Source organism: Lactuca sativa, chromosome 3 (assembly GCF_002870075.4).
Source record: "Lactuca sativa cultivar Salinas chromosome 3, Lsat_Salinas_v11, whole genome shotgun sequence".
Lineage (NCBI taxonomy): Eukaryota > Viridiplantae > Streptophyta > Magnoliopsida > Asterales > Asteraceae > Lactuca > Lactuca sativa.
In genome coordinates this window covers 250,484,425-250,556,513 of record NC_056625.2, presented here as the reverse complement: position 1 = coordinate 250,556,513, position 72,089 = coordinate 250,484,425, and the positions used below count along the sequence as shown (strand labels likewise).

Below are 72,089 nucleotides of genomic sequence, written 5' to 3'. Positions count from 1 at the left end.
GTAACACCATTATTCACTTTCTTCAGCAATGGACACTTTCTTCTGAAATGCCCCATTTCTTTTTAGTATTTAGTGTCTATGATTGTATCAAAATGTTTGAAACAATGTTTGAAGTACGAGTTCGTAAACGTTTGTAGTAAAAGTATGTGAATGTTTGTAAGTGTTTGCAAAAGTTTGTAACTCCTAGAAAATCCTATATTTTCTACTAAAAGTAGCCTTCTACCAAGGCACAACTGTTTTGTATGTTTGTTTCTTGTAAAAGTGTGTAATTTTCCCAAGTGCAACTATCATTATCAAAATATAGTTTGTACATTAATGTTTAAGTGAAGTAATCACCAAATAAATGTAAAGGGTAAATTAATGTAGTACTGTAGTGTTGTATTATAGAAACTACTGTTGTACTAACTACCTTAAACCGGATTTATATCAAGGTATTATGTGATTAATTGTACCATACTATCGACTGGAAAACATGACAATGTAAGTCGTCAAAAGGTATGACATTTGGCACCCGAAGACCTGCAGGTCCCGCTGTAGCTAGCAGCAAGGTGTAGGATAGTCAATCCAATATAGATTTATACACAAACTCATGCTCTCCCTCCATGAGATTTTGGTTACAACTCGGGCCATGACAATGAAGGCATGCTCCGATACAGTGGATCACATTTATGTTATAGTATACTTGTATATGTAATGTATGTACTTGTGTAACGAATGTATTGTTTCTCATCATAGTATCGTACGTTGTATATGTTCTCATCATAGTATAGTTGTATATGTTCTCATCATAGTATAGTTGTATATGTTCTCATCATAGTAAGTAATGACTCATGAATGAACTGACTCTTGAATGCTTCATTGGACTAGAAATAGTAAGTAGTATAACCCTAAACTATACCTATAATAGTTTATTAGTAGACTTGTTTGTATAACTGAATGTACTGAACTGAGATAAAATTCTTTATATCTGTACATATATACATAATATATAAGTAAGGATTCAACGACACTCGGACAAACAGTTGGGTACTTTAAGTCCACAACCAAAAAAGGACAGGAAATAAAGTGGGTTATCTCTTCTAAGTCCTTCAAACCTTATTTACATAACTATATATGTAGTAGACATGGTTTTAACAATATATAAGTTTGAAAACTGTAAAAGAAAGGTTTAGTATACAAAAGTGAATTTGATAAAGAGTTTGACATGTAAAATAGTTTGATAAGCAGTTTGAAGTCATTTGTTGGTAAAACAGTTTAAAGTATGGAAAATCCATTAGGATGCTAGTTATTAATCACATGTGATTGATCTTATAACTAGCATGGTTCAACTTGTATTCCCCCCCCCCCCCATAAAAGCATTTAAATACATTTAAAGACATTTCAAAGGTTAATTATGAGGTATGAACTCACCTGTAGTGAGTGGTTTGGATGAACGGATGGTATAGGATGCTAAGTGTCAAGTGAAGACTTGAGCACACACACGGATCTTATTTATCATATAATAACACATATATGTATCCAATTAGTCATTTAACAATTAATTAACCCATTTAAGACACCCTAGGACATGGAAAAACACTTGATTCAAGTGCTAGAAGTACCAAGGGTTGCATCTAAGGGTTGTATAGCCACTTAAGGGAGTTTTCGGTCCAATTGGTATGTTTCTTGTGGTTTTCGGTCCATATGGTTTTCTGCCCAAGAGGTTTTCGGTCCAAATGGTTGGCCGAAAACTCTTGATCTTTGATGCATAAGATGATTTCCAAGGGCTTTCAATAAGCAAAGAAGTGTTCTAGACTCAATACTAAGCATTAGGAAAGCTTAAAGTCATTTTGCACCTTTCATAAGGGTTTTCGGTCTAAGGAGATGCCCTAGACCAAAAACACCTTTGTTCTTGGATAAATGGATGTTTTCAAGGCTCTAAATTAAGTATCCTTACTAGATAACAAGTATAAGAGATAGATACTTACAATATGGAAGCAAAGAAGGTGTTTTTCGGCCCAAAACACTAGTGTGTGTTCTTGGTGTTCTTGAAGAACACTTGAAGATCTAAGGAAATGGAATAATTTCACGGATGAAATCATGTAAGATCACCAGATAATGGAAGAGATCAACTAAACAAGGAAGGAAACACCTACAATCTTGAAGATCTTGACAAAATTTTGGATGATACTTGAGAGACAATTGTTCTTGACTTGGAAATGGTAAAAATGATAAAAATGACTAAGTGTCATTTATATACTCTTTAGGGTTTTCGGCCCTAACACTATTTTGAGCCGAAAACTCCAAACTCTTGGAGTTTTGCGACTCAAATGTTGTACCATTAATCCTTGAGTACACTTCCTTTCGTTTATTCTTTCGAAGAATAAATATTTAAAAAAATACCCAAACGGACTTTAAACCAAGCTAACATTAGCAGAAATGAATTTGACTTTTAATTGAAGTGTTTGACTATAGAGTTCATACAAATGAAAATTTCGGGTTGTCACATCATCCCCCCGTTAGAAGGAATTTCGTCCCGAAATTAGAGTTTAAGCAAATAAGTAGTTATAATTAACTAAGTAAAAAGATGAGGATATTTCAGTTTCGTCTAATCCTCTCGCTCCCAAGTGAATTCAGGTCCTCGCTTGGTGTTCCAGCGACCCTTCACTATTGGGATGCGACTTTGCTTCATCTGCTTGACCTCACGGTCCATGATCTCTACATGTTCTTCCACGAAGTTGAGGCTCTCGTTGATCTCAATCTCGTCGAGTGGGATTACAAGAGTCTCGTCGGACAGACACTTTTTCAGGTTGGAGACGTGGAATGTAGAATGTACGTTACTGAGTTCGTTGGGTAGATTGAGTTTGTAGGCTACAGGGCTGATTCTAGCGAGAATCTCAAAAGGCCCTATGTATCTTGGACTGAACTTCCCCCGCTTACCAAAGCGTATCAAGCCCTTCCAGGGTGAGACTTTCAAAAGGACGCGGTCTCGCACCTGGAATTCCAAAGGTTTCCTGCGCTTGTTAGTGTAGCTTTTCTGTCGGTCTCTAGAGGCTTTCAATCGTTCACGAATCTGAAGGATCTTCTCTGTCGTTTCCCGTATGATTTCCAGACCTGTGAGAGTGCTGTCAGGAACTTGTCCTCTAGCTAACTGGGTGTCACCCACTTCAGCCCAGCACAGAGGGGATTTGCACTTTTGGCCATAGAGGGCTTCAAATGGAGCAGCCTTGATGCTCGTGTGATAATTGTTATTATAGGAGAATTCGACAAGGGGTAAGTGAGTATCCCATGCCTACCCAAAGTCGATCACACGGGCTCTCAACATATCTTCCAGTGTTTGGATAGCCCTCTCACTTTGTTCGTCTGTCTGAGGATGGTAGGCTGTGCTCATGTCTAGCCTTGTTCCTAGGGAACTTTGCAGTGACTGCCAGAAACTTGAAGTGAACCTACTATCTCTATCGGAGATAATGGATATAGGAACACCATGCAATCGTACGATTTCCCTAATGTATGTTCTCGTAATCTTCTCCATCTTGTCAGTTTCTATGATAGGCAGGAAGTGTGCAGACTTGGTCAATCTATTGACGATTACCCATATGGTATCAAGTCCACCCATTGTCTTGGGCAACTTGGTTATGAAATCCATAGTGATCCACTCCCACTTCCTTTCTGGAATCTCTAGTTGTTGCAGCAAACTGGATGGTTTCTGGTATTCGACCTTAACCTTTGCGCAAGTTAGGCATTTACTCATGAAGGTAGCAATCTCTGCTTTCATGTTAGGCCACCAGTATAACTTTTTAAGATCTAGATACATCTTATCTGAACCTGGGTGAATGGAATACCGAGTGTTATGTGCCTCGGTCATGACCAAGTCTCAGAGTCTACCGTGCTTCATTGTCCAGATCCGATCCATGAAATCTAAGGCTCCGCCACCCTTGGCTTCTAAGTTCTTATCCATTCCTCTAAGGGATTCACCCGCCATGTTTTCAGGTTTCAAGGCTTCAAGCTGAGCCTCCTGAATTTGTGTAGACAAGTGTGAATGGATAGTCATTGTCAACAATTTGACCCTTCGACCAGAATATTCTTTCTGACTTAGGGCGTCTGCTACTACGTTGGATTTACCCGGATGATAATGAATTTCGCATTCGTAGTCATTGAGTAGCTCGACCCACCATTGTTGTCTCATGTTGAGCTCCTTCTGATTGAATATGTTTTGTAAACTCTTGTGGTCTGTAAAGATCGTGCTTTTTGTGCCATACAGGTAATGCCTCCAGATCTTCAGGGCAAACACAACTGCCCCTAGCTCAAGATCGTGTGTGGTGTAGCTCACTTCGTGTGTCTTCAGCTGTCTCGATGCATAGGTGATGACCTTACTCCATTGCATCAGAACACAACCGAGCCCTTGGTTGGATGCATCGCAGTATACAACGAAGTCTTCTATCCCCTCGGGAAGGGATAGTATCGGCGTGGTGCATAAGGCTCGTTTCAGTGTTTGAAACGCTTTTTATTGTTTCTCTTCCTAGTCAAAGGCCACTCCTTTCTGGGTCAGTGTAGTAAGAGGTTTCGCAATCTGGGAGAAGTTCTATATGAACCTGCGGTAGTAGCCAGTGAGACCTAGAAATTGACGAATTTCTGTAGGTGTCTTCGGTGCTGACCAGTTCTCAATGGCTTTAATTTTGGATGGGTCCACGTGGATTCCCTCTTCACTAACCACGTGTCCTAAGAATTCGACTCTTCGGATCCAAAATTCACATTTAGAGAGCTTCGCATAGAGCTTCTCTGTTCGTAAAAGTTCCTAGAACTTGTCACAGGTGATCGCCATGTTCTTTCTTACTTCGGGAGTAGATCAGGATGTCATCAATGAAGACGATGGCGAACTGATCCAAGTAAGGACGACATACTCTATTCGTTAAATCCATGAACACTGCGGGCGCATTGGTCAATCCGAATGGCATCACCACGAACTTCTAGTGTCCGTAACGAGTTCGGAAGGCTGTCTTTGGAACATCCTCCTCTAGCACTCGTAACTAGTGATATCCGGATCTTAGATCAATTTTGGAAAAGTAACTCGCCCCTTGAAGTTGGTCAAATAAAATGTCTATGCGAGGCAGAGGGTAATGATTTTTGACTGTCAGTTTGTTGAGTTCTCTATAGTCGATACACATACGGAATGATCCGTCTTTCTTCTTAACGAACAAGACCGGTGCTCCCCAGGGTCAGAAGCTTGGTCTTATAAAGCCCTCGCTGAGTAGTTCGTTAAGTTGACCAGATAGTTCCTGCATCTCTGTTGGTGCTAATCGGTAGGGCGATTTGGCTACTAGGGTAGCTCCTGGGACTAAGTCGATTCTGAACTCGACTTGTCGTTGCGGAGGTAATCCTGGCAGTTCTTCTGGAAAGATGTCGGGAAAGGCGTTCACTACCGGAATGTTCTTTAGTTATTTCGTTTCTAGGCTCGTATTCACAACGTGAGCAAGGAATGCACGATATTCCTTACGTAGATACTTCTGTGCTTGAATACTTGAGATGATATGAAGACTCGTACCGAGTTCGTCGCCATAGATAAAGAGAGTTTCGTTAGACGGAAGATTAAGGCGTACAGCTTTTTTGTAACATATAATGTCGGCACGATGAAGACTCAACCAATCCATGCCGATGATGACGTCGAAACTTTTAATCGAGATTGGCATGAGGTCGATTGGAAATGAATGGCTATCTAGTGTTAGAGTACATCCTTCGTATATACTGCTAGTGCTCTCAGTTTTCCCATTAGCCATTTCTACAGTGAATGGTTCCTTAAGTGTGCGTGGTTTTTGCTTAAGTAGGCAAGCAAATTTATGATTTACGAAGCTTCTCTCCGCTCCACTATCAAACAGTATGCATGCATAAGAGTTTTCAAGGAGAAACGTACCAGTCACCATCGTAGGGTCAGCAACTGCTTCCCCTTGGCCTATAACCAGAACTCTTCCTGCTCCGCCAACATTTCTTGCTTTGGGGTAGTCCATTTTATAGTGGCCCACCCCGCCACATCCATAGCAAGCATGGCTCACACCAGTGTCGGGAACTTGGGTGATCGGCCTTGCCGGAGATTTGCATAAACGGACAGTGTATCCTTTCTTATTGCAGTTGGAGCACTGCATTTCCCGGCAGGGGCTGTTGTGGTGGAAGTTGCATTTGTTGCACTTTGGCAAACTTCCAGCGTAATGGTTCACCAGAGCAGCAGCGGCGGGTGCTATCGCGGGATGTACCGCCACAATCTACTGCTTTTTCGTAGCTTTCTGTTTCTTCTTGTCATCCCAGAACTTCCGCTTGTTGTCAGCGGGTTTGGAGGGTTCTGAGATGGCCAGGGTTGTTGTTGACGATGGGGATTGGACTCCATGATCGATGATTCATTGTGCCAATCGTTTGGCACTGTCGAAGGTAGTAGGGTGTGAAGATAGGACATTTCCCTGATACAGAGGCACCAGCCCCCAGATGTACCTTTCGACCTTTTTCCCTTTAGCAGGAACCATGTTGGGGCAGAGAGCCACCAGTTCACTGAATCTGGCGGTGTACGCGACTATGTTGGAGCCCCTCATGGTTGGGCTCCACAGCTCCTGTTCCAACTTCTGGATCTTGTCCCTCAGGCAGTACTCCTCAATCATGAGGTCTTTCACAGTTTCCCAACCCATGTCGTTTGCCACTATAAGAGTTAGTGACTTGACATGGCTATTCCACCATGTCAGGGCTTTCTCTTCGAAGGTGCACGCAACAAATTTAACTTTGCTCGCGGAAGGGAAGGAGCAAATCTCGAAGATTGACTCCATCTTTTCGAACCATTGCGAGAGGGCAATGACTCCGCCAGTCCCTTTAAAGGACTTTGGCTTGCAGTTAGTGAAGTCCTTGTAGGAGCACTCTCTCGAGCGCACAAGGAGTTCACCTTTAGTAGAGTTAACAGGGGTCCCACCTCTGTTGGCATTAGTGGATTGATATTGAGCCATGGTCGTAGCCACAACCGTAGCCACTACATCATTCAGAGCTTCCGCATCGAATTGTGGGGGAGGTGGTGGTATCGAAGTTTGAGTATTCGGAGGATTACACCTTGTTGATCTGCGAGGAGGCATCCTTCAACTATAAGTTTAAAGGAAAGATGTACATGGTGGTTAGAATCAAGTGTAAGCATGGTGAGAGTGATCCATGGGCTAAATTGCCATAGCCTCACAGTTGAATGAGTGTGTGTTTTGAAATAGCAGCACAGAAGAAAAGTAGCGGAAATACAAGAGTACAAATTTTTCTAACGAATTAGATAACTGTCAATATTACTGGTATTATTTATGTAACAAGCTCGGGAAAAATGACCTAACAGTAGGTCTTACATCATACCATAAGGGAAAAGGTTGACAGTTCTTAGATTCCTAGCTAGAGTACTTGGAAAGTAGGAATATTTTACAAACAAAAGCTTCATAGAGCATAGTTAAGAAGGCTATTCCTTCCGTCAAAAGAAAAGATGCACTAAACATCTTCTAACGACGATGGGAATTCCTCGGGCGAACCCTAAGATCTTCCACTTGACGAACCACCTCTTGAAGGTGTCGCTCATGAGCCCTCTGGTGAACTTGAAGTTCTATGACTTCAGCTCGAGAGGCAGCCAGCTATTGCTACAGAGTCTCATTGGTTCTCCTGGTCCTTTGCATATCTTCTTCCAGACGGCGGATGCGGACTGTGTTGACACCAGAGTTGGCATCAATTTCCACGATTTGGTTGATGGCTGCTCGACCTTGCTCGATATTCCGGGCAATCCTACGGACTATGACAGGCAGGACTTGGTCGGCTGAGCCACCCTTGCTTATGTTGTAAAAGCTTCGGTCCCCGTTGTAGGGTAAAGGTTGACCCTACTCATCGCTCCAGCGATTTAAGTTTGTTGCCCACAAGGGTGTGGGACCTTGAAACGCGGGTCGGGGGTTGTTGATTGGGGCTTGATCTACTTGGGGTAGGTTGTTGACTTCAGGCTCGAAGTCAGAATCATCCGAGAAGCCTTCTGCGAGGTGATCATCCAAAGGGATTGGATGCTCATCTTCAGGCTCTTCTTCAAGCCATCCAGCATTGTCGTGGGGTGGAAAGTATGGTCGCCATGATGAAATCCAGCCATGATATCTACGCGAGAAAAGGGGTATAAGAATCTTATATAAATAGACGTACTACTTAAGATAATTATAAGATGATCTTTATCAGTTATGTCAATACTTATGTAGTGTATACCAGTTATATAAAGTCAAAGCAGGATAGACCTTCGAATAAGTGGCCCTAACTCCAAATCCACAACCAAACAAGGACAGGAAGTAAAGCAAAGGTCATAGATTCTGAGTCTATAACACCTAAATTTCATATAACCTTAGAGTATCCACTTAACGACTATTAACCTACTTGATAGAGACCTTTTTAGTTCTCATATATGTAATTATAGTAACACAAAATACTCCCATAGTATTTTAGACTTATGCTCTATTCTAGTGTTTTCATTGTAGTAGTGTTGGTAAGTTTTTAGACTTGTTGCCATATCACAACCATTCTAGGGCATATGCTAATCACTCCTCGGACCAGCATAGTTGATCAGGCTATGCCACTCTCAGGACTGACCGTACATCCCCAAGCTTACTTGTGATATTCAACAATCGTAATACTTTTGTATTTGTCATTGTGACACTGATTTTAGTATGAATCCAGGCTTGTATACTTAGTTAAATATTTTATTATTTAAAAGCATACACTCTTGGTCAGAGTGTTTTAATCCCATTGGGTTTATATTTAGTATATCTTTTATGGGTTGATATACTCAATTCACTATAAACAATGCTCTGATACCAATCTGTCACACCCCAAAACCAAGAACGGCGGAAACGTTCTGGGGCGGAGGACGTCATGTAAAGTATCACAACACAGTATAAAAGCAAAAAAGTAAACAACACCATCCATTGCATTAAATATATAAATTTAATACAAGTGTGTTCTGTAGTTTATGAGACACCAAAATATGAATCAAAATAAAAGATGAGTCTTGTATGCGCTCCAACTTCTCAAAAGCTGGCATCGGTACCTGTCTATGGACGACCTGAGAATACAAGTTATTTTGAAAGAGTTTATCAACATTAAAGTTGGTGAGTTCATAAGTATTTACTGTCTATGATCGTATCAAAATGTTTGAAACAATGTTTGAAGTACGAGTTCGTAAACGTTTGTAGTAAAAGTATGTGAATGTTTGTAAGTGTTTGCAAAAGTTTGTAACTCCTAGAAAATCCTATATTTTCTACTAAAAGTAGCCTTCTTCCAAGGGACAACTGTTTTGTATGTTTGTTTCCTGTAAAAGTGTGTAATTTTCCCAAGTGTAACTATCATTATAGAAATATAGTTTGTACATTAATGTTTAAGTGAAGTAATCACCAAATAAATGTAAAGGGTAAATTAATGTAGTATTGTAGTGTTGTATTATAGGAACTACTTATGTACTAACTACCTTAAATCGAATTTATATCAAGGTATTATGTGATTAATTGTACCATACTATCGACTGGAAAACATGACAATGTAAGTCGTCAAAAGGTATGACATTTGGCACCCGAAGACCTGCAGGTCCCGCTGTAGCTAGCAGCAAGGTGTAGGATAGTCAATCCAATATAGATTTATACACAAACTCATGCTCTCCCTCCATGAGATTTTGGTTACAACTCGGGCCATGACAATGAAGGCATGCTCCGATACAGTGGATCACATTTATGTTATAGTATACTTGTATATGTAATGTATGTACTTGTGTAATAAATGTATTGTTTCTCATCATAGTATCATTGTATATGTTCTCATCATAGTATAGTTGTATATGTTCTCATCATAGTATAGTTGTATATGTTCTCATCATAGTAAGTGATGACTCATGAATGAACTGACTCTTGAATGCTTCATTGGACTAGAAATAGTAACTAGTGTAACCCTAAACTATACCTATAATAGTTTATTAGTAGACTTGTTTGTATAATTGAATGTACTGAACTGAGATAAAAGTCTTTATATATGTACATATATACATAATATATAAGTAAGGATTCAACGACACTCGGACAAACAAGCGGGTACTTTAAGTCCACAACCAAACAAGGATAGGCAATAAAGTGGATTATCTCTTCTAAGTCCTTCAAACCTTATTTATATAACTATATATGTAGTAGACATGGTTTTAACAATATATAAGTTTGAAAACTGTAAAAGAAAGGTTTAGTATACAAAAGTGAATTTGATAAAGAGTTTGACGTGTAAAATAGTTTGATAAGCAGTTTGAAGTCATTTGTTGGTAAAACAGTTTAAAGTATGGAAAATCCATTAGGATGCTAATTATTAATCACATGTGATTGATCTAATAACTAACATGGTTCAACATGTATCCCCCCCCCCCCATAAAAGCATTTAAAAACATTTAAAGACATTTTAAAGGTTAATTAAGGGGTATGAACTCACCTGTAGTGAGTGGTTTGGATGAACGGATGGTATAGGATGCTAAGTGTCAAGTGAAGACTTGAGCACACACATGGATCCTATTTATCATATAATAACACATATATGTATCCAGTTAGTCATTTAACAATTAATTAACCCATTTAAGACACCCTAGGACATGGAAAAACACTTGATTCAAGTGCTAGAAGTACCAAGGGTTGCATCTATGGGTTGTATAGCCACTTAAGGGAGTTTTCGGTCCAAGTGGTATGTTTCTTGTGGTTTTCGATCCATATGGTTTTCGGCCCAAGAGGTTTTCGGTCCAAATGGTTGGCCGAAAACTCTTGATCTTTGGAGCATAAGGTGATTTCCAAGGGCTTTCAATTAGGAAAGCTTAAAGTCATTTTGCACCTTTCATAAGGGTTTTCGGTCTAAGGAGATGCACTAGACCGAAAACACCTTTGTTCTTGGATAAATGGATGTTTTCAAGGCTCTAAATTAAGTATCCTTACTAGATAACAAGTATAGGAGGTAGATACTTACAATATGGAAGCAAAGAAGGTGTTTTTCGGCCCAAAACACTCGTGTGTGTGTTCTTGGTGTTCTTGAAGAACACTTGAAGATCTAAGGAAATGGAATGATTTCACGTATGAAATCATGTAAGATCACTAGATAATGGAAGAGATCAACTAAACAAGGAAGGAAACACTTATAATCTTGAATATCTTGACAAAATTTCGGATGATACTTGAGAGAGAATTGTTCTTGACTTGGAAATGGTAAAAAATGATAAAAATGACTAAGTGTCATTTATATACTCTTTAGGGTTTTCGGCCCTAACACTATTTTGGGCCGAAAACTCTAAACTCTTGGAGTTTTGCGACTCAAATGTTGTACCATTAATCCTAGAGTATAATTCCTTTCGTTTATTCTTTCGAAGAATAAATATTTAAAAAAAATACCCAAACGAACTTTAAACCGAGCTAAAATTAGCAGAAATGAATTTGACTTTTAATTGAAATGTTTGACTATAGTGTTCGTACAAATGAAAATTTCGGGTTGTCACAAAGAACATCAAGCTTGGAGCAACATCACCACCATGACGCAACAAGCACATGCATGGCGTAACAAGCACATGCATGGCTCAACAACAAGCCTCACGGCGTAAGAGTGAACATCATGGCACAAGAAGGAGTGCCATGGCGCAAGAGCATCCTTCTTGCCATCCTTTTATCATAAGGTGCAACAAGGTCCCCTTGTTGCTCCATATCCCTCCCAGGTGCTCCAAACCCCCTTGTACATGATCTATACCTTTGACACTTGATCCGTTCCTTTGTCTGATGATCCGTTCCTTTCTTAGAAAATTCGTTCCTTTTTTACATGCTCCATGAACCCCAAGTGCTCCATTGAGTTCCAAGTGCTCCATTGAACTCAATTACTCCATGAGAATGCTCCAAATGATTAAGTTGCTCCAAATGATCAACTTGCTCCAAATGCTCAAGACACATTTAACAAGTATATTTTGGGGGAACTCACTAAGGGGGGTACACCGAAACACATACACCAACATGTAGAAACACACACACACACAACGCAGCTACCCATTCACAGTAGCATGCAACTTCCAGAAAGAATGAGGCAATGGGACAGCCACCGGAGCGGCGATAGTGGTCGGTGTGAGGTAGCATTGACTGAAACTAAGAGGGAGGTAGAGTAGCGGGTTGTGTTGTTACCGCAAGGAGATAGTAAAGCTGGCATTCGCGACTTCATGTTCCCCAATCTTCCTGACTCGTACGTTGTGGACCCATGGTTGCTACCTTCGTTGACAGTGGAAGCAGCAACAAAGAACAATTTCGTCGGCATAAATGGTTCACCAGTGGCTTGGTTGGTCGGAGAAGCAAGAGGGTAGCATGGTGGTGGCTGTTCTAATGAGAGATGGTTTAGGGTTTAGATGAAAGGAGATGATGGGATATACCCGTTTATTTGAGATCTTTGTTCATAATAACACTTCTAGCCCCTCCATGACAATCCTTTTCAACTTAAGTACATAATTTACCTTCCAGCACTCAACATTCCAAAATCCCTTCAATGTAAGTCCAATATTTTACCAAACACCCCTGACTTCTGTAAATATTTACAAAATTAATCTCGGAATTACATTTTAACCCCCGAAAATCCAAATTATGTCATTTGGCTCCCCAAAACCAACACCTCGCTAAATATTATGGATTTTAGGGATACTATTCATCTATTAATTTTATCTACTTATATATTTAATAAACGTGATGTTACAACTCTCCCCCACTAAAGTTAGATTTCATCCTCGAAATCATTCCTTACCACTCTTGTCATGCCAAACCACTCAAGTGACATGGCCATAATCCCGAGCACACCCTAACCTTCCCAGGGAAACCAAAACCAACCTTTGCAGGGCCCTACAAACCACAGATGGACGAATTCCTTGCAACAATCACATTTACTCAATCTGAAATATGTAGTCTCGAGATGGTCTGACTCCCTGACAGACCGTCCATACTGAATTATTATTGATGATTCCCGCTGCAAGTGATTTAGCACCTTCAATCATCAAGCTACTCCACACACACGAATCCCCAAAGCATTACTACTGTCTGAAGCATCACGCTGCCTCCTATCTACTTTCCAAAGGCAACTAAGACCTCCTTGGTCCCCAACTTATATGGAATACTGAATTCATGTTCGGTTGTTGAGCCAAGAGCAACCTCACAGTCGCCCCACGCGACTTCCGAAGAGAACTTTGGCTATCAAAATCTGCCCTAACCATATTGCCACTCATGGTTCCATTATTCCTTCTGATCTTCCCGATCATGACAGTTCGACTACCTTGCGCCATCGAATCTAATACGAAAAGTGAATGGTACCAGAACCACTATAGTCTTACATCACGCCTGGCCTCCAACGACCTATCGTTTCCCGAATCTGATCATATTGTGGCCTACTCACATTCGTGCGGCTGAACCGCCCTGGCCTAAATCATCTGAAGGAATCTGTGAGTAAATCACAAATCTGTCACATTCTCACTGTCGAATAGGGACTGGTGACTGCTACGGGCCAACCCACAGTCTTACAACACCCCTATACCAACAGGCCACTAGTGAATGCTACGTGTCACCCCCATAGTCTTAATATACCACTATACTAACGGCTAACTAACGAATGCTACGGGCCACCCCCACAGTCTTACAACATTTCTACTCTATCTACCAACTACTGAATGCTACGGGCCACACCACAGTCTTACAACACTTCCAAACTACCTGCTAACTAGTGAATGCTACGGGCCACCCCGCAGTCTTACAACACTTCTACCCTACCTGCTAACTAGTGAATGCTACAGGCCACACCGCAATCTTACAACACATCTACACTGTCTGCTGTCTACTGCTACGGGCCACCCCACAGTCTTAGCATATTCCCCACACTATACGGCTTCTGGTGAATGCTACGGCTATCCTGCAGTCTTACAACACCTTCCATGCTATCTGGCTGCTGGTGAATGCTACGACTATCCTGCATTCTTACATCACTTCCCACGCTAACTCAACCGCTGACCATAGTTTTACCGCTGATTACGATCTGAACACACCCAAAGTCGAGCACCCACGCGGACTAACATCCCACACTGAACTCATGCCCTGAATGGGATCCTCAACCTTGTTCCCCATGGTCTGCTACACATCAGTAAAATGTGGTCCCAAAGTCGGAAGTTTCCCGAACTTCCAGTTCACATTATCCCCATACAGGCAGCCACTTGGGCCACCTTTTCCTTTCCTGATGGGGATATGAGCTCATCCCCATTTCATGCTTGCTTCTGTCCTGGGTACCTGAACGGTTCTCCCCCACTTCGATCTAACTAAGTCTCCATGACATATGAGAAATCGAAGGATTCCCGATCCTTCCTACCTTCCAATGATTGATCTGCTGACAACCGCCGCTTACCAATGCTAGCGACCCATTACTAGGCTAACTTAAAAGACCAAACAACCCCTGAAGACTAGATGAACATTTTCTGAATTCCAGCAATACTGATAACTCCAGATGCATTGAAATGATATCGTACTCAGATCTTGAATTCCAAATAACCGACGCTCCAACCAAAACCTTGGCAATAGACCACTTCCCTTGGCGACCCCATGAGTCAATCTGAGCACAATGATTGAAGCCTTCGAAACTTGACGTAGGTGGATAACCACCCTGCTGAACCCTAACCACAGACCTTCCACATAATGTCCCTGAACTGATGTTGATTACGAGCCGAGATAATGTTGAACACCCCGAACCAGCAAGATGGATCGACCTTACACTAACCACTAATAACTCATAGTATGCAACTGACATATGACATTTCTTGAAAATATAATCCAAACACAAGCAGAGAATAAACCAATTATATGCTTACCCAAACTGATGCAATACTCTAACAACCATAAACACATATATAAATAACCTAAAAGAAGGCAAAAGACACATACCTGCAGAACTCAACTCCTCTCTATTGGGGCTCCTGTCCTACCATCTTGTCCATTGGTGATCCTTAAAGAAGTCGGAGCAGGCGCACTCACTGATCCTCCCTTCAATGTCGAACAGTCGACCATCTTGTGACCCACCCGATCACAGTGAAAACATAATGGGCTTTCCCCATGAAGGCAATCCATGCTGACGTGACCACCCCTGTCACACTTGTAGCAACCCAAACCCCTGGAGTGACAAACTCCATCGTGCAGTTTCCCACACGTGTTGCACTGGATCCGTTCCTGTTGGCCTCTCAAAAGCTGATCAGAAGTCTTGGGTCTCTTCCCGGGACCCTCCAAAATATGCACCTAATCTGAACTCCTCTTCTCAATGTGCTCTAAATCATCTCCCACTCTCGGGCTCCAGAGATCATATCATTCAGGGTCTCGCACCCTGAAATACTCATGAATTTCCTGATGTCATCCTGTAACATATCGTGATACCTCACTTTCTTCATCTCCTCATCTGATACATATTGGCGGAGATCAAGGAACTCTCGTGAGAACTAATGCACCTCAATTTCCAGTGCAAACTTAGCTCGGAACCTGGTCGAGAAATCATCCCATGACATAGCATCGACCGCATCATCACCCAACTCACTACCGATCTCCTCCAACCAATCACGTTCCCGATCCTTCAATAGGCAGGAAGCATATTTGACCTTCGCCTCCTCAGGGAAGAAACTCATCCTAAACGTGTTAGCCATATCTACTAACCACCTCCTACAGACAATAGGGTCCCTCTCCCTATGGAACGCAGGAGCTCCACAAGCACGGAACTCCCAGAAAGTCAGTGTGTGAGCTCCAATGATAGCCATAACCTCCGCACGGAACACGCCCAAGCGCTCATCCACTATCTCTGTAACACAGCGAGAAATCTCCGATGAGAAGAACTCCCGCAACTGCTCGCCAATCGGCTCAACACTTGCACCTGATCCAGAACCCGAACCTGAACCATTTCCCTGCGAGCTCATCTCCTAACTGAAAAGCGACAAACTAATAATCATAACATACTCAAGATTCCACCTCTCATAAGCTTCTTAGATTCTCCAAGACTCTCACCGATTCAAGTATGGATCTTATGCTTTTAGTAGTACGGGCCCAATACTACCTTCCATACCTATCCATACTTTCCTCTGCAATCCTCCTGAATTCTCCAACTCACTTCTTCAAACCATTATTCCAGTTCTCACTGAACCATATTATTAACCCACTGCAGCATATCCTAGGCTTTCCTAGGTTCCCGAACCCACCCAGTCCTTAGCTGTTGAAGGATTCCCATTAATATCAACTATATACATCATGAATACAGCCACATGCAACAAAGATCATATAATCCTTAGAGTAAAAGACTCAACCCTAGAATGGTTGGACTTAAACGAGAGTTGCGCAATAGGGTCAAATCCATCACTCTGAGATTATCCAGCCCGTGCCACATGTGACTTAGCATATTCACTTAGCAGCTAGCTCACATTGCTAAGAGTCCCATAAAGCACAAAGCAAGCAACATTCGGACAATGGAAAATTAATCCAACATACTCCAATCAAACCATTCTATCCTCTTATCAGGAATCTGTACTAGCATGTAATTTGAAGGCTCATACAATTAGGCGTAGCCTAAACAGGCCATCCTACCACTAGTTGATCAGTTCTAGCATACAAATCTACAAGCTCATACAAGCATACAAATGCATATCTCCTAGATCCTTAGCTCTAATCTAGCATGTGAATCACATAATAATATCACATCACATGGCAAACATGTATCGGTATTTTGGGAAACACTTACTTGAGCTTGGCCGATTGCACGTATCACACCCCTTTCTTCTTTATTGCAACCCTTAATTGTAAATTTTAGAAAAATTATTTTTCTTGTACAAAAATCCTTCATACCCTAGATTTGAGTCCAGACACACCCGAGAGTGTTTCCGAATCCCTCAAACCAGGGCTCTGATACCAACTTGTAACATCCCAAAATTCATGACCAAAATTTCATTTTCAATATAACTAAAACACATTTGTAACTTGGTTCACACATTGAAAATCATTTTAAAATAAAACATTTATCAGAGTTCATTACCAAAAATCACATATTACGGAAAATATAGGTGTATGTGATGTGATTGTCCCAAGCTCCTTTATTTGAAAACTGGAGGTACCTGAAACCAAAACTAAAAACTGTAAGAACGAAGCTTAGTGAGTTCCCCAAAATACCACATACCATACATATCAACATACCACCTAGCATATCTGGGTGCTGGCCTACCCCTTCGGTCTCTTTCGACCGGATACTATCTAGCATATAAGCACATAAATCACATAATGTCATACATAACCATGAGCCATGCATATCATAATCAATAAAGGTGCTATGTTTTGAACATAGTCTTTCCATTATGCCACGGGCCGCCACGTGGTCTTTCTTCCTAAGCCAGGGGCCACCCCCTGGGTCTTACAAACAAGTGCCAAGAGCCACCTCCTGGTATTCCATGCAAGCATCACAAAGACAACTAGCATACATACTACTCTACTTAGCTAATTAGCATACGGTGTGCCAGAAGCCACCTCCTAGTCTTTCATACATAATGCCTAGGGCTAACCCCGGGTATTCCTACCATACATAATAGCATACAGTGTGTGACATCCCCATCTTTACGACCAGAAAAGACTGATTTTGTTTATGCTTTATAATAAAATCAGCGTAACTATTTTAAAGAAAAGTGTTGCGGAATATGTTCCTATAAAAATATAGGCAAAATCATTTTCGAAGAAATGTATTTTCATTACATTAAAAAACCTGGGATGTCATCGTCAATACAGATCAAAAGCATAAACCAAAAGCAACATAGGCCTTACAACATTTCTATTTGTTTCTAATGGCCTATAATACATAATCTCTCATCAAATCATCCAACTATGCTCTTGTGTCACTACCTGTAAAACAAAAAACTGAGTGGGTCAGGCTATGGAGCCTGGTGATTATATAGGGTTTTCAACCCATAATAAATAAGTTTATTATTTTAACAATCATTCAACCCAATTACCCGTTCCCGTTATCCTCACTTTACATCCCTAAAACACCTATTATAAGGGACCTATCCTGAGGAATTTCATCGAGATGGACACAACTGCTAAGGGAATTCCTCAGCCATATAGGCCCGTAAGGAAACCATAAGGGGGTGGAGTACACCGGTGAACACATCGTTCACAAACACCTACAGGTTGCGAGTCTGCTAGCGTTCTACTGGACTTCCTAGAAAAGTTTGTGGTCGTCATACATACTCCGCTAGATGACTGGATCAACGTCAACATCAAGGCCTCTCATCATTTTATTTCATCACACACCAACTATTTCATCTACCCATGTTTTACCCAACATATTTATAGATATAAAATACATATACATTTCATATCTGAAAAACGAAGTTTAAATCTTTCATACAGCATATATCTCAAAGTATTATATATATATATATATATATATATATATATATATATATATATATATATATATATATATATATATATATATATATATATATATAGAGAGAGAGAGAGAGAGAGAGACGCACACACACATAGTTTAGATCTGAAAAATTTAGATCTAAAGTGAGAAGGTCTAGATCTGAAGAAAAATTTTAAGATCTGGAAGAAAAAGTTTAGATCTGAAAGAAAATGTTCAGATTTGAAAAGAAAGAAGTTTAGACCTCAGGTAAACAGATAATAAATACACATGGCACATAATTTATATAAAATACTTCATATATATGTGTAAGATTAAAGTGACTATACACTCACCTGATAAGGGGGTGATTCGGATAGCGCTTCGCTTCTTAAAATAATCTCCTTTGACGAAACCGGGAGGTTTGCTTGAAAGTCGGGCTCTACAGGGCAGAGTTTCTAAACCGAAAAACTCTTTATCTCAGAGTCTTCGGACACTCCGGGGCTTTCTTCTAGTGCTAGGGAGGTTTCCTAGGCTTAAGGGTAGTTTAGGGAGGCTAAAGAGAGTAGAGAAAGAAAGAAAGGTGTAAAAGTGTGATTTTGGAGGCTGCCCTCGCACCCCTTTTATAGGCGCGAGGCCTCGCATACGCTGGGCGTAGCTTCGCTGTACGCGGGGGGTAAGGGGGCACGCGTTGGATCTTCGGTGGCACATCGTGGCATCTCTTTGGACCGAGCAAGGCGAGACCATGGAGCATATGGACTTCGTACGCGAGGCGTCCTTCAAACTACGCGGGGTGTAGCCTCACACCCAACTCGCAATTTACACCTTCAACTTCTAAAATCCGTAACTTTCGCATACGAGCTCCGTTTTTGACTTTCTTTATATTTACGCGTAGGTAGAGACGTACTCTACAACTTTCATTTAGATCGTTAAGGCTAAAAAGCACTTTATCGTAAACTCACTTTTTATGGCACGCAACGTCGTGTCAGTTATGTTGCGAAACTTCGACAGGTCATAATTTTTTCGTTATAACTCGGATTTCGGCGTTCTTTATTGTTGGGTTTTGAGCATTCTAACACTCCTAAGTGTACATGCAACCCTAAATACCTTGGATCTATGTTTTCTCTATTATACATGCAAATAAGAACTTCCAAGGTATTATCCTAATCTAGCATACAAAACAATGAATGTAACAAGATAGAATACATACCTCTTTGATGTAGAAAGTCTTCATGAAGCTTGAGTGCCTAGTGCCCCAAGTGTGACACCTCAAATGGAATCACAATCATCAAAACACTTAGAATAGCTTGAGAGAATTCTACACTTCATGAAATCGGCTAGCCCTCTCTAGAATAATACTAGTCTCTCTAGTGGCCGATTTTTTCTCAATAATAAGATGCTTATATAGTTATACAATTAGGGTAAATCCTAATTGTCATGACTTTCCATTTCCTTGGATCCATGGGTTCAAATACACCATGGAGCATCCATGGAGCATCATATGGGTTTTGGCCCAACTAGATAATCCATGGAGCATTAGCCCACTATACAAGTATGGATGATTTACACAATCAACCCATATATTTAATTAGTCTTCTTTTGATCACTCAATTAATCCTAGATTAATTCTTGATCAATACTAATTAAATAATCTCATTATTCTTATTATTAATATACTAGAACTTATAATATATTAATAACCATAAGTGTCTTATTTCTCTCATTATAGTCTATCCAAGTGCATGATGGTATGCAACCCAAATGGACCATGCCGGGTCGGGTCAAGTCTTACCAATTATAGTTATGGACTTAGACATTAATCCAACAGTCTCCCACTTGGATAAGTCTAAAACTATTATTGCGTATGACTTCAGGAACCAACTAGCAATCGTAGCTCTCAAAAGCTTCTGTCGAACTCTGACCTTGTAGATGAACTCTGACCTTTGTTAATGACTTGTCCATTAGATAAGGGATCATATATTCCTCCATTCTAGATATCATATGGACTGAGACATGGATTATAATCATTCTCTCTGTCCATTTGTTGTTTCCCGATTTCCGATTTATGACGACTGACTAATTGAACAAATCAAATCAGTCCTGGCCCGGCCGAGCACTTCCATTTGTCATCATCAAATCATCGAGGGGCCCACAGATATCGCTCTTATCCCGAAGGTAAAAGGAATGGATAAACTTCGACTCATATGGCTTGTTCTACTACTTGTTTAATCATACACAAAGGCACGTTTTATAGCATCGAGTTACCAAATGCGATTTCGTGCAATCAATGTACTACCAACTCATAGTAACAACTCATATCTCTAGGTTTGAAGAATATAAGATATTATCGTCTCATGATCACTCGTGATAAAATCCATGAAGTGATTCCAATGAGCGCGGGTTGAATCCAATACTCAGAACTTATGAGCACTCATGAGTGTTGTAGCCCTTTGTCCAACACCTTAGACCTTTACAAGCCAACCCATGACAGTCTTAATTCATATCTACTCCCAACATAACTTAGTCATTCCGGAAGAATAACCCAGTTTATTCGGGAAGTCAAAACATGCAAAATGAAACACAATAATAATTGAATCCAATATGGTATCAACCCTTTGAACATAAATAAAACACCTTTTATTTATCACCATATGATTACACATTATTCATTGTATACTGTTTCAGCTATCAACTTTATTCTTGAATTTAAAACAATAGTTGTCCCATGCTCCAAACATGTACACTATGTTTTTTTTTAAACACTAGTCATGCCATACACCAAGTATGCATACTATGTTTTTCTATGACCTTTACTTTGTGAACTAGATCAATTGAACATAACTTTAATGATTCTCTTTTCACACTCCCAAATCCTTACTGCAAATGCAAGAATTCCAAATTCATGCCATTTACTGAAATCTGTTAGATTCTAAACTTATATGCATTGATCCTCTTGTAACGATTATGCACAAAATCACAAAGACTTGGCAACAATCATTACAGAGTATTCCAAAGGAGATCAACTCCTTGGAAACATCCTTCTTGCATTAAGTTTTCCTTAATCTTATACAGATTGAAATCTCTAACTTTGAAACATTTCCAGATTCCATTTTGACTATCACTTCTGAACAAGAGTTGCCTCCTTACAGACTATGTCAATATGGTCCTTCCAGAATTATCACTATACTTCCAACTGTCCTTGAGCAACCAATCTTTGGTAAACCTTAGATTGTCCTCGACAATTGTTTAATCCTTTTAGTCATATCCAGTTCTAAACCTTTTTCCCTTCTTAATGCCCTAGGCATTCGGAAAATTTTAGAAAGGATGATTATAGCACATGTAATCGATCCTATATCCGAAGCATATGGGACACGATTCATGATGTCTCACATAAAGACTAAACCAGTCTTTTGCTATAACATTTCCATTTCAATTTGCCAAGTTCTCATAATTCAGATTATGAAAAGGGATGCCATAATCATAATCGAATTTTAGAACGCAAATAATGGACCCGTATATAGAATTTCCTTATGTTGAGCCATTCCAACATGAAATTCATATATATCCTTGACTAAATGATTAAAACCTCACGATCTAAGCTTATAGATTTGAGATGAAGTATAATTTCCTTTCCCTTAATTATAGCAAAACAACTTTTTCCCAATTGAAACTTTTGTTTTCTATAATTAACATTGCTAACTTGCAATACTTATCATAATTATCATGCTCCCACTAACATGATGATTATTAGCATAACACTTATGCTCCCACTAGCTTTGACATGTATTCAGAAATCAGCTGACTTTCTTCCAAAGTTCAGATTTCTGATACTAGATTGTTTTGATAAGACCTTATCAAAAACATACACCTTCCTTTAGATAGCACACTTGTGTGTCTAAACAATTATGAAGAGGTATGCCGTAATCATAATGGTTAGACCTTTTTTCCACTTCTCACAAGTCCAGGTTAGTGTGCCGGTAAACCACACACGCTCCACTAACGACTTTGAGAATGCAAATGTCACAGTTGCTATCTAGCTAAAATCTACTTAGTGAAAGTGGTTCCTCACCATCATTTTCATGAATCGGAGAGAAACCTTATGACACTTAGATTTACTGGTGTATGTGTTCTTATCCATGTGAATGGTCAAAATCATAGTCACAAGACAAGGATAATGACAAACCCAAACTCATATGGACTGAACTCAATCTTAATTTCTTGCCACCTGGCAGCTCAAGGGCCTGCCATTGCTTCTAAGTTGTTTGTGCAACACATTGAGAACTCTAAGAACTCATATGCAAAGCCAACTTTAACTGGAATGGGCACAGAATATGTCAACACGATAGGTTATAAACCTCAAGTTGTGTGCTAGTGAAGAGCTTTAGGTTTTATTCTTGATTAGTTCTTGAGACTTTCAAGACCTTTAAGACTCCCACTGTCCTCTTGACCTATAAGACTCCCTTGTCAAACATCCAAGAGACAGTGTGGATTCTAATCAAGACAAACACTTCACACAATTGGCCTTAGTTGGTCTTTGTTTTATCCAAAACATCACAACTTACCAATTTCAAATGTACAAGAGTAGAAAACTTTTACTCTTACATTTGACAAGTGTTTTAAACCTTCTTTAAGACATGTCACTCAAATGACAATCTTGGAGTATGACTCTAAGACTTGTATTGGAACGAAGTATGACTCATCTTCTTGATTTAACCATTTCAACAATTCAAGATCCCTCTTCTTAGTCATAAGAATGCACTAAGATTTCCTTAGAGAACTAATTGTGCTATGGTTTCTTAATCATTAAGATGATCACAAAACTGATACTAAAGTACTCTCCCATCTTTTCAGATTTGAGAAACTTTTATCCTTCTGCCTTATTTGATTCTTCTTATTCGCTCTGCCATACATTGGGACCTTTTCCAATGTCTCAGAGTTACACTTAAGCTTGTAAGTATAATCATATTTACTGAGCTTTAGTAAACTATGACGAATAGTCTTATCAATCTTTTGTGGTGGACTTAATCAGTGCACAAGAATGTATACTCGATCCTTTAGTCCTTTACTTGACTCACACATCCATGTGAATAAGTAATTAGTCTTAATTTTTCAAAAACTTGAAAGTTCTCATTCATCATGCTATATGACTTGCATGATTCCAAGTCCCGGTCCAATTGAAACTTGGGTGATGAGAATCTTTGCTTATTTGGTAAATTTTGACATTACCACAAATGAAAGAATCAATTTCATATTTCCACTCTTGCTATTAATGGAATCATATAAGCAACAATTTTTCCTCAAATGCCATTGTAAGGATATTTTAAAATAAATAAAATCAAAAATTTTTCTTTTATTTTAAAACTTGTGGAAAAACTAATCCTTACAATCCATATGAAAACTTGTTGTTATCTATTCCTAAGCAAAAATATCATAACTCCTAAGAAGTAGCTCAAGAATCCGATTTTCAAGCTATGCGATAGAAATCCATCTACGCGATCAGATTCAGCATTATCTTTCTTTAAGTTTCTTCACTTTTCTTTGATTCTTAAACATCACCATGTGACCCAGTCACATCATGTATCAAGAATCTCAGAATAGAAACTTAACAGAGTTAGATAGTGGACTTTACCTGAAGTAGAGTCAAACTTATTGACTTTAACATCCTTAGGTAAATTTGGCAGCTTCACAATCAATGCCCCTTCCCTTGGCAATATAAACATATGGACCCTTTGATAATGGTACACGAGACTATCATAGACTTAGCTTTTCTCTTTACCATTTGGTCAACCGAGTTGACTATGGCCGATCCCTTTCCACTGGGAAGAGAGAGCTTTACTAGATATCCAATGTCATCATTGTCAATGTCCATAAAGTTTTAGGAAGTTGATCTTAGCAAATAGATAAGATCATTAAGGGTCTTGTCATAGTCTGTTTCATAGGTGTTCCAAAAGAACTCACTATGTGACTTAGAAAGTAGTTGAACCACCAACTTTCTCAAGACTTTGACACCCAACTCTCCCGGCTTGTCAATATGTGACTACATCTCCAAGATGTGATCACACCTAGACCTTGCCTTGCCAATAGGGCTTGAGTGACCTTAAATTTTTCAAGAACTTGTGGGTTAGGGAGATTAGTTGGAGGAGGAGAAAGAAGTATGATATCCATGGGACATCATCTTCATTAGGAAACCTTGTTTCAAGAGATTTGGGAAGATCATAGGTGCCTAAACCAGACAACTTTTGGGAGATATTCAAGATAGTTGATTTAAAGTCCTTAATATGACACCCAATATGAAATATTAAGGCTAGGACCCAACAAACTATTTTATAACTTAGAAGAGGTATGTCGTAATCCAAGCTATAAAATATTTGAAGGTAGGTTAATGACGATTCACCAATTTCCACCAAGATAAACGAAATGTATTATTAGGTTTTAATTGGTTTTGAAACTCCTAGATCTTTGAGATTCATTGAACTTTTCAAAGGCATGTTTCAATCTCGAGTGTGCCCTTCAGGTTTTGTGACTGGGATGCCAAGGATCACAAAACAAGGTGTGAAGTAACCATGCAAATTACTTGGTACCCTTAAGTGTTTACCCCTTAATCGATGTGCCGGTTAACCACACACGCTCCATCGATACTATGATAAACATTAAGTTACCCTTTGCCTACCTTGTTAAATACGCGTTAGTGTGCCGGTTAACCACACACGCTCCACTAACCGACTTAAACAAAGTGCAAAGTGTAATTTCATGGATTAGCACCTTATTCACATTTTTCCTAAGTAACTAAGATTGGGTATTATTAAGAGTTTAGTTACTTAGTATTTATCATTAATACTTTTTAATGAAGGGAGAATTATAGTCCTGTCAAACCCGTTCGGCTAACGACCCTCCACCAGTCAAGCAAGCGGTGGGTGAGAGTGGACACCCATTAAGTTGCCATTTTATAGGCAACAACCTTATACCCACCTTATAGACCGGCTTCGTGAATGAGGCGTACTAGCGGTAAGACTGACTTTACTCTTATACATATATATATATATTATTAACTTATAATATTATAAAGTATAAGGGTTGAATTTTAACTTTTTAAAATTCTAAGGGCTAACTTGGAATTAAAGTATTCATAAGTGAAAACTTTACAAATTCCAAAACTTGAGGGCAAGTTTTGAAACTATTCAAAACTAATTAATTCCATAACTTATGTGTTTAAAGTAGTTTTAATCCAAAAACTCTTCAAGTTCCATAACTTGAGGACAAGTTATGGAAGACTTTAAACTAATAAAAGAATTAACTTTTCTTTATTTTATAACTTATGAAATTAATTAAGGTTACACTTTATTTATTTATTTATTAATGAAGTGACTCTTGAACCTCCATAACTTAAGGACAAGACTCTTCATCTTTTGTAACCTTTGCCAACTTTTATGAGTTTTATGAAACTTAAATGTGACTTTTCATATAACTTGAGGACAAGTTACAAAAACACATTTTAGAATCAACTCTTAGATTAATTTGGATTGAAAACACATAATCAATTAACTTTTCTATTAATCTAAGCAACTCATAAGTACAAGATAATTCAAATCAAACTTTTTCATGTAATTAGTCTAAACCTTAAACTAATACAAAACATGAATCTATTGACAATTATCTTTGAAAATGGATTAGCATGAACATTACCACATCAAAAAACTAGTTTATAAGTTCAAAAACAGCTTAGGGTAATGTTCCTAGTCCATTTCTAGCCAAAAACCTCGAATATATGCTGTCTGGGGCTCCTACTCGGCGAGTGGCATCAACCAACTCGGCGAGTTGGATGCATTTTGCCTTGGACTCGGCGAGTCCATTCATGGACTCGGCGAGTCTGCTGGGCAGACAGCATCAAAACTCGATTTTCCAGCTTCTTTTGCAAGTATAACAAGAAAACAAGCCTAGGCTCTGATACCACTGTTGGGTTTTGAGCATTCTAACACTCCTAAGTGTACATGCAACCCTAAATACCTTGGATCTATGTTTTCTCTATTATACATGCAAATAAGAACTTCCAAGGTATTATCCTAATCTAGCATACAAAACAATGAATGTAACAAGATAGAATACATACCTCTTTGATGTAGAAAGTCTTCATGAAGCTTGAGTGCCTAGTGCCCCAAGTGTGACACCTCAAATGGAATCACAATCATCAAAACACTTAGAATAGCTTGAGAGAATTCTACACTTCATGAAATCGGCTAGCCCTCTCTAGAATAATACTAGTCTCTCTAGTGGCCGATTTTTTCTCAATAATAAGATGCTTATATAGTTATACAATTAGGGTAAATCCTAATTGTCATGACTTTCCATTTCCTTGGATCCATGGGTTCAAATACACCATGGAGCATCCATGGAGCATCATATGGGTTTTGGCCCAACTAGATAATCCATGGAGCATTAGCCCACTATACAAGTATGGATGATTTACACAATCAACCCATATATTTAATTAGTCTTCTTTTGATCACTCAATTAATCCTAGATTAATTCTTGATCAATACTAATTAAATAATCTCATTATTCTTATTATTAATATACTAGAACTTATAATATATTAATAACCATAAGTGTCTTATTTCTCTCATTATAGTCTATCCAAGTGCATGATGGTATGCAACCCAAATGGACCATGCCGGGTCGGGTCAAGTCTTACCAATTATAGTTATGGACTTAGACATTAATCCAACATTTATATCTCTGGAATCCTAGTCACGACGATTACAACTTTCTTCATAGATATCATGCTTATCTAACAATTTATTTTTTACTCTTATTTTCATTTTTTATTTATTATGTCATCATAATTAAGTATAAAGCACATAAATTCACATAATTCACATAATACTCAAGTAATTCATCTTTATTACTTCAAAACGAGTTACAGTTGTTGACCTAGACTATTACATCATTATTAATGCTTAGCATAGAAACACGGGCATTACACAGTGTGCCAGGAGCCGCCTCCTTGTCTTTCATACATAATGCCTAGGGCTAACCCCCGGTCTTCCTACAGTACATAAACCAAATGGGACGACATTGGTGCCTTCAACCCATACAACCAGTGAGGTAACTCACCTCACATTGCTGAAGTCTTGCAAATAAAGTTGTGGTTGCTGACTGTCAGATCCCCAAACTGCCAATCAAAACAACACCCAATTAATAAGTGGGTTCCAATACATAACCATAACTCCATACTTGGGGTAAAGAGACTATTTTACACCTAACCTAGCTTGGACCAAAACCAAGTCCCAAACTCGAACTCTGGAGGCCTAAAAGCCAAATAATAAATCAAGGCCCAATATATGGCCCAATTTTCTAAATTGGGCCCAAACCCCTTACATATGCCTTACCCTAAAGCCCATCCATATATCCTATCCATACTCTTGCTCTCAGATGGCCCAACAAGAACCCAAACACCTAGGCCTAAAAGGAAGGCCCAACTCAAAGCCCAAACAAAATTAGGGTTTTCACATAAAATGACGATTAGGGTTAAGTAAGAACACTTAACCCGTTAAGGACTTACTCTATTAATTCCAATATTGCATTAAGTTAATTGCCAATGATTAATAATTAATATTTTAAGTCAAATAAATAGTTTCAATGTGGGTCCTGATCAACTCCAAAATAGGGTTTCATGACATTAGGGTTTTCTAAACCCTAATTAGGGTTTACAAATCATAAGTTAGTTAATTAGTTAATTAAATAAATATATAAGTGTTTATAGATCGGGCACCACCCATTGCCGCCTTGGGCAGTGGTGGTCGACGGCGGTCCATGGCGGCAGCCACCACCTCACGGTGGTGGTGGTTATGATTTTTAGGCCAAAACAGTGAAAACATTCCAAACACACAAACATATACACACATCCATCCAAAGTGGCGGCTAGTGACGGCAAATGGCGACATGAGGTGGCAGCCACCACCTCACGGTTGTGGTGGGAGTTTTTCTTTGGTTTTCCGGCCCAACAATGCACGCATGCTGATGTACACCGAAAAACATGCACCAACATGTAGAAACACACACACGCACACAACGCATCCACTTATTCACGGTGGCATGCACCTGTCGAAAGGAATGAGGCGATAAGACAGTGGTCGGTGTGAGGTAGCGTTGACTAAAATGAAGAGGGAGGAAGAGTAGCCGCACATTGTGGACCCACGATTTCTACCTTCGTCGACATCAGAAGCAGTAGCAAAGAACGATTTTTCCGACAACAATGGTTCGCTAGTGGCTTGGTTGTTTGGAGAAGCAAGAGGGTAGGGTGGTAGCGGTTGCGCTAATGAGAGATGATTTAGGGTTTAGATGAAAGGAGATGATGGGATATACTCGTTCATTTGAGATCTTCACTCATAATAACACTTATAGCCCCTCCATGACAATTCTTTTCAACTTAAGTACATAATTTACCATCCAACCCTCAGCATTTCAAAATCCCTTCAATTTAAGTCCAATATTTTACCAAACACCCCCTGATTTCTGAAAATCTTTAAAAAGTAAATCCTGGAATTACATTTAACCCCCGAAAATCCAAATTATGTCATTTGGCTCCCCGAAACCAACACCCCGCTAAATATTATGGATTTTAGGGCTACTATTCATTTATTAATTTTATCTATATATTTATTTAATAAACGGGATGTTACAAAAGGACAAGTACTATTGAGTTGACGTATTCGTCATCTAATGGAATAATATAAGGGTATTATGATGCTAGCTGGATAGACCACTCTAGTGATTCGAAAATCCACAAGTGGTTGGATTTATACTCTAGTTGGCGGTGCTATTTCTTGGGCGAGCAAGGTAACAGACATGCATAGCTCATTCAACGATCAAAGCAGAGCTAATTGCCTTAGCAGCAATGGGTAAGGAAGCATATTGGATTCGAGATCTACTCGTGGATATCCGTCTATGGGATATTCCAATGCCATTTATACCCATGTATTGTGAAAGTGAGGCCACACTTTCCAAAGTATACAATGCGATATATAATGGGAAGTTGAGACATGTAGGTCTGAGACACAAATTTATGAGACAACTAATTGAAAGTGGTACCATCAAATTTGTCTATATCAAGACAAGAAGAAACTTGGCAAATTCACTTACCAAACCTCTAACAAGATATTTTGTTACATCTACCACGAGATTCATGGGTCTATAAACACAATAGAATCACTTAGTGATGGAAACCCATCTTGATATTAGTGCTCATAATTCTCAAGTTTAAAGGGTAACAACGAAGTCATTAACGATAAAAGTTACTATCATTAATGATAGATCCATGTGAGGTAGGATAGTATGTTATTACCGAGAACGAGGTTGAGTTACGACTATTAACAAAGTTTTCGAGACATCTAAGTAATGAAGATGTTGTAAAACTTTGCCTATATGGTCTAGAGGTGGTGTCGCCTCAAGTGAAGATTAGTTGTTTATCTTCTAAAGGGTCATGAAAAGGATTTATTGCGCATGGCCATATAGCGCTCAGGGAGAACGCAAAGACGACATGTGATGTGTAGGGGTAAATCGGAGAGGTCATAAGATTCATGGTTTAAACCTATAAGGATACCGATGAATTAGTCTCTTCTTGTTTGTCCTCGTTAAAATAGGTTTAATTTTCATGACACCCAGGTGACATAATCTGACTGAGTGAAAGGAAACTTTCCAATTTAATGGCGGATTTTTGGAAATTATGAAGGATAATTTCAAGTTAGTAATTTCCTTCTATCCCATATTGATAGGGGAAGAAACTTTTGTGGGTTTATAAGCTTATTCACTTGATAGGACTTCAAAGGCTTTAGTGGATCAAAGGTAGGCCAAGCCCATGCGTGCGCCTAGCCTAGCCTATCCAATGCCACAAATGCACGAAATGGTGCGATTTAGGCGCACTTGGTACTTCACACGATGCATCGGTCGCTGGGAGCCGAGGAACTTTTATTTTTGATGAGTTCGGGTCAAGATGGTTTGAACGGTCCGGTCAAAGGGTTGACCGTCGTTGACTTCATGGATGAGCCATCAGAACCTTCTAGAATCCTATGGAGAGATCCGATTGACTTCAGTTTTGAAATCAGAACATAGCAGATAACAATATCTGATTTGAATTCAAACTGACATGTGTTAGCCTGTGAGTGGACCGACTTAGTCACCGGGTCTAATTTTTTTGGGAATCTCTAAGGTTTTCGTCCACTATAAATAGGACCTCCCAGATCCCATTTAAAAACACGAAATCACAAGCTCTCTCTCAAGCAGTCGTCGCTTTCTTCCATTTATGAGTATTCACTTTGTGTTTGTCGTTTTCCATTGTTGTTGGAAAATCGATAAATCTGAATTAAATCATGGGGTTTTATATTGTTGCTTACAGCCGATAGAAACGAAGTAAAATTTTTTAAGGACATGAGTTTGATCTGTGTAATTTTCTTCAATCAAGATGAATCATCAACATATCGGTTTTAATTATTGTTTTGTCTTTATTTTTGTCCAACAGGACAATCTATTTTCTACTCCTTTCTTATAATAAGATATGATTGAAAATGATCATTATGATTTATGGGCGATACTTGGTAACAATAACTAATAACATAATGAGATTTATTATCTTGTGAGATATCAACGTTTAATCATCCATATTAATCGTTGGTTGTTTGTGAAAACGTTTGAATATTTAATCATAAATATTATCTGTCCATTCGTTTGCTTATCTATTTTAAATAATTTGTAATTAATTCACAATACTACTTATTGAATTGTTTAATTTCAAATCTGAAAGTAAAAAACATGAATAAGTCATACTTTCGTAATAAAGTAGCATATAACATTATAAAAACAATTTAATTTAGCATATATAACAGAATTTTAGTATTGATGAATAATCATATATAATTTGTATATTTTGTATGTGTGGTTTTATGTTTTATGTTACAAACCTATTGGTTCCTCTAGATACATTTTTTTAATTAGTAATAACCAACAAAAAAAAATCACTAATAATGGTTGTGACAAACTTATTACTAAAAAGAGTATCACAAAAATAAGTACTCAGATCCGAAAAATAACAAAATTAAAACTTAGAAGAATAAGCAAATCTGAATCTACGCCGCTTTGTAAATTTCGATCATAATTTTTTACCGATGCAGTTATTATTGTTGATAGTTTGTGGTCCGTACGATTAGAAAGTCGCGTTGATTTATCCATATATGATATATATTCGTTGTTGCCAAACCCTACAATCCTCACACGCCGCTCGATTTTTCCATATATAGTCATCATTGCCAAACCCTAGAATCTACACATGCCGACTCCATTCTTCTTCTTCTTCTTCTTCTTCCCATCCAGAGCCATAGGACTACTATCCCTCGTCTGCATATCCTTTTTGGTTCTTTTATCCTCTCCAATCTCCTAGATTTATTGCTACCTTCGCTACTCGGTCTTCTGTTTTTTTCTTTCTGCAGAATTCCTTCATCGCTTTTCGAGTTAGCTACTAGAACACCGCCCCCAACCCCGTCCAACACATCTCCGTTTCGGTCAGCTTCTTCCAATCCTCAAATGATTATCCTCGATCTATGTTCGACATGATATGTACAGTTTTAGCATTGTGATTAAGTGTTGTTCCAAATGTACCTCACCAGGATTAAGTTGCAGTCTATATGGCTTCAAACGATCATGTGTTACATTTGGCAACAACACTTGATCACCATGCCAAATGTACCTGAACCTGATGTGTGCAACTTTAGTACACTTTTCAAAATATTTATCGTTCCCAAGGCAACTCTCAAAGAGAGTTGAGAAGGTAATGAATATATGTACAAAACTATGATTAAAAACAAAAGCATAGGGATGTTTCTTTGCAAAAATACTAGATCGAAAGGCTTGTAAACCCGATCGTGGTCATCATTGATAGTCTTTGTAAGGACAAATTCTTAATTTGATTCATGGACATTTTATTTTCTGTGGTGCTCTTTGTTGTTTTACGATGTGGATGGCATATCTGGGTTTTTAAATGTATGCGTCGACTGTGTTCGCATGTTTGTTATGGTTTAGTTACTTCGGTTTGCCAATATCGAGATTAGCATTATTATGGCTTGTTCTTTGTTGTAATCTTCCTACGTTTTCGAAGTTCTAATTTTAAATCTGCCCTCTATACATAAGCTATTGATTACTGGAGACTAAAATTCTGGAATCAAATGGAGCGAGAAACAATTGATACATGATTGTGAGTATACATTTTAAAAGGTATGTATTCCTTATATATAATTTACAGTTTTTCATTATGTGTAACATTATACAGTTTAGTGTAATTATCTATGAAAATGGTCTCGTCCTTTTGTGATTGGGATCAAATTGTAGTCATGTATACACAGGCTTTGTACACTGGATATGCATGTGCGTGGAAACTCTTATTATTAGAATTCTTCAGATTTAAATATACATGTATGCATTTTGTACTTCTGTTTCGGACAAAAATAAAAAAAAAATGAAATATAATGAATGCGCAGCTATGTATTTTGCACCAGATAATGCCTTGGTTAGTTTTATTTTTGCAATTACATTTCCAAGATTTGTCATAATCTGCTAATTTCTTGCAAAATATAGCGAGTATTTTATATCTTTAAAACAATGCTTTGTTTACAATGAAAAGACTTGTGATAATCTTATAATAAGTCAGATGACCTCTTCTTTTTTAATGTTGCTTTATTTGTATATGTAGGGAGTTTTGGAAAATATAGCTTGAACCTTAAGTCAATCAGAAATGAAATTCAAATTGGTGAGAAAATAGTCACCTATTTGTATATGTAGGGAGTTTTCTATTTTGTGTAACTTCATGCATTTTCCACCCAAAAAAATAGTGTACTCATCTACGAAAATAGTCACCATAGCTTTGGTGATGGAGAGCAAATTCTCTTGCATTAGAGAGGGGTTTTCTACACTGGATATGCATATACTTGGAAATTTTTGTTACTAGAATTCAACAATTTAAAATGTATCTGTGTATATGTGTTTCAGAGGATACGGCAAATTGACTTGTTTTAATCACATTTGTTTTTTTTTGTGTTAAACAAAGACTTTTTTGTAAAAACAAAAGAAAATAAATATGAATTTCCAAGTATGTATTACATATGTACAAAGTGAGTTTTTTTTGGGTGCCTACCAATTATTCGCTGGATGTAATGTATGTTGCTAAAAATCAATGCACAAAAAACATGTATTTTGCTGCTGTTAAGAAGATGAAAACAGGGACAGAAAGGTTTTTCCAAGGTGGAGCTTTTTACTAATAAAACTGAAAAATAAATTATTAAAAACCAAGAGACGTTTTAACCAAAAAGCCAATTTGGGGATGAACAAAGTACAATGTATTTCTAAATAACCATTTATGTCTCCATCACTTAAAACCTCTCATATGAGAGGGTCACTTAGCAAGAACGCCAAACTTGAGAGTTATCAGTCATCTTTGTTAATTGGGTTTCGACTTTTGAGAATGTTAATGTGCTTCCGGATCTACTAACAGGGCAACGCACAACCACAAAGGTATCCAGAATAAGTATCCATGGTGAACACCCACTGGAACCTTCCTTTTTGTGCGTAGGGGTAGAATCGTCCACTTTAGACCATCTTTTGCCAAGGGGTAGAATCGTCCATATGAGATATCTTTGCACCCAACGGAACCATAATGGGGCTATACCTTGACCATCCCACTTTATTATGTGGAAAAAATCCTTGCATAAGGGTAAAATCGTCCAACATCCTGCACAGGGGATATAATTATCACTTTATATCTTGAGGCATTGTAGAGTCCAGTAGGGGGTGTTAATGCTTAAATCGAAGAAGGGATTTTATATTTTTTTTTTTTGGAACCGGCGGAATTTATTTAAAGCACGGCCTAAAGGAAAAAAACCGGGCATAAAAGAAAAAACAAAAACAAAATTACAAAATGTCAAAAGGAGAACAAACCCAACAATCTCATCTACAATTTCCAAAATTACCCCTATATTTCAGCCAACTAAAAACCATAAAAATCACATTATCCGCCAACTTTGAAGAGTTCAATTGGATTTTGTTAAACCATACATTGTTCCTTGCTTTCCACATACACCATAGAAGATAGCAATAAATATTTTCCTCTTTTTTGGATAGTTCCCCCATGAGGCGGCAAAATTAACAAAATCTGAAATCGAAAGGAACCTTTGAATAGAAATGTCACACCAATTGAAAATCCATCTTAGAGAGTCAAAGGCAATCGGACAGTTCAAGAGAATATGATCCGCAGTGTCCACACCACTAAAGCACATTTGATAGGAAGTAGAAGACATGTTGATACCTCTCCTGGAAAGAGCTACTGCAGTAGGAATACGCCCCATACAAGCCCTCCAAACAAAACTAATGCACTTGATAGGAACTAAGTGAAGCCAAACCGTGGGATTATTTATCGGGATAGTCAATTTACTGTCAATGAGGGCCTTAAGATCGCAAACACGGAAAAAAACCATCATCAGTTAACCTTGATCTCCAAGTGTCGGGCCCATTGGATCTAACAACCATCCTTGTAACATCCAAAATAGATTACAATTCCAACAACTCCTGAGAATTGTTGGGTTTCCGCTTCCAAGCCCACGAGAAAACGCCATTCACCCATCTGTCTCCTAAAAGGCAACTTTTCCTCTTGTCTAACGCATATAAAGAAGGGAATTTCACTGCCAAAGTCCCATTCTTTAGCCAATCATCTAGCCAAAACAAAATTTTATTCCCGTCCCCTACCTGAAATTCAAAAATATCTGTGACATCAATATCAATATTGCCAAGTGTCGAGAAGACATTGACAATACTACTCTAAGTGCCCAGGAGAGATTTTTTAGCCCAAGAGTGGATAGGTTTTTTGCTAAAAAAATTTCACAAGTTATTATTTTGGTGACATCAATATCAATATTGCCAAGTGTCGAGAGGACATTGACAATACTACTCCAAGTGCCCGGGAGAGATTTTTTGACCATCCCACTTTATTATGTGGAAAAAATCCTTGCATAAGGGTAAAATCTATGAATACTACCAATCACTCGCCTCCATAGAGAGTCATTTTCCGTTTTAAACCTCCATATCCATTTTGTCTGGAGGGCCTAGTTAAGCGAGGCTAAGTATCCGACCCCGAGACCACCGGATGATTTTGGCCCAAGCACCACCTTCCAAGCGACCCAATTGATTTTTTGTTTTTCTTTACTTCCTCCCCATAAGAACCGTCTTCTCAGTTTCTCGAGGTTATCAATAATGGAAATCGGAGCTTTAAAAATGGAAAAATAAAAAAGAGGGAGACTACCCAACACAGTTTTAACCAAAGTTAGGCGACCGCCAAAGGATAAAGTTTTAGCTTTCCATAGAGAAAGTTTATTTTGAACACGATCAATGACAGGTTGCCAGCTCCTTTTTTGGGACATATTTGCTCCGACAGGGACTCCAAGATATTTAAAAGGAAGAGAGGCTGCCTCGCAACCGAGAATTCTAGCGCAACTAGCAATTTCATTCTCTGACACTCCAATGCCATAAACTTTAGATTTGTGAAAATTAACTTTGAGCCCCGAAGATGCATGAAAGCATCTCAAAATTCTTGCCAAGTTTATGAAGTTGGAGCTTGTCCAATCTCCAATAAACATGGCGTCATCTGCGTAAAACAAATGAGAAATCGTAGGGCCTCTGTTAGGCATTTCAGCCCCATGAAATAAAGAATTGTCGCAAGCCGAACGCATGGCAACATTTAATCCTTCCATAGCAATTATAAACAAGAAAGGAGATAGAGGATCCCCTTGCCGAACCCCTTTGGTGATAGGAAACTCTTTCGTGGCGGAGCCATTGAGGAGAATAGATGCCCGAGAAGACGATAGACAACCTCTTATCCAAAATATCCATTTATCTCCAAATCCCATTTGTTTCATGATCGATTCCAAATACTTCCAATTAATAGAATCAAAAGCTTTGTCGAAATCGAATGTGAAAATGAATGTTTTCCGTTTAGATTTTTTAGCCCAAGCACATAGCTCATTAGCAATCATCGGTCCGTCAAGAATGCTTCGTCCTTCAATGAAAGCAGTTTGAACTTCCCCAATCACCGATCCAATAACTCTCTTAATTCTTTCAGCAAGAGTTTTGGCAATAATTTTGTAGACACACCCAATTAAGCTTATGGGACGAAATTCATGAAGCGTGAGAGGATCTTTAACCTTTGGTAACAAGGAAATGAAAGAAGAATTGCTTCCCCTAGAGAAAAAACCATACATTTCAAAATGCTTGACAAATTGCATAATATCTCCTTTCATTATCTCCCAATATTGTTTAATAAATTTAAAAGTAAAACCATCAGGCCCGGAGGCTTTATCATTACCGCAACTCCAAATTGCCTCTTTTATCTCCTTGACATCAAATGGGTTTTCGAGAAAGCACCTGTCTGCATGCGTATGATATCTTCCACAATATTCCACAAGTTGTTATTATTTTGGTACAATTGAATTTAAAAAGTAATTATTTTATTTTTATTTAGGCCAATATTGATATTTTGCAGTTCACTTTTTATTTTTGTTTAATCGGAATAACGAATATTATTTTTTTATATTAAATTGTAATATCATAAAACTACTAGAAAACATGGGGTTTTCCTACGGAAAATAGCTACGAAATATTTCCGTAGCTAATTAGCTACAGAATGGCTACGGATAAACTACAGAATGGGACGCCATAATTTAGCAACGGAATAGCTACAGAATAACTACGGATGTTAGTCTGTAGCTATTCCGTAGCTCATTAGCTACGGAATTGCTACGGAATAGCTACGGATGAATCCGTAGCTATTTCGTAGTTCATTAGCTACAGAATGGCTACGAAATAGCTACGGACTAGCGATAGAATAAAATAGCTACAGAATAACTACGAAATAGCGACGGAGGTGGTGGATCCCAGCTCCATCACCTCCATGTCCAAGGTCCATAACATCGGCCATCATGGCAAAGAGTATCGCTCAAATAAACATCATCTGTGGTCTGTAAAATTATAAGATGTACAATATAGAAATACAATATGAATAAAAGTTAGTTATCCTGCTTATAACTAATTTGATTTTATTTTAACTTTAATACTAATTTGATTTTAAAAGTAATTTAATTTGATTTTACAATTAATTTAATATTTTCTTTTTATTGATTTTTTAAAATTAATTTAACTTTATTTTATAATTAACTTAAAATTACTAAAAATACGTTGCTATTAATAACCTAATTAAGCTAAAGTTGTAATGACCAACATTAAGTTATTAACAAAATTAAGCATTTTGAAACCATATTAACAAGAAAATAAAAACATAATAAACATTTAATACAATCATACATGTAAATACAACATATATATTTTTTTATAGACATATTACATATTCATTATAGTAACATATTTTTTTCATTTTTTCCACACATTACATACATACACACATTATACATACAAATACACATAAACATGTTTCCTACACATATTCATTATAGCATCATATTTTTTTTTTCTATTATAGCAACCTAATCTTTTTTATTTTTTTCGTACATACAAATTACATATATAATTTCAAAAGTCATACACGTACACATTCACAAATAATACACATACAAATAATACACATACAAAAAAAAATACTAATGGAAAAACACATATGCATCATACACATACAAATACATTTTACTTACAAAATGAAAGAAAAAAAATGAAAAGGAACTTGCGGTACGTAGTGTGATTTCGAAAATTTCCGGCAATAATTCCACATTTCCGGCAACAACTCCAACAACAATCCTTAAATTAAAAGCTTAAAATCACTAAAAAATATATCAAAACATAATAAGAATCGAAAATAAGGAAGGATAATAGTCGAATTTTCCGGAATTCAATTGTGTTTGTCGCTTCTTGGTTGCCAATAATGGAGGTCTAGGTCACCGGTAATGAAGGCAATGGAGGTTTGGTCGGCGGCTACAATTGTTGTGTGTGCAATCGGCGTCTTCGGTGGTAGATGGAGAGAAAGTGAGATAGACATAGGAAAGAGTGAACAGAAGGGGTTATCTGCGAGCACCTTTAGCGGCGATGGGTATTAGCGGTGACGCATAAGTAGGCGACACCCCTGGAGGGAAAAGTCAACGCCTTTTTCACTCATTTACAACCCTTAGATTGAATACAAATCGAACGAACAAGGTTCATTTGACACGGATCACTATTATGTGGGCATTAGCGGTGACACCTTTTAGCGGCGACGACAAACATTAACGACGACATGTAACACGTCAATTACATGTAGCCGTTAATGATTGTCGTCGCCACTAATGCCCACCTTTCTTGTAGTGTAATTTTTGTCATTACATTATTATAATCTAATCATTTCACTAATTTATTACTCAAATCATTGCATTATTATTATCTGTTTTTTATTATTATTTTAATTTTATCAAAAGTTTATGTTTAAAAAAAGTTAATAGATTATTTTATAACAAGTTATACCTTTTTATAAATATAAACGGTCATCTTAATAAAATTGACTTGCCGTTAAACTTAAAATATTTAATCAATATAAAATCAAAAGTATTTCAAATTCATTGATCAAATCATTAAACTCGAATCCAAATATATATATTTTTCCAAACATTATGTATACCTGTTTGATGATTTTTTTAAGAATAATAATAATAATAAAGGTTTATTTGATAAATAAAACCATCAAACTATAATAAATTTTATAATAATCAAAGTTTTATATAAAAAGGAACTGCGGCTAAACTAAAAGAAAAAAAAACTAAAAAAACAAATTATTTATGAAATTTATCTAATATTACTTCAAACAAAATCAAATACGATATATCTTTTTATAAATCAACAAAACTAACTATATCACAATTATGAAAAATATATATATTACAATTTAATATAACAAAATAATTTCCGTTATTATGATTAAACAAAAAGAAAAAGTCAACTACAAAATATCAATATTAGACCTAAATAAAAATAAACAGTAATATAAGTACTTTTTAAATTCAGTTGTATCAAAATAATAGCAACTTGTGGAAGATATAAGAGGATGTCATGTGCAAGCCCAAACCCAATCATAATTGATGTTTTGTATTCTTCAAAAAAAAAACCTAATTATTTATATAGTAAAGATACATGCTTAGACCACCGGAGTGTTTGAGTTTCGTGCAAGACAAAACTGCATTTTCGTCCCTGTGGTTATCCAAAAATTATGGATAAGGTCCAAAATGTTTTCAAGTTGCATGGTTGGTCCAAAACATGAAACTTCTTATTGTTTTGGTCTCTGGAGTTAACTCCCGTCTATTTCCTTTCGTTTAGTGTAGCACGTGCCCTCCATGTGAGGGTAATTTCGTCTTTTCATCTATTGGTCCATGTGGTTTGAAAACTCCTTTAAGACCCAACCCACAACGTCTCTCTTCTCTTTCATCTTCATTCAGAAAACACATCTTTCTCTCTTACTTTTTCTTGGTTGATCGATTTCTTTGTTCACTCACAATGGTGCAACAACTGTGTTTTTGTGGAAGCGATGTTGTTGTGCGAACCTCCTGGACAGATTTAAACCCTGGTCGTCGTTTCTTTGCATGCCCTAAACAGGTAACAATGTGCAAAATTAGGTCAACGATTTTGATTTAATAATCCATCCACTTTTCTGTATAATTATAGGATTCAAAATTTGGATTTATTGGGTAGGTTGACCACCCCCCCCCCCCCCCCCAATGTGTCCAAGATCGACAACTATAATACCAGGATTGCTGAGAACAATCAACATGCATGAGCTGGAATTGGGGAATATGCAACGTGATTCAACAAAACTCAAGATGTATTTGGTTATAAGCTGGGTCCTGCTTCTTTTGGTTATCTACTATAGGAATTAGGGCTTACATTTTAGGGTGTAGTTTTTGGAAGATTGATGTAATGTTGTGTTTTGGTGTTGGTTTTTGTAAGCTGAAACTGTTAGTTTTTGTTATAAATTGTAAGCTAAAAGTGTTAGTTTTTTGTTATCAATGGTAACTTGTTTTAATGAAAGTGTTAGTTTTTGTTATAAATTGTCTCAGTTGAATTGGTTATGATAATAGTGTATGGTGTAATGCTGAAAATGTTAAATATTGACTATGATGTTAACCATAACAGAATACCAGAAAGTACATTACCAAAAGCTGCTTTAACAAAACAAAAACCAAACATTACCATTAAGCAGTACCAAAATTACATAGCTATTGCATAACCATGTTCAAAAGTGCATAACCATTACATAACCAAGTTCAAAATGGCATAAATATTACTTAATAACTATAGTTTTAAAACATTACCAACTATTACAACCACAAATAAAACACAAAATCTAGTAGCCTACCCTTGCAACACTTCAAACTTCATTTGCTTGACTGGTACCTCCATTCCCCCCCCCCCCTTACCCTTGCATGTCCTGGCATTATGGCCCTTGTTCTTACACTTACTACATGTCACACTCACAAATTTCCTAGTTAGATTCTAACTTTCACATTGACCTTGTTGTGGGTTCTCTTTCTGACTTTGGCTTACACTCTTCTCATCAGCAGTCTGCCTCCTTTTCTTTTTTGGTCTTCCTGGCTGCTTGTGGTGTGGTGGAGGGGTAAGGGTTGTTGGACAATCACTCTTAGGCCACATGCTCCTTCCTTTGATAGGGTCGACTGTGAAAGAGCACATGCTTTTCCATGTTTCTAGCCAATACACCTTATGCACATAGGTGTACAGTTCTCCTACTTGCTCACCATTGTCTGACATTTCATTGATTCTTGCAATTGCATTCTTGCAAGGCATGCCTGTCAACTCCCATTTCCTACAGCTGCAAGTCATCTGCCCCATGTCCACAACATGTTGATCATGCCATGGCCCTTTAATCTGGTACTTACTCACTCCATTCCATCTTGCAGTGTATTGTGAAGCACTTGATATGTTTGCCTGTAACAACCTTTCACCAGTAGGTGTTAGTGAACCTGTGCACTTGTTTATCACCTTCATCACATTACATACTCTTTTCATAAGATATTCCCTTATGAACTCCAAACATGTTATTATTGGTTTATCCCTTCCTTTTACGAGCTTACTGTTGAAAACTTCACACAAATTATTCAACAACATATCTGACATTGCCTTACTTGTTATTATATAGTACATGTTGGTAAGTAAAATCAATGGGAAATAATGAAAATATATAAAATTATACAAATAAGTAATTACCTGATAAATGGCTTCTAGCACAATGATGGGGAGGGATTTTCATAATCCATTCATATGCTTCCACGTCATACGATCTGAACTCTCTCATCAGTGTTTCAAACTCCGGGATGGTTGTGGCTTTAGCACAATTCCACAAATGTTCCTTGTACTCCGTAGTCCTCCATACTTTTCTCATATTCTTATAGATATGCCTTAGACAATATTTATGTTCAACACAAGGAAATATGTGTGCAATAGCAGGTATGAGACCCTGTTTACATGAAGTAAATAGCTAAATTAGTATATAAGTATAAGTGAAACGACCCAAAAATACGACCCAAAAATTTTCATTTTTTTTTCAATATAATCAAAACCATAATATGAGTATCATAACATAAAAACATACGCGATGTATCCCAATCATAATAAAATACTGTGCGGAAAACTGTATCATACTACATCAAATCCAAGACAACTAAAACCATCCCCAGGATAAAAGCTAAGCTGTGGTGTGTGCGATGCTGTCACCCCGAGCTCTTCCCTTTGCTTGCGGAAGTACCTGAAACCAAAACTGAAACTGTAAGCACGAAGCTTAGTGAGCTCCCCCAAAATACCACATACCATACAATAACATATAACACATATTGGGCCTTGCCCACTGCATCGGGCCGGGGCCCGGAAACTGCATCGGACCGAAGTCCGGAACTGACTGGGACCTTGTCCCCTGCATCGGACCAATGTCCGGAACTAACTGCATCGGGCCGAAGTCCGGAACTAACTGGGACCTTGTCCCCTGCATCGGACCGAAGTCCGGAACTAACTGGGACCATGTCCCCTGCATCGGACCGAAGTCCGGAACTAACTGGGACCATGTCCCCTGCATCGGACCGGAGTCCGGAACTAACTGACTGAACATATCATAGCATATCAACTAGCATGAACACATATACTGCATACTACATCGAGCTGTAGCCCGGAACACATAACACGTAACACATATGACATAGCACATAAATCCTGTCTGAGCCACGAAGGCATCAAACATACTAGCTGCTACATCGGACCGAAGTCCGGAAACTACTGCTAACTGGACGGGCCGGCATTGTGGCCTTAGACCCGTCCCTACTTGAAGGAAACTCACCTCGTAAACTGGCGTCTGAGTGTGTGTCTCTGAAAGCTACCGGCTGCTGCTCCTGAATCTCCTCGGCTACAAGCCCATGAACACACTCAATCAGATACTAAACACTGCACTTGGGGTAAAATGACTCTTTTACCCTTGGTCAAAGTCAGCTTACTTTTGTGGCTAACTCGCCGAGTTGGGCCACCCAACTCGCCGAGTCCTACTCTCACTTCTCAGTTCTACACGCTGCTACTCGTCGAGTGTGGCATCGACTCGACGAGTACCCTCTTGATCCAAGAACTCAGACAATCTTCATCCGACTCGCCGAGCCGTATGAACAAACTCGACGAGTTGTTCATGATCCTAAGAAGATTGCCTTGGACTCGCCGAGTTGTATGAACAACTCGCCGAGTCCCTCCATCACTGAGTCTATCCTCAACTCGCTGAGTCCACTCTCTAACTCACTGGATTCACTCGACACTGATCAAAATGAAGGACTCGGGAACTCGCGACCCAACTCGCCGAGTCGTTCTTCCCGACTCGCCGAGTTGCCGCCATGCAACTGATTTTTACTCGATTTTGTTTGAATCCAACACATACAATTGATAGATCTAAGTCCAATAAGCTGATTTACCACGTAAAGTTTCCAACTTTACGTGCACAACCTCATGAATAAGGGAAATAAGGCTAAAAGGTGCATAAAATGGGTAGATCTATGATTAATATGCAAAGTAACTCCAAAAAGACAGTAGATCTGGGCTCTACAACACCCCAACATTCAGATCCAAAGGTATTTCGACTTATTAAGACATTCATGCAAACATAAGGCTTGGAACAAACATCAAATAGCTCTTAGAAGAGCTCTAATGGAAGTTTAAAGCATATAACAAGAAGGGAACTCCGAAAATACCTCAGTAAACTCAGATTTGCCCTTGGATCTTTGCACTACAACTCGTTTCCTTGCTTCTTTCTTCTTCTCCTTCTTCACACCTTCACAAAATGGCACCAAAACACTTATAAGCTCTCAAGGGAGGATTAGGGTTTTCTCACTGTGTTCTCAGGGTGAGGGAGGCGAGAATGGGGCTATAAGGTGGTTTAAATAGTGGGTAACCCGGGGATTTAGGGTTTCACCCAGACGGATGGACTCGCCGAGTCCAGGATATGGACTCGCCGAGTCCCCGGCTCACGCGTGCTCGCAGCCGCGACCCTACTCGGCGAGTCAGGCTATGAACTCGCCGAGTTCCTCTTGCAAAACTTACAACAATTACCAAGGAATTAACATACCAGAAACGGTTCGTTACAATTCTCCCCCACTTGTCTCAGACTTCGTCCTCGAAGTCTGCTACGGCTGGATCTGTAAATAACTCTGGGTAGTGCTCTCTCATCTCCTCCTCAGCCTCCCACGTCCACTCAGACCCCTTTCGGTGCTGCCACTGCACCTTTACTAACTGAATTTCCTTGTTCCTCAAGGCCTTGGTCTTCCGGTCCAGAATTGCGACCGGTCTCTCAATATAATTCAGGCTGCTATCAACCTGAATATCCTCTTGGGGAACGACTGTTGACTCATCCACCAGACACTTTCTCAACTGAGACACATGGAAAGTGCTGTGGATCTGACTAAGCTCCTCAGGAAGATCTAACTGATAAGCAACCCAACCCACCAGGGCCAAAACCCTGAAAGGACCAATAAATCTGGGGCCCAACTTGCCCCTCTTCCGGAACCTGATGACACCCTTCCAAGGTGAGACTTTCAGAAGGACCATATCTCCCACCTGGAACTCTAAGTCCGAACGCCTCCTATCGGCGTAGCTCTTCTGCCGACTCTGAGCAGTTTGCAGTCTACTACGGACCTGCTGGATCAACTCAGTCGTCTTGAGCACCACCTCTGTGCTCCCAATGACTCGCTGACCGACCTCGCCCCAACAAATCGGGGTCCTACACTTCCTCCCATACAACATCTCAAAGGGAGGTCGATCAATGCTCGCATGATAACTGTTGTTATACGAGAATTCCGCTAACGGAAGATACGTATCCCAACTGCCACCGAAATCTAGGACACATGCCCTAAGCATGTCCTCGAGAGTCTGAATCGTCCTCTCGCTCTGCCCATCTGTCTGAGGGTGGAAAGCGGTGCTGAAATGGAGACGAGTACACATCTCGTCGTGGAACCGCTTCCAAAATCTGGATGTGAAACGGACATCTCGGTCAGACACCACTGATACCGGCACTCCATGACGTGCCACGATCTCACGCACATAGATATCGGCTAACTTCTCCGCCGATATACTCTCCTGGATCGGGATAAAATGGGCACTCTTCGTCAACCGATCCACTACTACCCATATCGAGTCCACTCCACGTGCGGTCCGGGGAAGCTTGGTGACAAAATCCATGGTAATGTCCTCCCATTTCCACACGGGAATGTCTAACAGATGCATCCTGCCGTGAGGTCTCTGGTGCTCCGCCTTGACCTTCCGGCAGGTCAGGCATCTCTCGACGTACCAGGCGACGTCCCGCTTCATGCAGGGCCACCAATAATCGGGTCGAAGATCTCGGTACATCTTTGTCGCTCCTGGGTGGATAGAAAATCGAGACTTATGAGCCTCGTCCATCAATACCTGTCGTACCCCACCCCAGTACGGTACCCATACCCTACCATGAAGTGTCAACAAACCCCGACTGTCGTAATCAAATGAAGCTACTCGGCCTACTATCCTCTCACACTTCTGCCTCTCCTCCTTGAGGCCCTCCATCTGAGCCTCCTTGATCCGCTCCAACAGTGGAGTGATCACTGTCATCCTCATACATAGATCCCTGATAGGGGCCGCCGACACCTTGCGGCTTAGGGCGTCGGCCACCACGTTGGCCTTCCCTGGATGATAAAGGATCTCACAGTCATAGTCTTTCAGCACGTCCAACCACCTCCTCTGCCTCATGTTCAAACTCGGCTGATCCATAAGATATCTCAAACTCTTGTGATCCGTGTATATAGTACAACGGACCCCATAAAGGTAATGCCTCCAAATCTTGAGGGCAAACACAACTGCCCCCAGCTCCAAATCATGGGTAGGATAATTAGCCTCGTGAGGCTTCAACTGTCTCGAGGCATAAGCTATCACATGGCCTCGTTGCATCAGAACTGCTCCCAAACCTGTGATCGAGGCATCACAGTAGACTACAAGGTCCTCTACTCCCTCTGGCAAGGTAAGGATCGGAGCCTCGCACAATCTCTGCCTGAGGGTCTCGAATGCTGTCTGCTGCTCCGGACCCCAACGAAATACCACCGACTTCTTGGTCAGTCGGGTGAGCGGCACTGCTATCTTGGAGAAATCCTGAATAAATCTCCGATAATACCCTGCCAACCCTAGGAAGCTCCGAATCTCAGATGGAGACTTCGGGACCTCCCACTGCATCACGGCCTCTATCTTGGCCGGATCTACCGGAATACTCTTCTGGTTGACGAGGTGACCAAGGAACTGCACCTCGCGCAACCAAAACTCACATTTGGAGAACTTTGCGAAAAGTCTCTCCCTCCTCAAAACCTCCAGCACCTCCCGCAGGTGCTCCTCGTGCTGCTCCTGCGTCTTGGAATATACCAAGATGTCATCTATGAACACTATCACTGACCGATCCAGCATCGGTCTACACACGCGGTTCATGAGATCCATGAACGCGGCTGGAGCATTGGTGAGCCCAAATGGCATCACCAAAAACTCGTAATGACCATACCTGGTCCTGAAAGCAGTCTTCTGTACATCCTCATCTCTAAACCGCATCTGATGATATCCGGAGCGTAGATCAATCTTGGAGAACCAAGACGCTCCCTGAAGCTGATCAAACAAATCATCTATCCTCGGGAGTGGGTAACGGTTCTTCACTGTTACCTTATTCAACTCCCGATAATCAATACACATACGATGCGACCCATCCTTCTTTCTCACAAACAGGATCGGCGCTCCCCAAGGCGAACTGCTCGGCCGAATGAAACCCTTGTCTAACAGCTCCTGCAGCTGTATAGACAACTCCTGCATCTCAGGGGGAGCTAGTCGATACGGTGCCTTGGCTATCGGAGCCGCACCAGGGACGAGGTCGATCCTGAACTCAACCTGTCTCTCAGGAGGTATCCCCGGCAAATCCTCAGGAAACACGTCCGGGTAGTCTCGAACAATAGGAACATCATCCACTATCGACTTGCCCTTCTCCCGGGCATCCAAAACGTAGGCTACAAAACCGGCGCAACCCTGCTGAACATAGCGCCTCGCCCTTGCGGCGGAACAAAAGGTCGGTCCTCGCTGTGGCCTCTCGCCCTGAATCACCAACTCTCCCCCACTGGGAGTGCGAACCCTCACTAGCTGAAGCTCGCAATCAATCACTGCCCCATTGGGGCTTAGCCAATCCATACCCACAATAACCTTATTCCCTCGCAGGGGAATAGGTACCAGATCCACTGAAAACTGCTCATCAAATAACTGAAGAGAACACCCTCTGTGCACTCTGCCGACCCTCACGGTCCTATCATCCGCTATCTCAACCTCTAATGGACAATCCAGCTCCCCTGGAGCTCTACTGAACCTCTTGCTAAGCGCAAGAGATACGAATGATCGGGTAGCCCCCGAATCGAATAATACCAAAGCAGAAATGCCGTTCACAGAGAACGACCCTGAATAAAACATACAATCATAAGCAACATTTAATCAATAATAATAAAGAGATAAGAGGGAAGATACATACCCGTCACCACATCAGGAGTCGCTCGCGCCTCCTCTGCTGTCATCTGAAACGACCTACTCTTCGCCACTGGCGCATCAGCTCGGCCCTGCCGGCCATCTGTAATCCTCAAGGTAGCAGGGGCAGGTGCAGCCACCTTCCCTGCTGAAGCTAAACTCGGACACTGGGACTTTTTATGTCCCCTCTGATTGCACTGAAAGCAAATCAGATCTGATGCTGCGACGGCAGTAGCAGGGGCCGTACAATCCCTACTCAAATGCCCAATCCGTCCGCACTTGTAGCATCCGGAACTCCCTGCCTTGCACGCTCCTTCGTGCAATCTCCCACACTTGCCACATCGACCGTGGCTCTGCTGACTCCTAGATCTGTGATCCGAAACCTTGGGCTTTTTGCCCGAACCGCCTGAACCCGAAACCGCCTCCGGTTTCCTCTTCTTCTCCATCTCAAGATCAATCTCCCTCTCCCGAGCTCTAGCAATCATATCTTCCAGCGGTTTACAGCTGGACCGGCTCACAAACTGGCGGATATCGCTCCGCAACATCTCATGATAACGGGCCTTCTTCATTTCCTCATCAGCTACATACTGAGGAACGAGAAGAGCCCTCTCCCTGAACTTGGCGGTGATCTCCGCCACTGTCTCTGTAGTCTGGGTGAGGTCCTGAAACTCCCTAGCTAGCTGTTGCACCTCAATGACCGGTGCAAACTCCACCCTGAACCTGGTAGAGAAGTCAGTCCAGGTCATGGCGTCCAATGCTGCATCATCCCCAATGGCATGCCCGACCTCCTCCCACCAATCTCGTGCCCTGTCCTTCAAAAGACAGGACGCCAATCTGACCTTGTCCCCCTCGGGACATCTGCTAGTGCGGAAGGCGTTGGCCACATCCGCCAACCATATGCTGCTCGCTATGGGGTCTCGCGCCCCATGATAGTCCGGAGCTCCACATGCCCTGAACTCCCTGAAAGTAAGGGTGCGTGACCCCATCATGGCCGCCACCTCGGCACGGAAGGTGCCCAATCTCTCATCCATTAGCTCTAGAATCCCCTCCTTGATCGAACCGAAGATCACAGGAGTCTGCTCTATAATGATGCGCGTAATTTCCGAAGAAAGGAACTCTCGGGTCTGCTCATCCATGCGCTCATCCCCTGAACCTGAACCTGATCCCTCCCCGGCACCTCCGCTGCCGGCTGCTGGTCTCGAACGCAGAACCACCATTCTGAAACACATCACAACTACATTAGAAAACAAAAATATCTTGAGGGATCATTGATACTACAACTAGCTTCCTGGTCTTGTCTCAGCCTTTCTTGATTCGAGTACGGATCCTCTGCTTCCAGTAGTACGGGCCCATACTACCTTCCACATCTATCCGTACTTTCTTCAAGAACTGCCCTGACTCCACCAAGTCACTTCTACTACTACTGATCTCTGCTACTCTCATCCTAGGCTTGCCCCAGGGAAATCTCAGACTCAACTCAACTAGTCCTCAGCTGCTGCAAGTCTCCTTATAATGCTAATTAACCATCACCTGAACACCATCACATGTGACGAAGATCAGATAATCCTTCAAGTAAAAGACCCGTCCCTATAACGGTTGGACTCAAACAAGAGCTGCGCAATAGGGCCAGTTCCAGCACTCTGGGATTATTTAACCCTGATCACATATGGTGTAACGTGTTCACTTAATGGTTAACTTCCATCACTCAGAACTCCCACAAAGCACGAAGCAAGCAGCATTCGGAATAAGGGAACATACTTAGACAAAACTATTCTCAAACGAGAAACTGATCTAGCATAAGATGCTAAGCTCCTGCTATCAGGCATAACCTAATCAGGCTATCCTATTGCTGTCTACTCAGTACTAGCATGCAATACTCATAAAGTTGAACACATAAAGCAGGCACATAAGGCATCCTCCTAGATCCTTAGTCTTATACTAGCATGCGGTTTTACTGAAACTGAAACTGATACTCATAACATAAACTTGTATGGGTAATTTGGGAGTACTTACTTGAGCTCGGCTGACCGCATGCACACACCTCTATCTTGTTTTCTTCCTTTCTAAGTACTTTCAAAATTCTTTTTATAAAACGTTTTTATTTTGATAAAATCTTTCATTTCCCTTAGTTTGAGTTCAGATACACCCGGAAGTGTATCCGAATCCCTCAAACCAGGGCTCTGATACCAACTTGAAACGACCCAAAAATACGACCCAAAAATTTTCATTTTTTTTTCAGTATAATCAAAACCATAATATGAGTATCATAACATAAAAACATACGCGATGTATCCCAATCATAATAAAATACTGTGCGGAAAACTGTATCAGACTACATCAAATCCAAGACAACTAAAACCATCCCCAGGATAAAAGCTAAGCTGTGGTGTGTGCGATGCTGTCACCCCGAGCTCTTCCCTTTGCTTGCGGAAGTACCTGAAACCAAAACTGAAACTGTAAGCACGAAGCTTAGTGAGCTCCCCCAAAATACCACATACCATACAATAACATATAACACATATTGGGTCTTGCCCACTGCATCGGGCCGGGGCCCGGAAACTGCATCGGACCGAAGTCCGGAACTGACTGGGACCTTGTCCCCTGCATCGGACCAATGTCCGGAACTAACTGCATCGGACCGAAGTCCGGAACTAACTGGGACCTTGTCCCCTGCATCGGACCGAAGTCCGGAACTAACTGGGACCATGTTCCCTGCATCGGACCGAAGTCCGGAACTAACTGGGACCATGTCCCCTGCATCGGACCGGAGTCCGGAACTAACTGACTGAACATATCATAGCATATCAACTAGCATGAACACATATACTGCATACTACAACGAGCCGTAGCCCGGAACACATAACACGTAACACATATGACATAGCACATAAATCCTGTCTGAGCCACGAAGGCATCAAACATACTAGCTGCTACATCGGACCGAAGTCCGGAAACTACTGCTAACTGGACGGGCCGGCATTGTGGCCTTAGACCCGTCCCTACTTGAAGGAAACTCACCTCGTAAACTGGCGTCTGAGTGTGTGTCTCTGAAAGCTACCGGCTGCTGCTCCTGAATCTCCTCGGCTACAAGCCCATGAACACACTCAATCAGATACTAAACACTGCACTTGGGGTAAAATGACTCTTTTACCCTTGGTCAAAGTCAGCTTACTTTTGTGGCTAACTCGCCGAGTTGGGCCACCCAACTCGCCGAGTCCTACTCTCACTTCTCAGTTCTACACGCTGCTACTCGTCGAGTGTGGCATCGACTCGACGAGTACCCTCTTGATCCAAGAACTCAGACAATCTTCATCCGACTCGCCGAGCCGTATGAACAAACTCGACGAGTTGTTCATGATCCTAAGAAGATTGCCTTGGACTCGCCGAGTTGTATGAACAACTCGCCGAATCCCTCCATCACTGAGTCTATCCTCAACTCGCTGAGTCCACTCTCTAACTCACTGGATTCACTCGACACTGATCAAAATGAAGGACTCGGGAACTCGCGACCCAACTCGCCGAGTCGTTCTTCCCGACTCGCCGAGTTGCCGCCATGCAACTGATTTTTACTTGATTTTGTTTGAATCCAACACATACAATTGATAGATCTGAGTCCAATAAGCTGATTTACCACGTAAAGTTTCCAACTTTACGTGCACAACCTCATGAATAAGGGAAATAAGGCTAAAAGGTGCATAAAATGGGTAGATCTATGATTAATATGCAAAGTAACTCCAAAAAGACAGTAGATCTGGGTTCTACAACACCCCAACATTCAGATCCAAAGGTATTTCGACTTATTAAGACATTCATGCAAACATAAGGCTTGGAACAAACATCAAATAGCTCTTAGAAGAGCTCTAATGGAAGTTTAAAGCATATAACAAGAAGGGAACTCCGAAAATACCTCAGTAAACTCAGATTTGCCCTTGGATCTTTGCACTACAACTCGTTTCCTTGCTTCTTTCTTCTTCTCCTTCTTCACACCTTCACAAAATGGCACCAAAACACTTATAAGCTCTCAAGGGAGGATTAGGGTTTTCTCACTGTGTTCTCAGGGTGAGGGAGGCGAGAATGGGACTATAAGGTGGTTTAAATAGTGGGTAACCCGGGGATTTAGGGTTTCACCCAGACGGATGGACTCGCCGAGTCCAGGATATGGACTCGCCGAGTCCCCGGCTCACGCGTGCTCGCAGCCACGACCCTACTCGGCGAGTCAGGCTATGAACTCGCCGAGTTCCTCTTGCAAAACTTACAACAATTACCAAGGAATTAACATACCAGAAACGGATCGTTACAATAAGTTAGTTGTCTAGCAAAATATGTTAACCATAAAAGTACCTTCTGTCTGTCACTGATAAATGTGAAGTTTGAGTTAGCCATGTCCAAGTCATCTCCAAGACATTCCAAAAACCATTTCCAGCTATCGGTGTTCTCAGTCTCCACAATTGCATATGCTAGGGGATAGATTCCATGGTTGGAATCAACCCCAACAACTATAAGAATCTGACCTGGGAATGGTCCTTTCATGAATGCACCATCCAAACCCAAAAAATCCCTCATCCCAATCGTAAACCCTTTCTTTAAAGCTCCTAAGCTGTAACGTCCCAAAAATCAGGGGTAAAAAATTCATTTTTAATATAACTAAAACATTGATACCATTTAATTCAAACAATCAAATCATAGTCAATCAAATCGTTTATCAGAGTTTATCCCAAAATCATTCATTGTGGAAATCATAGGTGTGTGCACTGCGATCAACCCAAGCTCTTCCTTTCCAAAACGATGATACCTGAAACCATAAACAAACCTGTAAGCATGAAGCTTAGTGAGTTTCCCAGATCATACCATTCACACAAACCACATATCACATATTCTGTTAGCTATAAAAGCTACACACATATCATATATATTGTTAGCTATAAAAGCTACCATATATCACATAAGCCCTGCATACATAAAATCTGTAACAGTGCCATGGGCTACCCCACATGGTCTTTACCTAGGACTTTCATGGGCTCCCCCACATGGTCTTACATCTAATGCCATGGGCTACCCCACAAGGTCTTTACCTAGGACTGCCATGGGCTACCCCACATGGTCTTACATCCAATGCCATGGGCTTCCCCTGGGGTCTTCCCTGCAAATACCATATATAACCAAATAGCATATCATGCATCACATAAATATCTACACATAACACGTACATAAATATGTAAGGATGCCGTGGCTACCCCCAGGGTCTTATACCATTGTGCCATGGGCTACCCCACATGGTCTTCCATGCAAGTATCACAAAGACAACTAGCATATCACATAATTACCAGCATACCACCTAGCATAAAGCTAACTATTATGTCACACAACATAAGATGGGCCAGCCTTGGTGCCTTAGACCCATTGGTATGGTGAGAAGACTCACCTGCAACTGTCGGCTGAAGAAATAAGATCACGCTGCTCCAACCACCGACACGAACTCCTCTACTGGTCAACACCAAATAACTGAACTCAATAAATACCAATAATTACCAAAATACCCCTAGAAGTCAACTGGTCAACTCTTGGTCAAAGTCAAACTCCTTAGTCAAAGTCAAACTTCCTGACTGACTCTACTCGCCGAGTCAACCCGCTGACTCATCGAGTCCAAGAATCTCCGAGTCCCATCCTACTCAACTCACCGAGTCGTCCCTCGACTCACCGATTCACGACTTGACCAAAAAGGTTAGGGTTCCATGACCAGACTCGCCGAGTCCAAGGCAATCTTTAATAGACTCGCCGAGTTGTTCTTCCAACTCGCCGAGTTCATGCACATATTCATACAACTCGTCGAGTACACTCATGTGACTCACCGAGTATCTCCAGTTCTCAATCCATTCAGAGGCTTTTCAAGCCATGCAGGAGCCCCAATTCATAGTTCTACCCTTCTACAAGCTATCTCTCACGTAAAGTTGCAAACTTTATGTGATACCAAGGAGATATAAGCCCAAAACACACTAGGGCTTGGGTTTTAGACAAAGGGGCTTTACCAACAACCCAAGAACTGAAGCTTTATGACATTCAAAGCCATCATGAGTCTAGATCTGGAGCAGCAACCCTAGATCTAACTCCCAAATCCGAGATAGGTCTCAAAACAAGCTAAGGGACTCCCAAAACAACCACCAAGGATAAACCAAAAAGGAAATAGCTTAAGATAAGGCTCCTTACCTCAGAGATGTGCCCAACACTGATGTAGATCACAGATATATACAAGTCATTGATGCTAACTTCTAATTTCTCAAGCTCCTTCCACCAATTTCTTCTTCTAAGCCCCCAATCTCCTCATCAATAAAGCCTCACACGAATTTTTGGGTTTCTGGAACTCAAAGGGAAGGTAAAGAGGCTGAAGGAGGAACATAACATTCTTTATATAGGGCACAACCCCGGGATTAGGGTTTTTTCTCTCTTCAGCACCAACTCGTCGAGTCCAACTACCGACTCGACGAGTTGGTTACTTAACTCGCGACCAAAATCCCGCTCCGACTCGGCGAGTCAGAATACCTACTCGTCGAGTTCCCTTCTTTATTTACACTTTACCCCCTGAACTCTTGATTCTGACTTGGGATGTTACATTTCCTTTCTTGGCCTTTCTGATTTCGGGTGTTACATAAGCACACATACATCCTTTTGAATTGCCTGGTTGAGTTTTTACAGTTAGGCTCAGACTCCACTTGAATTTTTACAGTTGTATCCACATTTGTTGCTTGTAACTCTAACACATAATCTCTTAAAACTGCATATTGTTTAGTATAGTCTCCGACCACCATTTTTGTTCGCGATAGCTTTAGCCCTAAAAACTTTGTCACCCGAAATACTAACCTCATACTTCCTCTGTAGCTCCTCTTGAATTGCATGAATTGGCACTCCAGGATTTGATTCAATCTGATCCATAATCTGTTTCGAAATGAAGGTGACAGTGCAAGATTTGATTTTTCGGGACTGAAGGCAGATGTGATTGCGATTATATGTCTTTACAAACCAGTACGCATTATAATTTTCCCTAAATGTGTGGAGTCTCCAAGTACACTTGGCCTTTTCTTCAATTACTTATTTTCCCTTTACCTTTTTTGTGGTAGGTCCACCAACGCCACTTGCATTGACTACCATAGTTCCCTTACAAACAGATGTCAACCTATGTTATTTTTTGTAAAACAAATATTTCTTCTAGTCTCCAATGCATGCTTATCAATTTTTTCCTTTAGTTCTTTTTTTGAGTTATATTTTTGTCCTACATGGAAGGCCACCTTGTGCACTTCACCATGAGAACACACTCTCTCCTTGCCTAACTGTTTTATGATTTCCCTTCTTTTCCTATCATTGTCTGAGTCTTCACCCATAGAATCCCATTCATCATTGTTAATAACCTCTATATCCTATACTTCGTCTTGAACATCATTACCCTCATGAAGCTTATACTCACTCCCTAAGTACTCTGCATCCGTGTCTATACTGATGTGAAAATTCTCCATGTCTACTTCAATATCCGGATTAGGTAATCTTCATCAACCATAAAGTCACTATCTTCACTGTCTTCTTTGTTGTCTTCACTGCTCTCTGAATCATCATCACTACTTGCATCTACATCAGCTATGTTGGATGATTTTTTTGGAATACTTTCATTAAATTCAACCCCATAGAAAGGGTCAAAATCTTCCAACATTTCCTCTTCTACACTATAGTTGTCTTCAAAAGGGACTTCATTTGATTGGTTTTGCTTATTCATAGCAGTACACCCCTCCTCTACACCCTTATTTGCAATAGGTTGCCCCTCCTCTACACGTTCATTCACCGATTTTTCAACCATTTCTACATCAGCATTAGTAGTCACAAGGTCAACTTGATCACCTTCAACAACACCTATTCCTCCTTTGTCAACCCAATCCAAGCAAAGCTTTTTACTACATGATGAGCTAGCTTGGGTAGGTTTCCAACCTCTGCACCTACTCAACTGAAGTGTGAAAGACCGATACCTTGCCAAGGTCAACCATACTTTACCCTTACAAACTTCAGATTCCACCAAGTGAGGACCAATAGTAGGGGATACGGGCTGAGGTGGTTCCTCATCTTCTATCCCTTCTATTATAACCCTTCTAGGACCATTTGGGGACATGGAATAGGTAACTAACGTTGTTTCTCCATGCTCTATGTACACTTTGATAGGTTACGTACATCATCATCATTACCTAGAGCTCTTAGTCCAAAATGCAAACCCTCATTGGGCAAACGGAAATGGTAGTAGATGACAGGTGGAACAACATACCCTAAATCTAACATGATGGAGTCCATTTCGTGTACTAAGAATTCTTCTATATCGACCATGTCAATGTATGCTACAACCCCTTCAATATACTTGATGCCTGGAAACTTTGTGAACTTCCCACCATGATGAAGTTCAATACTGAACATGGTGGGATGTCTAGCTTAAAAAAACAAAAAACGATTTTTAGATTTCAAAAGTGTAAGAACGTGATCAAATACAAAGCATTTTACCATAAATTTGATTAGGATCAATTTCTTCACTGTGTGCTCTGATGGACCACATTGTGAGAACCATTTGCGAAATTTCAACTACAGATTGAAGCTCGATCAGGAAAAGGGTTTGTGATTAGGGTTTTTTTTTATCTTCACGTCGTCAAAGGTGGGTGAAGGAATAGGAGTAGCCAACTGATAATGAGAGATGATATACACAAATAGCATGTAGAGCTTTCAATTGGCGGTAATGTGTAATACAGATAAAAAGACAAAATTACCCTCACATGGAGGGCACGTGCTACACTAAACGGAAGGAAATAGACGGGAGTTAACTCCAGGGACCAAAACCACAAGAAGTTTCATGTTTTGGACCAACCATGCAACTTGAAAACATTTTGGACCTTATCCACAATTTTTGGATAACCACAGGTGATGGGATTAAAACAACTTTTAATCTAAGAAGATCGATTAGATCTTGAACAAGTATATGAATATAAAACAGTTAACAACGCAATAATAAGAACAAACAGCTTGAATCAAATATGTCGAATGATTAAATAAAATCCTTAGAAGAGCTCGATTAAGAACATCAACTGTAAAGGATTAGAAGATTACAAGAACGATTACAGAAAAATATAATACTCTTGATCAATCGCTGTATCGATAATCTCTAGAATCTTAACCTAATATGCATGCAAGCATTTAACTTATATACAATACATAAAAGGCTCTCGGTTGGACAGGCCCAAACCGGAGAATAAAAGGCTAATCTAACGAGCCCAAAAGACGCAACATCAAAACTCTTTTCAGCCCAACAATCTCCCCCTTTGCGTCAATTTGGAGCGAGACTTTCACTTCCTACTTGGGCCGGCGGCTGAAGCTGGTACCTTCTTCTTCACGGTACTAAACAGACACTTGGTTATGGAAAGGATAGTCTGTCTAAACCGGATGTACCAATTGATCATATCATTGAAGTATTTGATATCATCAGCTGAATTGTCTTTACACTGCTTGATGATGAATAAGATGTGCTCCAAGCAAGTTGTAGTGTAAAGATGTTTGTCAGCTAAAGCGAAGAGACATTTCTGTCCTTCGGCTCTAGTGAACATCACAGAGTTTCGCCTCGAATCTATCTTGCCCATTAGCATTTGATTCAGATCACTGGCCGATCCCACAGGCTTGACTTTCGGTTTCTTCTTAAAACTTGTGGCAACCTCCTGATCCATTAGGGCCACCTCCATGATGTAGCATGCCAGCATCCTTTTGACATGGTCTAAGATGGGACCATATTCGGCTTCGTTTGTCAGCAGGATGTTGTACAAGACTATCCAATCATGAGGGTTCAGATTGGGCAGATCCGCCAGAGAGATCATGTGAGCAGTTCTTGCAGATCCTCGGATAAGCTTGAACTTGACGTTTGTAAATCTCCCCACGGCAAAAGGCTTCATCACCCGAACATTGACAATCTTCTGGGCGCTCCATGTAAGGTATTGAGGGCGAGCGGCCTCCAGGTAGAAGTCAATGAGCTCCCTGTCAAGCTCATCATTCGGATGCGGGACTTCAAAGATGTTGGAGAAAGCGTGGAAGATGAACGCCTTTCGAGTCAGTGGCATATCGAACTGCGAATCGATGGTGTTGTTGCAGTCGAACGATATCACCGGCTCGAGCCATAGTATGCATGGAGTCTCTATGGCCTCTTTTATCAACCGATCCTTGGTCCAGGCAGGGAAGAGCAACTTTCGGCTCTCAAGGAGATCGTTGGCTTCTTTTTGTTTACGTTCGGCTTCTTCAGCTTCACGTGCCACACGACTGACATCGTCATCAGTATTGCGACTGTTCTTTCTCTTTAACATGTCCGCAATAGTCTCCTTGTCTTCATCTTCATCTTCATCTGCATCCTCTACTATGTGTTTGCCCTTGTTCTTCACACCCGAACCCGAGGCATGACCAGTTGGGGATGGTTCGGTTGTGTGAGTAGCTTTGGAGGACGGAGGTGGTTTCGATCCTTTCTTCTCTTCTCCCCCTTGTTTCGGAATGGACACGAAACTCGGAAGGCCTTCAATTTTGCTTAAGAGGGCCATGGCCGGGGAGAGCTTTTCAGCGAGGGTGCGCCTCACCGAATGATTAAGGATGGGGTCATGTGCTTCCAGGATGTTGGATAGAGCCGCGTGGACATCCGAAACACACGTCTTGATGACTTCCCTCTCGGATCGAAGAGCTTCCAATTGTTGTTCAGAGTTGGAAAGCTGCGTGCTCTTGACCTTTAGGGCAGTTGTTTTACTTGCCAGAACGTCCATCAGAGAGTTCTCTGCCGCAAGATCCTCTTGTAGTTTTGCCAGACGGGCATCGATGGAGGCACGGAGTGCCGAGTTGTCGTCGCTGAGGTTTTGGCGGAGGGTAGCGAACGAAGTCAACTCCGTCGAGACGAACTTGGCCAATTGTTGAACAATCGGTTCAAGAGTCGTCTTTGTGGCATTGGCGTTTTCTTGCAGAGACTTTAGCAAGTCCGAAGCGTCGGAGAATAGTTTATCGACTTTTTCGGTCGCTGCCTCACAGGCTCGGGTGGAGGCGTCTATCGCAGCAGTTGCTGAGGCTACTGAGTCATGTTGAGCCCTGGAGAAGGCATCAACGATCCTCTGAAGAGCAGCTTCAGATAAGGTGGACTGCTGGTTTGAAGAGGAGGCGAGAAGTTGATCAACCTTCTCGTTAAGATCGCGGAGATGCTTCTTTGTCACTGGAGCATCATCCTCCTCATCACTCTGAACTTGAAACGGACTATAGTAGACCGAATCAAAGTTCATGTGATCACCACCAAGGAATTGATCATCGCCATCGGAGGCGTCTTCTGGAGATTGAGGTGGTGGTGAAGCTGGGGGTGTTATGGGTTTAGTTGGTTCAGGTTGAGTAGGTGGGGGGTTAGTGTCGGGTGGTGGTTGTGTATGGGTTTCAGTTTGTGGAGGTTCGGTTACGGGAGGGGTTTCGGTTACAGGTGGTGTTTCGGTTGATGTGGTGAATATGGGTGGAGGTATAGGGAATGAGGTTGGTGGTATAGTAGGGGTTATGGTGGGAATGAAAATAGGTATTGTGGGTGGAGGGGAAAGGACTGGGGATTGGTGAAGTTCCATCTCCGGGGTTGGGGACCGAGGGGGTGTGTTGCCTCGTAGAGGAGAGACATCGCCTTGTGATCCCTCAGCGTCCGAACTCTCAACTTCGGATTCACTTGATGAGGAGGAAAGGATTAGCTTTCGCTTTTGTTGGGTCTTCCTCCTTTTCGGTTGTGGGGATGAAGCAGCCTTCGGTTGTTTGCGCTTCTTGGGAGAAGGTTTTGGGGCTTTGGATGGTTTCTTCCCCTTGTCTGCCTTTTTACCCCTGGCCACCGGTTTGTCGGCATCATGAATTGATCGCAGCATGTCCGGTGTCAGTTCCCTCGGACCAGATGGCCCTAACTCCTTGATCGCCTTGATCATACTGCTGTCTGATGGCACACTACCATACATCGACTCCGGGATAGAGCCAATGAAGGAGAATTTCGATGCATCGGATACGATGATCTTCTTGGTATGGAAGGTACCAACAGAAGACATCGGGGCACCGTCAGCAGTTAGGACCTCAAACCTGTCCATGGCCCATCTTGTGATCAAGATCCAGAACCGGGCCAGCGACACTTCAGAGTGTCGAGAAGTGGAAGAAAGGCTCTGAATCAGTTGTTGCCAAAGGACAAACCCATAATCGAGGTTGATCCCGTTGTACACCCCGTACATGATTGACAGGAAAAGACGACTGGCGCCGTCCGATCCTGAGCTCCTCTCAGACAGTCCCTTGAAGAGAACTGTAAATAGCCCATTCCACAGGGGCGGTAGGCATGATTTCTTGAACCTGGCGACGGAGGTAAGAACTTCCGTGTAGCCCATATTGTAGAACATGTTGTAGAGCATACCAACCGGAATCGTCTCCGGGTGAACACACGATGGGTCAGCAGCAAACCCAAGCATGGTGCAGAAGCGGGGACGAGAAATCGACGTTTTGTGTTCCGCCACTTCGAAAAATATCCTGTCGACGCCCTTGTCGTAGTAGGCAGTCGCATAGACTTGAGATAGAGCCACCATTGGCACCGTTGCAATTCTGGACAATGCCGGAGCAAGCTGGGAGTACTTGAGGCATTCGATAACCGGCGACATGTAGGGATCATAGGCTAGTGGGTTCAGATCAATCACGAGGCATTGCTGAGGACGGATTGGAAGAATTTGAGAAGTAGCATGGACGGAAGAGGATTCAGCCATTGTTGCAGGTTGGAGAAGAAGATAACCGGGAGAGAGTTTGGAAGTATATTTGCTTTGGAAATTATGGGGCAGTAAAGAGGTAAAAGGTGGTCTGGATGGGTTTTTATAGTAGGTGATAGGAGAGAGAAAGATCGATTCAAATCTCTTATGGAAATACGGAAGGGTTTTTGAGTGACTGATTGGTGACAGTTGGGACGTGCGATGATCACGTAGGAGAGAGAGTGTCAGATTCCTAGGATCACGCCGCCCAATAAGCGCCGGTTCAGAGAGAGGAACCGTTTCCATTTCCACACGCGCCATTAATGCCAGATGGATGACGCTTCAATACTGCACACGCGTCCAAAAGTGTCAGAAAAAGCGCGGCCGCTTCAAATTCACGCGCCCTCCTTTTTACCGTCGTTTGAATTTCTATCCTTTGAACTTCCGCCGCGTCAGCAACTTTTTGTCTTTTCCCTTTTTTTAATCAGCTGTATTCATTTTAGGACCCACGTGGCTAATTTTTGGCCACAACTTCATTAGTAATCCCTCAGTAATAAACCAGCCTGTAAAATAATTAGTAACTGAATTTTGAAAATCTAGGATTTTCGTGCAAAGAGTGTAAAAGATAAGGAAATAAAGCAACTCTTTTTGGGATAATCTGTGATGTCAATTATGACACGATACTGATGATCCCGGGCACGAATCTCTTCCTTCAAGATCAAGAAAGACCTCAAAGTGTTAGTGTGGAATCCCGTTGAATTACGATCAAACATTTATTAATAAATGTTGAAAGGCTTCTTTTAATAAGGCTAATTAAGGGTGGTTTCGCTTTGATTCAACAATTCAATTCTTGATATAAGAACGAAAGTGAACAAAGTACTTGTGAGACCGGTGTAGTCTGTTGAACAAGTAGGGTAGAGTTGATTTTTAAGTGACTTGGTTAAGTATAAAATCTCAGAAAAAAAATTATAACAGGATACCATGGGAAGAAATGTTATGGTGTGTAACAATTTCATTGGAATCAAAAAAAAAATTGAGATTTCATGAAGGTACATTCGTCAATTCATTGGTGAAAACTTGATCAAGTTAATTGGTCACCGTCAATTCATTGGTGTTGAATTTTGGGTTTCACTCAGCTCGTAGTGGCACGAAGCTAAGATCATAAACACAGATGTTGTGTAACCATAAACCTCAGCGGTAGTTTCTGAGAGTCTCAAGGGTTACAGTGATGAAGCGAATGTTATGGAGAAGTGTAATGGGGATGGTGAAAGAAGACATAGTACCTCTGCTGCGAACAAAAGGACCAAGCAGGAGACTCTGAACTCATGTGAGAAAAGAGTGAGGTAGCTCACGATTAGAATAAATGAGTTAGCCTTATTGGGAAGACAAGGTTTGTGTATACCAGGTCATGAAGGCCATTATTCAAAATCTTATGAGGCTTGGGACACATACAGCAGCATGCTTCTAGGGACACTTAAGTAAGTCATCAAATATATCCCCATAAACGAATGAGCACACAAATAAATAAAATATTGTTGCAGTTTTTGAAATGTTTAATAAAAAAAAATTAAAAATAGTAAAAAAATAAAAAAATAAAAAAGTAAGAAGACTCAAAGGTTAACCCCACCAACGATCAAAAGCAAAAGGGTCACCTAGAGTCATCAGCAAGGAAAACATCTCAATCCAAATCCAAATCCTCTCTTCCTAATTCTTCTCGTTCTTTTACTTCCACTCATTCATCTCCATCTAGTTCCAAAACTAATCCCGCTTGCCCTCAAAAACCTCATTCTTCAGCTGAACAGAAGGGAAAGCAAAAGGTTGATGAATCCAAACCTGAGTCCAAAACGAACATCCCTAATGTTCATAAAATAAAAGTCTTTACCATTAAAAAGAAAGATGAAACAACTCTAATAAAACGAACATATCTAGTTGACATCTCTCTTACTATTCCTGTTCCCATGAAAAGCTCACATGGACCCAAGAAACTTTGGGTTCCTAAATCTGCTTAATTTTTTGCAGGTTATAAGTGACGAGCAGTTTGACGAAGAATGGTACATCGACAGTGGCTGCTCGCGTCACATGACAGGGAGGAAAGAGGAGCTTAGGGAATACAGATCCCTTGCAAATGGTGGCAACGTTAAGTTTGGAAATAACTCTTTCGGGACCATAAAGGGATATGGGATGATAACGAATGGTGATTTTACCATAAGAAAGGTGGCCTATGTGGAAGGACTTCAACACAACCTCATCAGTGTATCTCAGCTTGTTGGAGGTACTGGTCTCAAAGTTTCATTCGATGATGAAGGTTCTGAAATCATAGAGAAAAAGACAAAGAAAGTGATTCTGAAGTCAGAGCGAAAGGGTGAAATGTTTCCTCTGAACTTGAAACCCATCAAAGGAAACCCAGCTATATGTCTGCTATCAAAAGCTCAATCCGACGAAAGCTGGTTGTGGCACCGAAGACTCTCTCATCTCAATTTCAAAGATATCAACCGACTTGTCACTGGAGGTCATGTTAGGGGTCTTCCATTGCTCAAGTTTGACAGAGAGCATTTGTGTGCTGCATGCGAAATAGGAAAGCAGAGTCGTCAAAGTCACTCATCCATAATTAACACAAAAGTTGTTGAACCACTCGAATTGCTTCATATCGATTTGTGTGGTCCTTCATCAGTTGAAAGCATCGGTGGTCCTTCATCAATTGAAAGCTCTGATACCAATTGATGGGATTAAAACAACTTTTAATCTAAGAAGATCGATTAGATCTTGAACAAGTATATGAATATAAAACAGTTAACAACGCAATAATAAGAACAAACAGCTTGAATCAAATATGTCGAATGATTAAATAAAATCCTTAGAAGAGCTCGATTAAGAACATCAACTGTAAAGGATTAGAAGATTACAAGAACGATTACAGAAAAATATAATACTCTTGATCAATCGCTGTATCGATAATCTCTAGAATCTTAACCTAATATGCATGCAAGCATTTAACTTATATACAATACATAAAAGGCTCTCGGTTGGACAGGCCCAAACCGGAGAATAAAAGGCTAATCTAACGAGCCCAAAAGACGCAACATCAAAACTCTTTTCAGCCCAACAATAGGGACGAAAAATGCAATTTTGTCCTCGTGTAAATATAAAACCATCCATTTCCGTTAAAAGCCATAGGATTAACAGAATTTTCAGTTACACCCTTTAATTTCCAATGAAGTTTCACTTGATTGTTTTTACTTATTAAGTTTTTAATATACATCAATATCATTTTAAAATATTAAACCTGAATATCTTTAGCAATTTTTGGTTTTATAATATTCTAATTCTTCAAAATTTACCTTCATTTTAATGTTTTTTTTACTAGTTAACCATATGTTTTATAGCTTTTGACACAAACTAATTGGTATAATAATACACAATTTTATTATACGTTATATATAATGGTGTGGTATGTTATCTAGCATGCATTTTTACGAATAGTGTAGTGCGGATTTTTTGTTGTAGTATATCATGAAAAACCACATCGCAACTATTGGTTGTTTACGAAATAAAAAATACATCACTAGTGGTGTGATGGAATAGACAGATGTAGTATGTATGTCTAAATTCTGGTAACAATTACCATTGGGGGCGTTGAGGGGGTGTAAAGTGGGCAACTGCATATGACCCATTTTTTTATTATATATTTTCATTTAAAATAAAACTTATAATAACTATAAGGGCCCTTTTTCCTGGTTCATCTATTTGGAATAGAAGATTTTGTTGCTAAAATTGACTTTGTGCTTTCGAAAGCTGAACTTCTAGCTGAAGGCCCTATTGATGATCCGGTTCTAGGGTTTATATACAAAACCAAGAAGACAAACAAAAATGACTTTTTCCGAGTCCTTGGCAAACACCGAAGTGAAGATTGGTCCGAAATCAGTTCATGTCCGGACTTGAAGATATGTTGGTGATGTGGAGATTGAGAGTGAAGGCATTCTGGAATGGATGTTTATGTCCGGAATGTTTGTTGTTCCAAAATCAATATTTTGTCTTAATGCATTTAATGTAATTTGTCTTTTTTTATTTATTTACCTTGTTATAGGACTTAGCTTTATTTGTCAAACACGGATATTCAGAGTGTCGGATGTAACTCTTTTATCCAGTCTTTTGATTGTAATTGGTTAGTACCATGTTTCATGTACTCCTATTTGTAGGAGCATTTAATGTTGAATCAATTGACGAATTAAAACAAAAAGATATATAGTAGACCCTAAGATGGAAGCTCGAAATGCTCACAAAAAGGAAGTTAAGACTAGAAAAAATTCAAGATTCCTTGAAAACTCCAAAAAGTGTATATCTCGGAATTTTCATTCATCAACCCATAGTCAAAACTCCTTCACACCAACTAAGATCCTAAAGAGACCTTCTAAATCTCTCAATCATGTAGAACCAAAGAAAGTGGCTAGTACCAATTAGCCCAAATCCTGTGTGAATACCATGTCCGTCCAAAACACTTCTCCTCGGATAGTTTCCTCCGCTTTCATTGCTAAATCTGATGGCACAATTTTTAAACCCAAATTTTCAAAAAACAAATGTGTCATCAAGCAAATCAAAAGTTGCTGAGAAAACAAATTTTTTTAAATCTTCAAAGCAGCGACTTGTATGGAAATTCAAATATCACATTGATAAAACAACAGTTCCAAAGATCACAGTTTCTCCCACTACTTCGGAAGTTCAATGTCCGAAGAAAACTATTTCAAATCCTTAAATCATCGATATGACTACTAGATAGATGAAAAGACATTAGCATTTTATCTATTTCCTAAGAACTCAAAAGACATTTCCAGGAAACACAAAGTTGTTCTAAAATCAAAACCAAAGTCCAAAGCCCTTGTCTATGTCCCTAAACCTAACTCAAAGCCTAAAAACTCCACCAATCACCAATTTTGCACGAACTTTGTGCTTTGGGGCAAGAAATAATATGGTATATTGATAGTGCTTGCTCCATGCACACGACAGGGTAGAAAGATTTTCTGCGATATCTAAAGCTTTCTCCTAATGTTAGTTATGTGACCTATAGAAACAACTCAAATTATCAAATTCATGGTTATAGAATTCTCACAAATGGAAATTTCTCTATCTCAAATGTGGCTTATGTAGCTGATCTGAAACATAATTTGATAAGTGTTGCTTAGCTCTTTGATTCAAATCAACATGTCAAGTTTTACAAGAAGCACATCTATGTAATGACTGAAGACCGAAAAGAGTGTTTAATCAAGTCAAATCTCAACAAGAACATGTACCTACTCGACATCAACATGATTATTGGCAAACCGCAACTCTGCCTTCTCTCCAAAGCCATTCCTGGCGTCAGTTGGTTATGGCACCGAAGGCTCGCTCATCTGAACTTTCGGTACATGAATGATCTCGTATCCGGTGAAATGGTGAGAGGTTTACCTCTTCTCAAATTTGAAAATGATCATTTGTGTGTTGCTTGTGAGTGTGGAAAGCATTCAAAGAAGGGTCATCCTGTTATAATTGAAAAATCAATCTCGGAACCATTGGAGCTTCTACACATTGATCTTTATGGACCATCCACTATAGAGAGTATTCATCATAAGAAATACATTCTTCTGATTGTTGATGACTTTACAAGGTTCACTTGGGTTTTCTTCCTAAGGCTAAAATCAGAAACAACCTCTGAACTCATCAATTTTATAAAAGGAATAGAAGTGCTCATCAAACTCCCAGTTAGGAGAATCCGAAGTGATAATGTCTCAGAATTCACTAACTCCACCATTGAGAAATTTCTTACCAAGAAAGGAATTGACCATGACTTTTCATCTCCTTACACCCCACAACAGAACAGTGTAGTTGAAAGACGCAATAGAACTCTTGTTGAAGCTACTCGATCCATGCTAAACTTCGCAAATCTATCACTCTACCTCTGGGCTGAAGCCGTATCGACTGTTTGCTTCACTCAAAATAGGAGTATCATCAATCGACACCTCAACATGACTCCTTATGAATCAATGAATGGTCGGAAACCAAGTATTTTTTTTCTCCATGTCTTCGGATGTCGATGCTTCATCAAAAACAATCTTGATCAGCTTACAAAGTTCCAACCCAAAGCTGATGAAGCAATATTTCTTGGGTACTCTTCAAAGTCAAAGGCGTATCGAGTTCTCAACCGTCGAACTCGAGTTATTGAAGAAAGTTTTGATGTCACCTTTGATGACAACTTCGTTCAGAATTCTGTTCCCTCGCATGTTACAACTCACATTATGAATTTCGATACTCCAACCTCAGAATGTCTGAATGTTCAGATAATTCATGAAGTTGATTTCGAAACCTTGTTTGGACCTTTCGAAACATCACTTGATTCGGAATCTCAATCAAGTCAACCTTCATTATCCGTTCCTACCTCGCAACCTGTTTATGATCCTTTAACCTCTCTTTCTCCATTTAATTTCGAACCATTTCAACCTTCTCAGGTTGAGGGGGAGAATGGTCAACCCTCACTTGAATCAAATGTAGATGGTTTCGAAGATGCAACTGTTGATTTCGACAACTCCAATCCTATCAACAATGATGACAAAGAAAATTTCTTTGAGTTTCCTTCTGATGATGATGATGTCAACCTTTCTAGTTTAGAAGTTCAGGGGGAGCAACTCAATCCTACTATTGATATTGGATCATCTGTTGCTCAAGAACTTCCAAGGTTACACGCTTGGACCAAGGATCATCCTCCCAACCAAGTTATTGGAAACCTTAACGCTGGTGTACAAACTCGCTCTGCTGCAAGTATTCAAAAATGTATGTCATTTTTCGGCATTTATCTCCATGGTTGAACCCAAATCCATCAAGGAAGCATTAGAGCATACTGACTGGATTACAGCCATGCAAGAAGAATTGGCAGAATTCGATAGAAATGAAGTATGGATTCTCGTGCCTCCTCCTCCAGATCACCCTATTGTTGGTACTAGATGGGTGTTTCGCAACAAGTTAGATGATACAGGAGTTATTATTCGAAATAAAGCAAGATTAGTGGCTAAAGGATTTACTCAGATCAAAGGCCTCGACTATGATGAGACTTTTGCTCCTGTTGTACGTCTTGAAGCCATCAGAATCTTTATTGCTTATGCTGCTCACAAAGGCTTCAAGGTTTACCAAATGGATGTTAAGAGTGATTTTCTTAATGGTGAACTTGACACTGAAATGTATCTTCAACAGCCTCCAGGTTTTGTTAATCTTTCATATCCGAACTACTGCTACAAGCTCCAGAAAGCTGTCTACTGCCTAAAGCAAGCTCCTTGCACATGGTACGAGACCCTCACAGATTTTCTCAAACGTTCAGGTTTTCAAAGAGGAATTTTAGATCCCACTCTATTCTAAATATCAAATGGTAAGCATCTCATGCTAGTACAAATTTACATTGACGACATCATTTTTGGATCTACGGATTCATCAATGGTGGCTGACTTTGCAAAACTTATGATCAATCGATTCCAAATGAGTATGAATCAGGAGTTAAGATTCTTTCTTGGTCTCCAAGTCAAACAGACCAACAGAGGAATTTTCATTCACCAAGATAAGTACATTTCGGAACTCCTCAAAAAGTACTCAATGGACACCTGTGCCTCAGCCAAGGTACCAATGAGCTTCGGACACAAGATCGTTGCCGACCCTTCAGGTGTAGCAGTTGATGAAAAGAAGTACAGAGTAATGATTGGATCTCTGCTCTATCTTACATCAATTCGTCCGGACATCATGTTTGCAACATGCTTGTGTGCCAGATTTCAAGTCAACCCAAAGATGTCTCATCTCTTGGATGTGAAACAAATTTTCTGATACCTCAAAGATACAAAGTGTCTCGGAATCCGATACCTAGCAAATGAGAGCTTCTTTCTTCAAGCATATTCAGATTCAAACTATGGTGGTCTTCAACTTGATAGAAAAAGCACATCAGGTGGCTGTCAATTTTTAGGTGGTCGATTGGTTAGTTGGTCATCCAAGAAACAGAACTGCGTTGCACTCTTTATAGCCAAAGTAGAATACATTGCTGCTGCCAGCTGTACTTCTCAAGTTCTATGGATGAAGTCTCAACTCTTGGATTATGGTTATCGTTTTCAATGCATCCCTATCTATTGTGATTCTCAAAGTACTATTGCAATTTCACACAATCCAATTCAGCACTCCATGATGAAACACATTGACATACGGTACCATTTTATAAAAGATCATGTTTTAAATGGTAACATTGAACTCATTTTTGTTCCATCTGACAATGAAATTGATGATGTCTTTAATAAGGCATTAGACGAAACCAAGTTCAATGGTTTTTTAAACAAGATGGGCATGATGATGACTTGTTCTCTTTGATGGAAGTATTTGACAGAAAATTGGTTCCTATCTCAAGAGTATTTTCTTTTTTGAATTATTCTCTCTCAAAATACAAAGGATCGTTTTACTTGTCTTTATTTATAACCATCACTTGAATCTTGAGTTGTACATCTAATCCTGATTATTTGTTGTTATAAGTCCACATAGTCATTTTGATCACATTTTTCATCTCGGAATATACTTCATAATAGCATCCCGAATTTCCACTCTGGAAAGGTATTGCATTCTATACTTCGAAATTTTCAACGTTCACTCCGGAAGCTTTCTCAAATCTTCTTCCGAAATGTATTACAAATCCTTTTCCGGAAATTCTTTCAATCTTTTACTCCGAAACTTAAAATCATCATTTCGGAATTTTGCTCCAGAATCGCAAAAAGTCTTTGATTCCGGAATACCAAACCTTTTCTTGACTCCGGAAATTCAAGCTTCACTTCAGACTGATCTCATTCCGGACTACTTTTTAGATTTTTTTTTTTCAATCTGAAACTCAACTTTTTATCCTCTGGATCTCAAACTGTCCGAATCGATTATCTGAAAACCCAGGAGTTAATAAGGTGAAACGTTTTTCGCATCATGGTAACTTTTGAGGATCCTTATCTTCCTTGATATTCATGCCATGATCGCACATCTCCAAAAAGTAACCATCAAATCTCCGTTTGAGTTTTCCTTTCCTAGCTCTAAAACATCCCTACCTTTCGCTTCCCAAGTCAACTCATTACCAAAAACAGTTATCCAATAAATGCTACCCGGTTTGGCTTTGGATCCTCATCATTACTTTTCTTAACCCGACCCATTTCACTTACCTATAGAAACCCTTCTAAGCCCTCTTTTACCTCTTTACGCGCTCAAACCCTCCAGATCTTCAAAATTCTCTATGTTCATCATGTTCTTGAAGCTTTCATAACAACTCATCAATGGCATCCCAATCATCAACCAAACAACCACCTGCCTCTGCTTCATCACCAAAGAAGATAGCCCCCAAGAAGAAATCATCCAAAGGATCATCATCCTCTCAATCACCTGAACCATTCCTTAGGGATACGACCCATATTTTCTCGATGAATCCTTTAGATTTCGATGAATCCATTAGGGTGATGATCGAGTTCATCGCTAACCACCCCATATCCATCCCTCTCACAAAAATCCCCGACCCCCCTCTACCACTTAGTCTCTTGCACACTGCTTTCACTCGAACCAAAATCGACAATGGTGTTCTAGAAACCAAAATCATCGGAAATAAGATCGTGCCAATCCACAAATTGACGTTTCTCAAGGCTATCGGTGTGAAAGAAAGCCACAAGGGTTTTAAGGTACAAGAACCTACTACAGAAGAGTTTCAAATATTCTTAAGTCACATTGAGTACAATCAGGACTACAAGGAAAAGGACTTCAAGAAATCAGTCATTTCCGGACTCTGGACCATGCTGATGCATTTCATAATTCGAGGGCTGTCCGGAAAGCATGGTGGTATGGACACCCTAAGCAAGGACTGCCTGTATGTGGTATACAACATCTATTCTAGATGCGACAATGTTGTTGACCTTTCGAAGGTGCTATGGCAGGACTTCCGGAAATTCGCTATCAAAAGGAAGACCAACGAGATCTCAAGCCCTAGGTTCTAGGCTTTGACAATTCAGCAACTCTACAAGGAACGTTCAGAACCCATTCCAATATGCACTATTCCGAAGGAGGTATACTTAACATTTAAAACTGTCAAACATTATAGAGTTCCGAACCAATCTTCTTTTGGTCCGGTTAGACGACTTTCGGACCATATGTTGGCCTTAATCCCTTCCGATTCCATTTATTTGAAACAACATTTAGAGACTTCGGTTATGTTTGACCCAACACAACCTTCCCCTGTCTCTGTTGAGCCCACTCCAGAAGAGGCTAATACTTCCATGTCCAGACCAAAGATAAAAAAGTCTGCCAAAAGGAAGACTTCTCCTTCAAAGACAAAGCCTAAAAAGAAATCCAAAGTCAGTTACTCCTCCCTACAAAAAGGAACTCATGACATTCAGGCTGATTCTGGCCTTCCGAACACCCGTCCCATCCACTCATCTGAGGTACCCCTCGATGTTTCAAAAACACATGCACACACTCACGGGGAGTCTACACATAATCCACCCTCACCTTCTTAAAAAGGTGATGTCGGTGTTGAACATAGTTCCTTGCCCCCTGGAACACACCAACGTGTCAAATTTGATATCCCACTTTATTCATCACACACACACTCCGGAATCCTTGTTTCGGACCCCAATCATTCCGAGGTTGGAGTTGTCCCTCCAACCTCCGGTGCCACAACTAGTCTGATAGCCGGTAAGGGTATAAGACGAACAATAATTAATGATCCTTTGTGGGAAGACTTTGTAAACAAGGCACACTCAAGGCATCCGAAACTTACAAGATCCCAAGTGGAATCCACTCTCATCTCCAAGCGGAACCGAGCCATTGAAAGCAACCTTCCCTATGTTGTTCCTACAGATGAGCTTGCAGATCTAGAATTCACATCTGGAGAAACTCCAAAGTCTCCTCCTCATGCTTCCAATCCTTCAGCTTCGGATGATGAAATTTCCAAAGAGATGATGCTTACAACAGATGTTGCACATGTTACTGATGCTAACATGTTTTCCTCAGTTCAACTTCATCTTAAGCCATCTTCGTCCAAACCTACTTTTGAGTTCATATCCTCATCCTCCACTAAAGATGAATCCAAATCAACACAAAAGCTTCATGATGATGCCACCAACAAACCCGATCCTTTTGTCACTCCACTCAATCCGGAATCTCCGAAACCCAATCCTCAACCTTCAAGCTCAGACAACAGATCCTTAGCAGGAAACCATATAGATCCGTTTGCCCTTTGGATATTCAATCTAACATTTCGGACACAATGAAGAAGGTTACCACTCTTGAGACTTCAGTGGCTAATCTCAAAACCAAGATTGATACAAAGGTGTCCGAACTGGACTCCAAATTAGATGCTATTCTCCAGTCCATATCTCATCAGTCCGGACCCACCGTGGTTGAAAGAGAAGTTTAATTAGATCAACCGATCTCCATTCGGCTCAAGCATTCCATTGAAGAAGTTGAAGCTAAGTATGATGCTTCAGTTGAGCATTATCTCGACACCATTACTGCAATGATCAAGGTCCATGATGACTTGGTAGCTACTACCAACGGTCTCATCAAGCAGACTCATGTTATCCATGAAAAGCAAATTCAGAGGATGGAGAAGGAAATCAGGAAAAAGGATTTAATGAAGCTGATCATCCAGCAAGTCCTCATAAAACTGCTTTGCTCCACTTGGAACATCGTTGACGTTCCGAATCGCAAGTTTGATGAAATGCTTGTTATCCTTGGCCACCTGTTTGATCATCACTCATCCCAAGTGCCCACTTCCGA

General features: G+C 40.3%; 1 protein-coding gene and 1 long non-coding RNA gene across 2 annotated transcripts; one reads left to right on the top strand and one right to left on the bottom strand.

The window, feature by feature from the left end:
* Window positions 1–31,695: 31,695 nt before the first annotated feature.
* Window positions 31,696–33,565, top strand: LOC122196939 (uncharacterized). The gene is made up of 2 exons (XR_006189587.1): window positions 31,696–32,691; window positions 33,167–33,565. It is a non-coding gene; the product is annotated as an uncharacterized LOC122196939 (long non-coding RNA).
* A 7,415-nt stretch (window positions 33,566–40,980) lies between these two features.
* LOC111907788 (uncharacterized) lies at window positions 40,981–54,335 on the bottom strand. The gene is made up of 4 exons (XM_023903590.1): window positions 54,205–54,335; window positions 51,874–52,129; window positions 41,710–41,959; window positions 40,981–41,585 (listed from the first exon to the last, which is right to left on the bottom strand). Exons 1-4 carry the CDS (start codon window positions 54,333–54,335, stop codon window positions 40,981–40,983), a joined length of 1,242 nt encoding a protein of 413 aa, XP_023759358.1.
* Window positions 54,336–72,089: the final 17,754 nt, after the last annotated feature.

What these genes read in the sequence shown, in the direction of transcription:
- LOC111907788 (XM_023903590.1), bottom strand. Translation starts at nt 54,335, where the DNA reads ATGGTGGTCGGAGACTATACTAAACAATATGCAGTTTTAAGAGATTAT. An exon ending in TTATCAGTGACAGACAGAAG is followed by an intron (nt 41,960 to 51,873) that starts GTACTTTTATGG and finishes TCATGTAAACAG; the next exon opens with GGTCTCATACCTGCTATTGC. An exon ending in TGCTAGAAGCCATTTATCAG is followed by an intron (nt 41,586 to 41,709) that starts GTAATTACTTAT and finishes ATTTGTGTGAAG; the next exon opens with TTTTCAACAGTAAGCTCGTA.